This window comes from Humulus lupulus, chromosome 2 (genome assembly GCF_963169125.1).
Source record: "Humulus lupulus chromosome 2, drHumLupu1.1, whole genome shotgun sequence".
Classification (NCBI taxonomy): domain Eukaryota; kingdom Viridiplantae; phylum Streptophyta; class Magnoliopsida; order Rosales; family Cannabaceae; genus Humulus; species Humulus lupulus.
The window spans coordinates 270,741,866-270,813,954 of record NC_084794.1 but is presented as its reverse complement, the minus strand read 5'-3'; the positions used below and the strand labels follow the sequence as shown (position 1 = coordinate 270,813,954).

General features: G+C 35.5%; 4 protein-coding genes and 2 pseudogenes across 4 annotated transcripts; 3 read left to right on the top strand and 3 right to left on the bottom strand.

The window, feature by feature from the left end:
- The first annotated feature begins 456 nt into the window (after positions 1-456).
- On the top strand, positions 457-1,098 carry LOC133815485 (uncharacterized mitochondrial protein AtMg00310-like). Its single transcript, XM_062248323.1, has one exon. The coding sequence runs from the start codon at positions 457-459 to the stop codon at positions 1,096-1,098; it is 642 nt and encodes a 213-aa protein (XP_062104307.1).
- A 14,008-nt stretch (positions 1,099-15,106) lies between these two features.
- LOC133820801 (small nucleolar RNA R71) lies at positions 15,107-15,205 on the top strand (annotated as a pseudogene).
- A 14,656-nt stretch (positions 15,206-29,861) lies between these two features.
- On the bottom strand, positions 29,862-30,353 carry LOC133815484 (uncharacterized). Its single transcript, XM_062248322.1, has 2 exons — positions 30,176-30,353; positions 29,862-30,040 (listed from the first exon to the last, which is right to left on the bottom strand). The coding sequence occupies exons 1-2, from the start codon at positions 30,351-30,353 to the stop codon at positions 29,862-29,864; spliced, it is 357 nt and encodes a 118-aa protein (XP_062104306.1).
- Positions 30,354-39,919: 9,566 nt separating this feature from the next.
- Positions 39,920-42,391, top strand: LOC133819402 (heat shock factor-binding protein). The gene is made up of 5 exons (XM_062252652.1): positions 39,920-40,072; positions 40,757-40,810; positions 41,305-41,328; positions 41,432-41,474; positions 41,989-42,391. The coding sequence occupies exons 1-5, from the start codon at positions 40,070-40,072 to the stop codon at positions 42,156-42,158; spliced, it is 294 nt and encodes a 97-aa protein (XP_062108636.1). The 5' UTR covers positions 39,920-40,069; the 3' UTR covers positions 42,159-42,391.
- A 1,357-nt stretch (positions 42,392-43,748) lies between these two features.
- LOC133819401 (protein RALF-like 33) lies at positions 43,749-44,488 on the bottom strand. Its single transcript, XM_062252651.1, has one exon. It carries the CDS (start codon positions 44,412-44,414, stop codon positions 44,040-44,042), a length of 375 nt encoding a protein of 124 aa, XP_062108635.1. The 5' UTR covers positions 44,415-44,488; the 3' UTR covers positions 43,749-44,039.
- A 15,563-nt stretch (positions 44,489-60,051) lies between these two features.
- Positions 60,052-60,769, bottom strand: LOC133815483 (pentatricopeptide repeat-containing protein At2g27800, mitochondrial-like; annotated as a pseudogene).
- Between the last annotated feature and the right edge of the window lie 11,320 nt (positions 60,770-72,089).

The window sequence follows — 72,089 nt, the reverse complement described above, 5'->3', positions numbered from 1 at the left end:
GTCTTTCTTGTGAGTTGTACTGAATAAAATGGGTTTTGCTAGCACTTGGTTCGAGTTGATTATGTGTTGTGTTTCCTCAGTAAGGTATAAGGTGGTACATGGAGGAAAGGAAATAGGTATGATTGTGCCTTCGAGGGGGCTTAGACAAGGTGACCCACTGTCACCTTATCTTTTATTATTTTTGCGGAGGGTTTTTCCTCTCTTATTCGGAAATATGAGCGGACTGGTAGCCTGAAAAGGTGCAGAGTGGCGAGAGGAGCTCCAGTGGTGTCCCATATGCTCTTTGTGGATGATAGCTATCTCTACTATAAAGCTACTGAGAGATAAACTAATAATGTGTTTTCACTTTTAAGGTGTTTTTAGCAAACATCTGGACAAAAAATAAATCTGGATAAATCTTCAATTTTTTTCCCTGCTAACACAACTCAAGCAGTTCGAGGGCAGGTGTGTAGTCTGATGGGTATTGCTGAAGCAGAAGATAGAAGTTTCTTCCTTGGCTTGCCAAATACAATGGGGTGTAACAAACAAGTTATTCTGGGTTATATTAAGGAGCGAATTCAAAAAAGAGTTCTTAGGTGGGAAGGGTGGCTTCTGTCTAAAGCAGGGAAGGAAATTTTACTAAAGACAGTGGTGCAGGCTCTACCAAATTATGCAATGAGTGTTTTCTTACTGCCTTTAGACATGTGTAAAGATATGGAGAGAATGATGAGTAAGTATTGGTGGAAGTTGTCATCTACTCAAAGTAGTGGGATAAGCTGGATGGGTTGGCATAGAATGTGCAAGCACAAGTCAAGAAGCGGTATGGGATTTCGAAATCTTAGGGATTTTAACATAGCTTTGCTTGGCAAACAAGGTTGGCGACTTCTAGATGGAGAAGAGTCTTTAGTTTCAAGGATCTTTAAAGCTCATTACTATCCTAAGGGATTTTTTCTAGATGCTGAATTGGGCTCTAATCCTAGTTTCATTTGGCAAAGTGTTTGGGAAGATCAAATCTCAGTGAAGGCAGAAGCTAGAAGAAGTATAGGGACCATGGCAGAAGTGAATATTATGCAGGATCATTGGCTTCCTGATGAGGAGAATCCTTATATGATCTTGTAACTCTCTAGTTAGCCAAGACCGTTACACTGTGTGTTTAAAATAATGCTTAACTCGCTAAGCGAGTCATTTGGACTTAAATGTGTAATTAAAGACTAAGTCAAGGTCAGGTATTAAAAAGTTTGGTCAACAAAGTAATTATTTTTCAATAAAAATATTAAGTTTATACACGGGATCCCAAAAATGGTTACAGACTGATAAAAGACAAATAGAATACAAATTAGTTGTCCTAAGTAGCAAAACAAGGTTCAACCCTAGTTCCTCCCAGGCTACCCCGGCCGTGGCAGTCGAGTAGGCTACATATGTACACACCGCCCCTGAAGCTCTCCAACTCATGGCTGGTCTGGCTTTCCATTTCCCTTATTTGTACCATATATCACCCGTGAGCCAAGGCTCAGCAAGAAAACTTAAATCAACATGCACAACTGAGTAGTAGTATATAAACATTAAACTTAAATCAATAAATCCAATTAACAACAGGACAAAAGCAACAAGCCCAATGGTAATATTCAGCTCAATCAAACACATAAACCAAGCTCATCAAACAATACAACTAGCTAAGTGCAACATCACTTCTATTTATTGTATAATGTTAAGACCCGGTGCCCTTAGGCTGAGTACTCTGGTCTTATAGCTGACCCCAGAACGCTTAGGCTGGGATGCGTTCTGCACGCTTGTTATCGACCCCTGGCGCCCTCGGCGCCTTTAAAACAATTACAATCACAAATATACATTTCACAACAAGCAATCAAAGACAGCATATACAAGCATGTCTATCTAGATATTCTATGATATAGAAACATTCACAATCATAATATATTCGTTAACAGGGGTCTAAGCCCCATTCACAACCTGGGTGCATTTTTCTTACCTCGAGTCCCGAGCTGGAAGTGTAAAGCGGTGTCGAGCACAATCCTCAATCTCGAGCCTTAACGGTAACCCTAGTCACAAAGTGGTAACGAATGACCATTAAAATATAAATCGATTAAAAGTTTCGGAATAAAACACTAGCCTCGGGGACCTCAAATTCTACTAAACCATGTAGTAGAATTCTTCCCGAGCTAAAAAAACTATTTTGGCTAAGTCAGGCTATACGGGCCGCGAGCTGGCCCTGAGGGTCGCGGTGCGCCACCTAGTCAGAGGCTCCCAGCCCTAAATCCCTAGTGACACACGCCGCAACTTGGCCCTTAGGGTCGCGGCGTGCCTACGGAAACAGGGAGCTCCCAGGGCTTCTGGGTTCATGCGAGTTGCGGTGCCCAAGAACAGGGTCGCGGGGCGACCCTGCGAACCCATAATTCCCAGCTCCTTCCTGCATTTTTTTCCGAGCTAAAACCATCTGAATTCACCCCAATATAACTTAAATCCAAAATTAAACCCCACATGTAATTACAAACATCATAAACAATATATAAACCCTTAAAATCAAGCCAAAACATTACCAAAACCTAAAATCCAACTCTTGAGTTCAAAGACTCATTAACACGAAAACCAAACTTGAAATTCATTAAGAATAGAGGAATTTACTTACCTCCCCACTGCAAATTACGACCCTAGGCTGGCCCTTGATTCAATTCCCAACTCTATATCCCTTCAAAGCTCACCAAATCCAAACTTTTGCTTCCAAACTTCAAAGGACTCCAAGGCACACCAAGGGAGACAGGGAGAACTGAGTATAGAGAGAGAAGGTGAGTATGTTCTGTTTCTTTCCTAAGGGTTTTACTAAGGTTAAGCTTAACCAAGTTTATCCTTAGTTTCAAAATGACCAAACTGTCCATTAGATCAATTCTATCCTTTTAGTACCACCAAGGGCAATTCCGTCATTTGCCATATTTCCCACTAATCCTCAAGTAGTCCTATAAATTCCCAATTAATCCCGGCATGCCTAATTAATCACCAAATAATTATCTGTCAACCAACAAATCCCAAATATGCACTAAGTCATAGAAATACCCCTAGGCTCGCCCCGATTCGGGTATTGGACCCCGTTGTGACTATTCCGCTAACCCGCTCACTAGGATCGCCTCGAGCCGGATACTGCAAATATATCCACATAGTAACGTGGTCTCAATCATTTAATACATATAAGCACGTTTATAGCCTTAACGGGTCAAAATTACAAATATGCTCTTATTAACAAGAATGGGCCCACATGCATATTTAAGACACATAAACATGCACATATATTCATATTACCATATAAATCATGTATGCCGCATAGTCACACATTTATTCGATTAATTCCTCATATAAATCCAATCATGCCCTCCAGGCACAGTAATCACGGCTCTTAACTTTAATAACGAATTTCGGACATTACAACTATCCCCTCCTTATTGAAATTTCATCCTCAAAATTTATTCAAACATCTCAGGATACTAATCCCGCAAGTCTGACTATAACATTGAAGTCTAGTCCTTTACCTTGCTATCTCCTTGTAACACCCTCACTAGAGTTACAGTCTTATTCTGTAAGACTTTATCTATTCTATCCAGAATTCCACTGGCTTCTCCTTGCATGATAAATCACGCTGAAATTCCAAGGTCTCTTCACCCAAAAAGGGGTAGCATTCAACACCCCTTTCCTTGACATTGACACCAGTAACACCTTATGAGTGTCTACCTATGCTGGGGTAAGATTAATCTGTAGGGCCCTGGCCTAATCCTTATTAGGATCTTACAAGTCTATCAACTTTAGAGTCAAACTCCTCTTTCTTTCCCCAACTATCTTATCCATTTTAGTCCATCGTACTCGGAGAAGTACAAAGTCCCCAATCCTAGAACTCCACGTTCCCATGTTTAAATTTCTAAACTCTTATGTCCTTTTAAATTAACATACAGCCCTGCCCTACTAATCCGTAATAACTTCATTGGTCCTCTGAACCGATTCTGAACCAAGATACTTCATGTCCCTCAACTTATTTCCCCAGAATAAGAAATTCTCATTTCCTATCTCACAATATCTTTTCCAGAATCACTGTAGACGTCGACTGGTATCCATCACTGTGACAATCCAATCATGGGATCGTCTTTGCCACAATGTCTCAAAAACTTACTCATTCGATGGAAAATTCTTAAAGTCTAAGTCATTCCTTCAGGTTGCAAGTCTGTCTGAAGGTAACAAATAATTCTAAATCCCAAATCTTATACTCATCACCCTCTACGACCCTCTTCAGAACTTGGAAATAAAGGGTGTCACGCCCTGGAGAGCCAAGACCGCTGCACTGTGTGTTTATTAAGTGCTAGACTTGCTAATCAAGTCATTTAATTAAAAATGTGTTGTTGAAACTATAAAGGAACTAGGGTTAAAATGTTTCGGTCTCAAAAGTCACATTTTTCATTTAGAAACACTATCTGTTTACACGGGATCCCAAAATAATAAGTTTAAAGACCGTTTACAAAAGTCATAAGGTTTAAGTACAGCATCAAGCCATATTAAGGCAAAACAGACAGTTAGGCAATCCCTGTCCTGATCCACTCCTCGACCATGGCGATCGAACAGCTGGCTATGTACATTCAACCCCGCAGCTCTCCATCTCAGGATTGGTCCAACTTTCCATTGCCTTTACCTGCACCACGTAGCACCCGTGAGCCAAGGCTCAGCAAGAAAACACAACAACAGAGCATAAGCAATCAACAGACAAATTAATATCTCATATTGCATCACATAATCTCAACCATATAATCATTCAATATAATCAAGTATTCCACATACTAAACATATCAACTCATATCATATACAGTTCACAAATGATAACTAGGGCTAGCGCCCTCAGGCCGCTCCCTCCATTATCCCACTGAATTCGGCCGCTTAAACCGAGCTCAGTGAATATTAAGCTGTCCTCGGCTACCAGTGGCCAAGCCACACCCTGTACGCAAATATTGTGTACGGCACTCTTAGACCGCTAACACATGTCCCATGGCATGATACCATCATTGACATAATACAGATATCAGGAGCACTTAGTCCCATCACAAGTATATAACTGGGTGTAGTTTTCTTACCTTTTGATTCGCTAGCTTTGATCTCTCGACTCCTTGAGCACGATCCCCCTCGAGCCCTAGCGCTCACCTAAACACAACCATAGGCCAAAGTCATCATCAATCCTCAAGTCTAAAACCTAGCCTCGGGGCCAATCCCGAGCCCCTGGGAAGTCCAAGTTCCACCAAACAAGGTGGTGGAATCAAACCCCAAACCCTTGGTAAAAAACCCTTGCAAATAACCGTAAAATCCCTTTCAGAAGACAAGGTAGCGCTACAGCACTCATTGGAGGGCACTACAGTGCTACAAACAGAAGCAAAATCCCCTCAGCATACATGGCCTAGCGCTACAGCGCCCAAAGTCTAGCGTTGTAGCGCTAGACACAGACAGACACCACCTCAGTTTTTCTTCCTGCGATTTCCTCGAACCAAACTCAACCAAAACTTCTCCAATCCTTCACCAAACTCAAAAACAACCTTATGAACATACTCCACTCATCCCAAGCACCCCAAATACTCAAAACCCAAACACATGCATCCCTAATCCCAAAATTCACCATAGTTGATCCTAAGCTCAGAAATTCAGCAGAAACCAGTCAAAACATCAGGGTTAGAAGCTTAGAATTCATACCTTTATTGGGATTTCGATTTCAAGACAACCTCTACACCTTCTTAGCTTGCTCTCCCTCAATCTTTGGTTTGAATTCCCTAAAATTCCCATCAAGTCTAGCTTATTCACCATAGTTCAAAAACCAAACCAGAAACTGAAGAAACTACAAAGCCTTACCTCAAGTGATGGTATGTTCTTGCTAAACCCCTGTCAATTCTTCAAGCCTAGCTTAGGATCTTTGATGCTCAGCCTAACCCAGCTCTCCTCTGAGCTTTGCTCCAAGAAAACCCAAGAAAAGTGGTGGGAGAACCACAAACCGACCCAAGAGAATACAACTCTGTTTTCCCTTCCCTTCCTTTTCTCTTTTCTTTCTTTTCCTTCTTTTCTCTCTTTCAGACTTCTATACTTTTCTAACACTTCCACTAACATAAAGCCTTAGCTTATCTATCTCTGAGATGCCAATTGACCAAAATGCCCTCCCTTTTATTTCTAACCCTTTAATCCACTTAAGGGCATTCTAGTCATTTGACCCAATTCCCGCTAATTCCCCGAGTGTCTCAAATATTTACCGCTTAATTCCCGACACCTAACTAATCACCAATAATATTCCTCGATGTCAAAATAGACTCCAATATACTCACTGAATTCCCATTTATACCCCCAGGCTCACCCCGAGCCAGGTATAAATCCCTGCCATGACTTTTTCGCTACTTGCTCACTAGGATCGTCTCGGGTCCCAGATCACAAATATATCCACATAATAATGTGGTCTCAACAATTATCACATATATCAAAACAGTTGTGCCCAAAATGGCCAAAACTACGATTATGCCCTTCTAACCTAATTAGGGTCTACATGCATACTAATACACATAGTCATGCATCTCAATCATTAAAGTCACACATAATTCCCATTATGCCCTCCAGGTACACTAATCAAGGCCCTTAAGCCTTATTAGCGAATTTGGGTCGTTACAAAGGGTCTCAATCCGACACTATCGACTTTAGAGTCCCACGGAGACATACAGTCTCCCTTCGCACATATGCATTACGTTCCCAATGATGCATACAAACTTAACAAACAAAACAACAAAGATAATCTCAAACAAAAAAAATTTTGATGTGGAAGATCAGTTAAAACCGCAACCACAGAGCATACTTATAATTTTTTAGAGATTTCACAACAATATAATTTTTATGGTTTACTTGTCCCTAGGCCTGTTTGATTCCAATTACTCGCACACTACTAACAACTCCCCGAGGTTAATTAGTATAGGTGGATTGGGAATTTTGTTCAAATTTCCTTTATGCAAAAATTGCTTATGGTGAAAGGACAAGATTTAGGTTTCTCTTTTCTTTTCAAATATTTTTTTCACAATTACACAATATTATGATAAACAATAAAGAAAAATAAGGCAAAGTTAAATAAGACTAAAATTTAGGCAAGAGTAGGGAGACATAGCATGCCATCAACCATAACAAAATTAAGGTAAAAATTAGGAGGCACAAGTGTCATCAACTAAAACATAAATTAAAAGACTAGGAGGCAAAATTGCCATCAACTAGTAACTTACAATAATTAAATAAAATAAAAACTACAACAAGATAAATAAAGAAAATTATAACAAAAACTAGGAGGCACAAGTGCCGTCAACTAACAAAGATATAAAAGAAATAAAATTACAACAAAATTAGGAGGCACAAGTGCCATCAACTATACAAAATTAAAAGGATAGATAGGAGGCATAAGTGTCGTCAACTATAAAAATTAAAAGGATAGATAGGAGTCACAAGTGCCGTCAACTATAAAAATTAAAAGGATAGATAGGAGGCACAAGTGCCGTCAACTAAAAAAAACAACAAATATAAAAATATAAGTAATTTTTTTTATGGGTGGTAGAACCGTCCTAAATTTTCTTTTTATCTTTTTTTTGTTTTTATATAAATAAATATTTTTTTTTATATTTTTGTACATATAGTTTTTTTTAAGGCACAAAAATTAAATAACTAGTAGAATAATTCACTAACATTAAGATAAATTTCGTTTCCTTTCTTGCAACTCCCTGGCAACGGCGCCAAAAATTTGATGGACCCAAAACGGGTATGTTTTAAAAATTTATACTTGCAAGCGCACGAATCGTATATGGAATATAGTGTTCGTGTAAGCACGAGATCGAACCCAAACGAGTTGTCTAAAACCAAAAAGAAAACTATTTTAAATCAAAAGTAATAAATTCTAACCTAGCTCCAAAGATTGATGAGGTTTAATGTCATGAGTATAAAATAAAAGATTTAAAATAAAGTTATTTAAGAGAATGAAAATAACTCAATAAGGATTTTAAAATAAGTGGTAAAAGGAAATATTATTAAGATACTAGAATCCACAAAATGTAAGTTTAATAATATTTATTAGTAAATTGATTCCCAAGTTTTAGTGATAGTTAAAATAATCAAACTATCATTTTCCAAATAGATTTATAATTTTAAGCACAAATTACTTCTAAAAAGATAGGATTTTTCTTCACTTTTCAATAATTATAATTTCAAAGTATTTAATGTGAATCAACCTAATGAAACAACAAAAAATCAAATAACATTATTTATAAGGCAAAACATAATATTTTTGTTCTAATTGATGTGTACAATTTAATGACACATCTTACACAAAGAATATTATGTTTTTGCAAAATGAAGAACAAAGTGCATATTATCTAACAATAAAAAATATGAGATATTAAAGATGAAAGATATATATGAAGAAGAAAAATCCATAAACTTTGTTGCATTACAAGGGAAATCAACATACAACATAAATATTACCTAGTTACAAGTTGCTTCATCGTGATCTTAATATTCTTATGAAAAATATTAGAAGCACATAACTAGAGTAGAAATTACAAAATAAATGACATACATACTTGAAAATGGTCTTGAAAAACCCAAAATGGAAGAGAGAAAATGGTAGAAGAAGATGGTAACCAAAAATTAAGCACCCTAAAATGGTCTTGAAATTCCATATTTATAGCCAAAATGAGATTATTAAAATAATCAACTTAAATTTATTAACTTAATTAAATAAAATAAATATGGTATGTATAGGTAAATTATAGGGTGTAATGATGATGTTGTGGTGAAAATGAGTAGAAAAATGGGTAAGAAGTTGGCATTTTGGACATAGGAGACAAGGGGACATTGGGCAATTTTATGGGCTCAAGAAGGGTGGTGTACGGCTGGGCAATGTGGCTGGCATTGGGGTGATGGGCTGGGTCAGGCGGCTGGCTGTTGGGTGGCTTCAGTTGGTGCAGGTGGGCTCGGTGGGCAACTGGCTGCTGAAAGGAGGAAGGAGCTTCAGGAGGTGGCGTTGGGAGCTGGGCCTTTGCTGCTAGGTCGGTTGGGCTGTGGCATTGGCTGAGGAGCAGAAAGGAAGAGGGCCAGGCGTTGGGCCTGGGAAATGGCCAGCGGGCCTAGTGGAGTGAATGCCATTTTGTTTTGTTATTTTCTTGAAAATGTCATTTTCTTTTCTTCATTTTTCTTGTTTTTCAAGAGCCACCAATGCAATAATTTTCCTACAAAATATATTAAATCATAATCAAATAATTTTAATTATAAAATGAGTCATAATAATTCTTTGAAAATATAAATTAAAATTTAATTTACTTAAACATTTAAGCTCAAAAATGCAAATTTTTACTCCTAACTTAACAATACTAGTTTCAAATAATTAAACTACAACATATTATAATAGAATATCTATAAAAACACACAAAAATATATAAAATCAAAATAAACTCAATAAATTCAAAATTACTTAAAAACTTAATAAATTAATTAAAAACTCAAGAACTAAGCAACAATTAGCAAATAAAATATGGTAAAATAACTCTATTTTGTAGAGTTATCACACCCCCAAACTTAAAGTTTTGCTAGTCCACAAGCAAAAGAAAAATTAAAACACACATTTTTTTATTGGTGATATAAAAAGGAATTTCTCAAAAATTTCCCAATGAAAATAATTCTAAAAAATTATTATGGATAAAAGTTAAGCTTATGTCATTAATTAAATTGTCAATTCCGCTTTTAAAAAGAGGTTTTCATTAAAATTATTTTTCACTTAAACTAATAGGAAATAAGAGTGTTCTTGTTATGAAAAATGTAATTTTTGTTACAAGCAAAATTGACCCAATAATTAAAGATAAAGCTTAAAAATTATTCATATTGTTAAGAGAATTAAACTCAAACTCAATCAGAATTTTTATCATTGAAAATGAAAAATATCACCAATTTTTTTTTTTTAATTTTTGCTTTTTAATAAGACAACAATATATATACTTTTACAAAACAACACAAAAATTAATAAAGTATTTTTTTTTTCAAACAAACATAAATAAAAATAAAAATTAACACAAAACATAAAAATTAAAAATAACGCAAAACAAAAACACAATAAATCATACTCTCCGTACTAATAATAACCATATAAACTCGATACCCCCAAACTTAATTTAAGCATTGTCCTCAATGTGTCAAAATATAAATATAAATTAAAATTTGACAAGAGTTTAGAGTTTAGAATGGTTGTACCTCAATATGGTGCATCGCTAAGAGAGTAAAAGATACAACAAACAAAAATTAAATCACACATAACACAAACAAAGCAAATAAAACACCAGTTATCAAGATAAAATAGGAATCAAAGAGCATGGTAAACAGGGTCCTCAATGAGGATCTTATCCACTTCATTGTTTTTCAATTCTAAAAATGGTTTTAATTTTTGTCCATTAACTTTAAACATATCACCATTTTTAGGATTTTCAATTTCAATAGCTCCATGTGGAAAAACAGTACGAACAATGTAAGGACCGGACCACCTAAAGCGTAACTTTCCTGGGAATAAATGCAAATGAGAGTTGTATAAAAGGACTTTCTGACCTGGAGAAAAATCTTTTCTCAAAATATTTTTGTCATGGTAAAATTTCATGCGATCCTTATACTTTTTTTAATAGTCATATGCATCATTCCTAATTTCGTTTAGTTCATTTAGTTGAAGCTACCGTTTCTCACCTGCCTTGTCTAAAGAAAAGTTTAACTGCTTAATTGCCCAAAAGGCTCTATGTTCTAACTCAACAGGTAAATGGCACGCCTTCCCATACACAAGTCTGTAGGGTGACATGCCAATGGGTGTTTTGTATGCGGTACGATACACCCATAATGCATCAGTGAGTCTTAAGGACCAATCTTTCCTAGTTGGATTCACTGTTTTTTCTAAAATGTGCTTAACTTCCTTATTAGACACTTCAACTTGACCACTATTTTGTGAGTGATATGGTGTTGAGACTTTATGTGTAATGCCATATTGTTTCATCAAATGTTCAAATGACTTATTACAAAAGTGTGTACCGTTATCACTAATTATAGCATGTGGTGAACCAAAACGGGAAAATATATTTCAAAAACCAAAGCACAACTTTGTGGTCATTAGTGTGGCATGCAATAAACTCAACCCATTTAGACACATAATCAACTCCAACAAGAATATAAAGATTACCAAAAGAGTTAGGAAATGGTCCCATAAAATCAATGCCCCAAACATCAAATATGTCAATAATAAGAATAGGATTTAAAGGCGTCATGTTTCTTTTAGTTGAACTTCCTAACTTTTGGAAACGTTCACAAGTTTTACAATAAACATATGTATCATGAAAAATAGTAGGCCAATAAAAACCACATTGTAAAACTGTAGCAGCTGTTTTCTTACCACTAAAATGTCCTCCACATGCATGATCATGACAAAAAGATATGATCTTAGATTGGTCACAATTTGGAATGCATCTTCTAATTATTTGATTAGGGCAGTATTTAAACAAGTAAGGATCATCCCAAATAAAAAATTTCACCTCAGAATAAAATTTAGATTTATCATGCTTAGACCAATGAGATGGTATTTCCTTAGTGACCAAATAATTAACAATATCAGCATACCAAGGCAAGGAAGAAACATGCATCAATTGTTCATCAGGAAAAATTTCAATGATAGAAGTGGAATCATGTATAGTTTCAACAACTAGTCTAGATAAATGATCAGCAACAACATTTTCAGATCCCTTTTTATCACGTATTTCTAAGTCGAATTCTTGTAAAAGCAGGATCCAACGGATCAAACGAGACTTAGCATCTTTTTTTGATAAGAGATATTTTAATGCAGCATGATCAGAATAAACAATAATTTTAGACCCTAACAAATAAAATCTAAATTTCTCCAATGCAAAAACAACAGAAAGCAATTTTTTTCGGTTGTGGAATAATTTAATTGAGCATCATTTAAAGTTTTGCTAGCATAGTAAATTACATGAGGTATTTTTTCAAGTCTTTCTCCTAAGACAACACCTATAGCATAATCAGAAGCATCACACATTATTTCAAAATGTATTTTCCAGTCAGGGGGTCGAATAATGGGTGCAGTGGTCAACAAAATTTTCAAATTTTCAAAGGCAACATGGCAGTCATTATTAAAGACAAAAGCATTTTCTTTTCCAAGAAAATGGCATAAAGGCCGAGAAATTTTGCTAAAGTCTTTTATAAATCGTCTATAGAAACCGGCATGGCCTCGGAATGATCTAATTTCTTTCACAGTTTTAGGTGGGGGAAGTTTTGAAATAAGATCAACTTTTGCTTTATTAACTTCTATTCCCTCAGATGAGATTACATGACCTAAAACAATTCCTTTTTTAACCATAAAATGAAATTTTTCCCAGTTAAGCACAAGGTTTTTCTCTTGGCAACGAATCAAAACAAGTGAAAGATGGTGCAAGCATTCATCAAAGGAGGAGCCAAACACAGAAAAATCATCCATAAATACTTCAAGAAATATTTCAACCATGTCAGAAAAAATTGAAATCATACACCTTTGAAAAGTCGCAGATGCATTGCATAATCCAAAAGACATGCGACGATATGCAAAAGTTCCGAAAGGGCATGTAAATGTAGTCTTTTCTTGATCTTCTGGGGCAATGGGGATTTGGTTATATCCCGAATACCCATCAAGAAAGCAATAATATGCATGGCCAGCTAAACGTTCAAGCATTTGATCAATAAAAGGTAATGGAAAATGGTCTTTTCTAGTAACATTATTCAGCTTTATATAGTCTATGCACACTCTCCACCCCGTTTGTACTCTAGTAGGGATTAATTCATTTTTCTCATTTTCAACAACTGTGATCCCAGACTTCTTAGGCACAACTTGAACTGGACTAATCCATTTACTATCAGAAATAGGGTAAATGATACCTACGTCTAACAATTTTATGACCTCTTTTCTAACTACTTCTTTCATATTTGGATTTAGCCTTCTTTGACATTCCCGAGAAGTTTTAGCATTCTCTTCTAGATAGATTATATGCATACATATGGATGGGCTAATTCCTTTAATGTCTCCAATGGTCCAACCTATGGCTTCTTTATGTTTTCTAAGGACATCTAACAATTTATCTTCTTGTTCTTTATCTAAGGCGGATGCTATGATAACAGGTAAGGTTTCAGATTCTCCTAGAAAAGCATATTTTAAATTTTCTGGTAAAGGTTTAAGGTCTAACTTTGGAGACTCAGAAATTGATTGAACATGATCTAAGGGAGAAAAAGGTTCATCATTGGTTTCATTTAAGGGTATAGACTCTAGTAAATAATTCACATCATCATTAGAGTCATCAACATGCAAGTTCATACCAAAGTATTTTTCACAAAAGTCAAGTAAGTCATTTCCATCATCTTCACAAATACTATCTATCATGTTAACTTCATGCACTTCCTCACACTCAACAGATTTAACAACATTAAATACATTCAATTCAACAGTCATATTTCCAAAAGATAATTTCAAAACACCATTATGACAATTTATGATTGCATTTGATGTAGCTAAGAATGGTCTACCTAAAATGATAGGAATTTGAGCATGCACAGTTTCCACAGATTGAGTATCAAGAACAATGAAGTCAACAGGAAAATAAAATTTATAAACTTTTATCAAAACATCCTCTATAATGCCTCTAGGAATTTTCACAGAACGATCGGCTAATTGAAGAGTTATAGAGGTAGGTTTTAGTTCACCAAGACCAAGTTGCTCATAAACAGAATAAGGCAATAAATTCACACTAGCACCCAAATCAAGTAAAGCTTTATTAATAAAATGATCACCAATAATGCATGAAATTGTGGGACACCCAGGATCTTTATATTTAACAAGACTCTTATATCGAATAATGGAACTAGCTTGTTCAGTTAAAAATGCCTTTTTAGGAACATTAGTGTTTCTTTTAACAGTACAAAGATCCTTTAAAAATTTAGAGTAGGCAGGAATTTGTTTAATCCGATCTAAGAAAGGGATATTGATACTAACTTGTTTAAAAACTTCTAAGATGTCATTATACTGGCCACCTTTTTTAATTGGAAGTAATCTTTGTGGGAATGGGGCTTTTGGAATGAAAGGATGGATTGGAGTTTCCTTATTTGAAGAGTCATTGGCATTAGAACTAGAAGGCTGACTCTTTTCTTTTTCTATTTCTTTTTCAACCTAGGGTATGTAATCGGGTTTGACAATGTTCTTTCCGGACCTAAGAGTTGAAATTGATTTGATTTGATTTCTCTGTTATGACTAGACTTTCCTTTCTCATATTGACCTTTTGGATTAGGGATAGGTTGACTAGGGAATGTTCCTTTTTCTCTATCAGCTAAAGCAATGGCGAGTTGTCCTACTTGTGTCTCTAGTTTGGTAATTGATTGAGACTGATTTTGTAGGATTTGTTGAGTGGATTGCATAAATTGTTGTAAAGTATCTTCTAAGGAAGGTTTCCTTTGAGGATATGGTTGATTTTTTGGGGCATGAGTTTGGTTTTGCGTGTTGTATCGGTGCCCTTGATTTATTTGAGGTTGGTTTTGTTTCCATGAAAAGTTCGAATGGTTTCTCCAATTTGGATTGTAGGTGGATGAAAATGGGCTATCATTTGGTTTCCCATAAGAATGAAGAGCATTGGCCTCCTCAGAAAAGGCTTCTTGGAAGGAAGGACATGATTGGGCATTATGGCAAGGACTAGAACATATAGAACAAACATCTTTTCTTGCTTGTATTGGAGAATTTATAGTTTGGCTTATGGCAAAAGCTTATACTTTTCTCGCTAATTTGTCTCAGGATGTTCTTATGTCTAATTCATCTTTTACTTCATACCTTCCTCCTCTTTTTGATGAATTAGTTGACCTAGACCTAGGATCAAAATAATTCCATTGTTGTGAATTGACAGACAAATCTTCAAGGGCGTCCCAAGCCTCTTGTCCTTGAAATTTTAAAAAATTTCTGGTATGCATAGATTGAATCATTTGACAATTAGAGGGAGTCAAACCATCATAAAAATATTTTACAAATTTCCATTTTTCAAAACCATGATGAGGACATTTTAATAATAAATCTTTCCCAACATTCATAAAACTCTTCATTATCTTTTTGAAAAAACTCGGAGATTTCTCTGCTTAGACTATCAGTTTTAGACATAGGAAAATATTTCAGCAAGAATTTATTATAAAGTGGATCCCATGTAGTTATAGACCCCGTGGGAAGGGAATTTAACCAAGCTTTTGATTTGTCTTTTAATGAAAAAGGAAACAATCTTAGTTAGACCGACTCATCAGAAAAATTTTGAAATTTAAATGTTGAGCAAATTTCTAAGAAATCTTTGACATGCATGTAAGGATCATCTTTATCTAACCCATAAAAAGATGGCAACAATTGAATGATTGCTGGTTTAAGCTCAAAATGAGTAGCAGAAGTTGTGGGAAAAACAATGCATGAAGGAGCATTAGATGAAATAGGTGCAAGATATTCAAGCAAAGTTTTTTCAGGCACAACATTTTCATCAACAGGATTAGCAATTGGTTCCATGATACTCAAATTTTTACTAACATTTTCAATTTCAAACAAAGATAAACGTCTTTTTACAAATCAATTTTTAGAATTATGTTCCCAATGATTCATACAATTTTAACAAACAAAACAACAAAGATAATCTCAAACAAACAATATTCTGATGTGGAAGATCAGTTAAAACCGCAACCACAGAGCATACTTATAATTTTTTAGAGATTTCACAACAATATAATTTTTATGGTTTACTTGTCCCCAGGCCTATTTGATTCCACTTACTCGCACACTATTAAAAACTCCCCGAGGTTAATTAGTAAAGGCGGATTGAGAATTTTGTTCAAATTTCCTTTAAGCAAAAATTGCTTATGGTGAAAGGACAAGATTTAGGTTTTTCTTTTCTTTTCAAATATTTTTTTCACAACTACACAATATTATGATAAACAATAAAGAAAAATAAGGCAAAGTTAAATAAGACTAAAATTTAGGCAAGAGTAGGGAGGCATAGCATGCCATCAAGCATAACAAAATTAAGGTAAAAATTAGGAGGCATAAGTGCCATCAACTAAAATATAAATTAAAATACTAGGAGGCAAAATTGTCATCAACTAGTAACTTACAATAATTAAATAAAATAAAACGATCCTACTACCTGATTGACCCAAAACGATCCTACTACCTGATTTAGTGGAATTCGATGTCCCAGAGGCTAGGACTCGGTCCGGAAGCCTTTATTTACTCGTTATTGACAGGATCATATATCATGGTTATGACTAGGTCATCGTTAAGGACTCAGAACAGGGATCGTACTCGAGGATTGTTCATTGGTAGCCTGTACTTGGACCAAAGGTAAGAAAAATGCACCAAGTATATGATAGACATGATTAGGGCTTGGCCCGAATGCTAGACATAGTCTTGATTTGGGCGTTGGCCCTGTAAATGCGCATGATTATGAATATGCCTGTGCATATCTGTTTTAATATATTGTCATGCATTGTATTTGTAATTATTTTAAATGTATTATGTGATTGTCTATTATGACAAGGAAGCTCGGTTTATAAGCCGAGGATTTGTTGTTGTATCTGGTTAAAGATCAACTTACTATTTGAGGGCATACTTGATTTAAGGGGCTTGACTTATAGTCGAGGGTCTCCAAGGCTCGACTTATAAGTCGAGCGTCTTTAAGGCTCGACATATAAGTCAGGGGTCTATGAGGCTCGATTTATAAGTCGAGGATCTGCAAGACTCAACTTATGAGCCGAGACCGGCATTATGCGCATTGAACGCAGGTCGCTATGGCTAGGCTACCTCGGGAGTGAACTAAGCAGTTGACTGGCTCTGATGCCATATGAATAAGAAGGAGTGCAACAGACACTTGTGCAACCCTATGGCTACTGATCTGTATAGCGTTTATGCTTAGTTCTAGTTATTACTGCTAAGCATGATGTATTATTTCGTGAATTGTTTGAATATGTTTTCTTATTGAGTCTTTTGGCTCATGGGTGCTTTGTGGTGCAGGTAAGGGTAAGGAGAAGCTTGGCCAACCATGATTTGGAGAGCGATAGCAATGACGTGTACATATGTAGTCCGCTCAATTGCCACAGCCGAGAAATTACAAGGAAGCTAGGGTTGGACCAAGTTTTGTCGCCTAGGTCGGCTTATTTTGTAACCTTGGGGTTGTAACCGACTTTTAAACTTGTATTTTGGGATCCCATGTAAATACTAAATTTTTTGTTTAATGAAAATTTTTATGACTTGACCAAAATTTTAAATACATGAACCCTTAATGGTTTAATCACAAATAACTCATTTAGCGAGTCTAGCACTAATTTTAAACACACTTGGTAACAAACCCTAATTAGCAGGGCGTTACACATTGGGTGGTGCACTCGCAGGAATATCATTTGGAGTGCTTAAAGTAGTGGTCTTAATGGAAGGATCTTCTAAAGTTTTACCACTTTTAGTTGTGATGGCATTGACCTCCTTAACGTTTTGATCATTGGAGTTTGAGGATTGGGACATATGTTTCCCTTGTGCATTGAATAGAGGTTGCGAATGAATTTTGCCTTTTCAGAAATATCCAAGGTTCTAGTCAGTTTTGAAAATTGACTTTTCATTTCCTTGATTTCTTCAATCATTTGGCAATTTAGTTTGGATTGTTCCTCTATGAATGCATGAAGAGTATTCTCAAGAGAATTCCTTTGTGGATAAGCATTGTATTGAGGCACATAATATGCCTTTGGTGGTTGAGCTTGATGTTTGTTTCTCCATTGGTTTCCAGACGATTAAGCTTGGTTAGAATCTTTCCAACTGAAATTTGGGTGGTTTCTCCAACCAAGGTTGTACGTATGAGAGAATGGCTTGTTATACGCCCCTAAGGCATTGCATTGATCCTCATAGACCCCCCTCATTTCATTAAAAGTTGAGTAGTTCTTAGCTAACTGCCCCGTCCCTCCACAAACAAAGCAAGGTTCTTGTGGTTCTGCTTGAGCAATCATGTGCGGTTTTTGGCCATTTTTCGTCGTTAAGACCTTAAATTTATTTTTCAAAGCTTCGAGTTGGGCCTTAACACTATCCTCTTCTTAAAGTTGATAGATCCCATATGGTTATGTCAGTTGGTGCTATCAGCAGCACTTGGACTAGTCCAGGTGTGAGATTTTTTTGCGTTTTCTTCGAGATATTCAAGAGCATCGTCCAGCTCATTTTCGAGGAATTCACCATTGCATAACATTTCTACAAATTGACGCTCACGACTCGTGAGACCTTCATAGAAGTAACTGACCAAACATCAGTTCTCATAACCATGGTGCGAGTACTGATTCAACAGATTCTTGAATCTTTCCCAGACTTGATAGAATGTTTCATTGTCCTTTTGGAAAAATGTGGAAATCTGTCATTTTATACTATTGGTCTTATGGCTATGGAAGTGTTTTAGAAAGAAATATTTGGTCATTTCCTCCCATGTTTGAATAGACCTAGGTCTCAAAGAGTATAACCAGCTTTTGACTTTGTCCTTCAAGGAGAAAGGGAAGATCTTTAGTCGCACATAATCGACATTTTTAGCTCGGTTATAGAACGTGGCTACTACCTCCTCAAATACTCTAATATGCATGTATGGGCTTTCTTTTTCCATTCCATGAAATGTGGGCAAGAGTTGAATCATGCCAGGTTTAAAGTCTTACGTGGGCTTATTATGAGGGAATATAATGCATGAAAACGTGGAAGTGCAAGTAGGATGGAGGTAGTCATTAAGAGTTCTTGGTTGAATTTCATCATTGTGAGTCATTGCGAATGGATTATTATCAACTAAGGTGTGTGGATAAGCAGGAATGGTGGAAGGAGTTCTGGAATGAGTAGTGGATGAATTGGAAGAAGTTTCACTAGAAGTTTCGTGATGACTCATCCACTCTCGGAAATGATAATTAAATTTATTTTATTTTTTATTTTTTAAACTTTTTTCTTAAACTTGTTCCCACTGTTTAGCCTTCAATGGATCAAGTCCTCCCTCAAAGATCAGGGGCTGTTGCTCTCTGAACCGCTCATACAACGGCTCCCATCTATTCCCAACCTCAACTGGCTGCACAACAGGTACCACCGCATGTGGCACAATGGGGGCAACACTCCCAGATGGAGCCTGCTGCCGCAAAATTCGGATCTGTTCATCTTGGCTCTGTAGCCGAGCCTGCATGTCTGCCATAAGCTGCTGCTAGTTCTCAGGGACTGGCGAAGAGGTCTGACCTTGATCATCATCTCTAGTCCCGGACCTGCCTGCTAGTCACATAGATTTTCTTGGACGCATAATTATCCAAGTCAATTTGCAATCAATGACTCGACAATCAGACTATGATGACAGGGTAATAATCCTTTCATGATCCATCACTGGAACTCCAATCATTCACAAGCAATCAATTTCATAGCAATTTATCCAAATATTCATCCATATATTCATTCACATGCATAGCAGTGCTGATAAGCATGCCTCAATAACATCATGCAATAGTCAAGGGCCAGGCCCTATCAGTATCTCATGCTCCCTATTAATCAAACAGATATCAACAGTCATATCTCATTCAAATCATTTAAGCACATAATCACGTGTACACAATTACCAAACCATGAGTCGAGCTTGTCTTTCGTGGCGAATGTACATGTCCAGCCAGTCTTCAGGAACCCATAAACCTAGGACGCTCTGATACCAAGTTGTAACGCCCTGGATAGCCAAGACCATTACAATGTGTGTTTATAAAAGTGCTAGACTTGTTAATCAAGTCGTTTAGTTGAAAACGTGTTATTGAAACTATTGTGAAACTAGGGTTAAAAGATTTTGGTCTCAAAAGCTACATTTCTTATAAATAAACATTTTCTGTTTACACGAGATCCCAAAAATAATAAGATAAAACCATTTACAAAGATTCAAGGTTTAAATACTGCAATTAGCCACTCTAAGGCAAAACAGACTGATAGGCATTCCTTGTCCTGATCCACTCCTCAGCCATGGCGACCAAACAACTGACTATGTACATTCAGCCCCGCAGCTCTCCATCTCAGGACTGGTCCAACTTGCCTTTGCCTTTGCCTTTACCTGCACCACGTAGCACCCGTGAGCCAAGGCCCAGCAAGAAAACACAATAACAGAGCATAAACATTCAACAGACAATCCAATATCTCATATCACATAACCATGTTCTCAACAGTTTAAGCATTTATGATAACCAAGTATTCAGCATACCAAACATATCAATAATCAATTCACAGATGATAACTAGGGTTAGCGCCCTTAGGCTGCACCCTCTGTTTATCCCACTGACTCCAGCCCGCTTAAACCGAGCTCAGTGAATATTAAGCTGTCCTCGGCTACCAGTGGCCAAGCCGCGCCCTATGCGCAAATATTGTATACGGCACCCTTAGGCCGTTTATCACATGTCCTGTGGCATAATACCATCATTGACATTATACAGATATCGAGAGCACTTAGTCCCATCACAAACATATAACCGAGTGCAGTTTTCTTACCTTTAAATTTGCTAGCTTTGTTCACTTTGATCCTTGAGCACGATCCCCCTTGAGCCCTAGCGCACACCTAGTCACAACCATAGGTCAAAATCATCAACAAACCTCAAGTCCAAAACCTAGCCTCAGGACCAATCCCGAGCCCTCGGGAATCTCTAATTCCACCAAACGGGGTGATGGAATCGAACCCCGAACCCCTGGGAAAAAACCCCTTATGGAAATAGGGTAGCGCTACAACGCTCTAAGGAGGGCACTACAGTGCTACAAACAGAGCCCAAAATCTTCCTAGGACAAATGGCCTAGCGCTGTAGCGCTAGTCACAGACAGCCAATGCTGCACTTTTCCTTCTTGCGATTTCCCCGAACCAACCCTTACCAAAACTCTTTCAATCCTCAACCAAACTTAAAAACAAGCTTATTAACATACTCCACTCATCCCAAGCATCCAAAATACACATAACCCAACCACATGCATCCCTAAACATAGAATTCACCATAGTTGAACCTAGAGTTCAAAAACTAAAAAACTCAGCAAAACCAGAAATCACCAAGCTTGAAACTAAAGTTCCTTACCTCTGATGAATGAGCTTAGCTTAGGTTAACCTCCTCACTAGCTTGGCCTTCACCTCCTCAAAGCTCAGCTCCAATTTCCCTAGAATTCCCCATCAAAACTCAACTCAAAACCACAACTATACCAAGAACCAGAAACTGAAGAAACCTCAAAATCTTACCTCCACTGAATGAGTTGCCCTGCCAATTCCTCAAGCTTAACTCAGAAACCTAATTGCTCAGCTTGATCTAGCCCTCCTTTGAACTTCGCTCCAGGAAACCTCAAGAAAAATAGTGGAGAGGAGCCTAAACCGACCTTGCTTTTGTTTCCCTTCTTTCTCTTTCTTTTCTTTCCTTTTCTTTCCTTTAGACTCTTATTTCCTTCTACAAACTCCACTAAGCATAAAGCCTCAGTTATTCCTATCCTCTATAAGCCCAAATGACCACAATACCCTCCCCTTTAATTCTAACTCTTTTAACCCACCTAGGGGTATTTTGGTCATTTCACCCAATTCCCGCTAATTTCTCAAGTGTCTCTAATATTTATCGCTTACTTCCTAATACTTGATTAATCACCAATTATATTCCTCAATGTCAAAATTAACACCAATATAATCTTTAAATTCCCAGAAATACTCCCTGGCTCGCCCCGAGCAGAGTATAAATCCCCGCCGTGACTTTTTCGCTATCCTACTCACTAGGATCGTCTCGAATCACAGATTACAAATATATCCACATAATAATGTGGTCTCAAAAATTTATCACATTTATATACAGTTATGCCCTCAACGGGCCAAAATTACAATTATGCCCTTTTTAACCAAATCAGGGCCTACATGCATACTAATACACATAGCCATGTATCTCAAATATTCAAATAGCCATATAACATGCTTTTAATCATTAAATCACATATATTCCAATCATGCCCTCCCGACACACTAATCAAGGCCCTTAAGCCTCATTAGTAAATTTGGGTCGTTACATTAATATAAACTTCTATTAAATCCCGAGCATATAGCTAATCTTATTTATAGCGACGTAATCACAGTGGAATATAAATATGATTATAGGTTCAAAATAAGTTAGTCCTAAGATTAGTCAGTGCACAAGATTTACAGTGACTTGCCATTCTACGATATGATCTACTTACACATTACGGTGTTATGTTCTTTCCAGAACATTAGCAAAGTAGATAAGATCGGATGTATTTCTTACATCGGGCAGGATCAATATTGACAGTTGATAAGATAAGTAAACATACTGTTATTATCTATTCTAGTCATATCATTTAGTTGACAATAGGTCAATTCAATCTCAATTTTGAGTGGTTAGTATTCTAACTGATTGTATTATTTGAGTTCTTTGACTTGTTCGATACCAGCTTACCCTACGGACTAGCTCATACTTACATCTTGGGAACTCGGTAGTATAATTGAGTGGGAGTGTTAATCATAGATATGAAAATCTATAGCTTCTGATGAAGAAGTGAAACGATGGTTTCCTTTTAGTTTGGTTCAAGGTGTTAAATGATAGAGATCTCATTTCAGTAATTAAATTAGTTTACTGAAATATCATTTACAAGGAACTAAGTGTTTTAAGGATAAAATACAATGAGGGGTAAAACGGTATTTTAGTCCCATCTCATTGTAGACCGTCTATAGAGGATTGAGTGACAATTATGGTTGTAACAACGGATAATTAATAGCGTATCTATATTTGTTATAGAGCGTTCAATGAATTCAAGAATGCAATTCCGAGTCTATAGTGGAGTCACAAGGAATTAATAAGTTAGTAAATTTATTTGTTAGATTAATGATAACTTATTGGAGCTTGATTTCATAGGCCCTTCGTCCCCATTCTACCTTGGATAAAATCATCTAGATAGTCTCAATTAATTGATTTAATTATCAAAGTTGACCAGGTCAATTTTGGATAGTTTCACAGAGTTATGTAATTTTGAGAAGAAAAGAGAAATTATGGCAGATTTATTAATTAAGATAAATTGGTATCTAAATTAATAAATAAGTTTAAATCAAGGTTCAAATTATAAATAATTAATTTGATAAAGGATTTAAATAATTATTTAATTAATTAAATCAATAGAAAATAATATAGGCCTTGTTTTTAAGTCCACTGGGCTTATAATGAAATGAAAATTTCTACGGGCCTAAAGCCCATGATAATTTCGACCTAGGGCTTTAAAATGGCTATTATTTTATTGATTTTTTAATTAAATTAAATGACCTAATTGAGTCTATAAAAGGAGTGCTTAGAGAGAAGTCAAAACATAAGTTTAATCACTACTTTTCTGATAGTTTTAGATTCTCTCTAAACACAAGTCATTTTCTAAGCATCTTTGATTATTTTCTCTTCTTCTTCTCTGTATCTATCTCATGTGTTGAGAATTTCCCACACTAGTCTAGGTGATTCTAAGGATACATTGGAAGGCTGTGAAGAAAATAGAAGATCGGTTCAGTTTCTTGATAATACTCTACGACAGAGAGGATACAAGAGTTAGATAAACTGAAGGAATGACTCTTTAATTCCGTTGCATATACTGTAAGTATTCTAATCTTTGTTTCTCTTTGAATTCAATTTTAGAAACATATTTTAGGCTATCTCGTATTAATTTGTTTAATATTAGATATACATGAAAATAAATAAAGATCATGTATAAAGCTAATCTAACAGGTAATACTATCACAAACCTTATTTAACAACCAATCTTTCTAGACAGAACAATATCGGTTTTTACTATTTGTAATATTACATAATTGTTCTCAATACTAAGCATTTTATGATTGAAAATTTATGAACAATTTTATGCAATTTTATGCTTTTTTTTCAAGGAATAACTAAATTTTAAGGAAGACTAAGGCAAAAAGAAAGAAAAGTCTAAACTAAGAAACCTAAAGCAACAAAATTATCACAATATATCAACATAAAAATAAAGTAAAGAGAAAAAGCAAAGTACATAACAATATTAATCAAGGAGGATATAATTTTTTTTTTCAATGAAATGAAGATAAAATAACTTAATTTTTTTTTTTTTTACAAATATTTATTAAACTTAAAAAAATTAAGAAAAGAAATTATGAAAGATAAATGAAATTAGAGTTAACTATAAGGAAAAAATATGATTTTATATAATTTTTTTATGTAACCAAAAAGAAAGAATAAAAAATAATAAATAAATATACTTTTTTTGTTTTTTTATTACGTTTTTCTCTTTTTATTTTTATTTTTTATGTATATATGTATATTTATATATATTTACTAATTTTTTTTTGTTGTTTTTTAACAATATTCAAATTAACCAAAGATTAGCAAATAGAAATAACAAAAAAAAAAAGAAAAAAATAATAATAAAACACACACAATAGGAAGAACACTATGCTAACACAATATTCATACCAACAAAAATACAAATAAAGTTATTAACATCTTAGTGAAAATTCCACTAAAACTCTTAAAAAAACTACCTCTCCGGCAACGGCGCCAAAATTTGATTAACGCCCAAAACGTGCATCTACTAAGTGGTGGCTGTAGTGTAAATGGGCGGTCGATTCCACAAGGAAGTAACTAAGAACAAAAGTATTAGTAGAAAATGAAACACAAAATATTAGTACAAAGTGATGGAAATGGAGTTTGAGATTTTTTTGTTGTCTTTTTGATGAAATGACAAAATGAGACAAGTGAAATAAAAATAAGATGTAATCAAGAGTTGAAAAGTAGAAAAATTTCAAGAATCATCCATATGCGGTTCAGTTACTTAGTTGCTTGATTTATAAATCTACATAAGTAAATAGTTCACATCCCAACATTTACTTGGAAAATCTAACATTAAAGTTCATCTTCTTTTCTAACAAAAGTCCATTTGAGTTATAAAGTTCTTTACTTTAGGAGCACAATGTTAATCTTATGAAAAATCTAAACATGAAAAAATACTTGTTGTGATAAATTTATATTCGATTTAAATACGCAAGTGCAAGTAATCACACAAGTAATATAATGATAAGTAGATCGTCTCCACAATGATTGTAAAATAGAAAAATAAGCAAAACAATTACTACAACTTAAAAGTACTAAAATCAAATGGGTTGTTTTTAGGCTAAACAAAATATTAAAGAGTTGTAAATACTTAAATTAAAACTGAACTAAACAAGAAAATTGAAAGGAATATATGGATTGTAAAATTGACTTGAATTATTGATTCCCCCTATATTAATCATCCTGAACAGATTGAGGCAGCAATATTCTAGCAAAACTCCCAGGTTAACAAGAATTCAATAAACACTCATAAAATTTTCCCAAATTTTATGATAATAATTCATTTACCTAGTTAAACATATTCCTATACAAAATCAAATTTAAGAATGCAAATTCAAGGTTCAATTCTCAAAAGTTACACAAGGCATTCAACACATCCCTATGTTACTTGCTAACATAATCTAACCTAGATTATGACTTATGTCATCCAAGTTCTTCTCATTACATTTGATCTTTCCAGCATTAAATATAATTAAATATCTTGTCATTGCTGGCCAAACAACAACAAGAAATTAATATAAGCAAACTTAAATGAACAAGAGAGATTTTACTAAAATAAAGTGCAAGAAATTACTACACTATAACATAGGGTTCATCAACAATTCAAGCCACATAAAAATTAGTTCATGGCTGAGTTAAGAAACATTAATCCACAATCAATACAGCCCATAATATTTAGATTCAGAAATCAACTTAGAAAATAAAAAAATGAAGTTTAGAAATAGAATAAATAACAAATCCAAAATGATGCTTGAGCTCTCTTTTTCGTTCTCCTTCTTCTTGCTGATTTCTGGTTTTCTTCTTTCTTTCTTGCTGGTTTTTCTTTCCAAAAATGGTTGTGCTCCTCTTTTTGCCCAAAAAATGGCTCCAAAATTTCAATAATGGAGGCTGTCTTTTTCTCCTCTTTTGCTAGGGTACAAAACCATTTTTTCTCTCTTGCCAAAAATGCCCTCCAAGCACTCCACGTGAGCCCCTCCTTTTTCTCTAGAATCTTCCTTCTAAAATGCAGCTAACATTCTAATTTGCTGCCACCTCACCACCCTTTGACATATAAATTAATGAAATGTCACTTGTCTTTCCCTTATATGCTGACTTTTCCTCTTTGATTCCTACTGAAAATGCTTCAGCAAAACTTTTTTTGCTCTAGCAAACCTAACATTTCAGCACACAATAAACAAATAAGAGCCTTTTCAATTTTCATTATTTTCTTTGGACAATTTCATACCTAAATTCCTTAATTGCTACATTCTGCTCTAAAACACCATAAAGGACACAAGAACACAAAAATTAAAAGAATTAACTAAAAATAACAAAATACACAAACATCACTCAACCTAAGTCTAAATTATAAGCTCAAAGGTATGAAAATTAACTCTTTATTAAAGAGTTATCACACCCCCAAACTTAAGACATTACTCGTCCTCGAGTGATGAATCTAAGAAGATAACACAAGACACAAACGTCACACAAATTGAACAAGAAAAGATTCAAAAGAAAAAGATCAAAGACAAGAGAGGATAAACTTGGCTTTGCCAATGCTTTCTCAAGACTTTTATTTTGAATAAGAGAAGCTGAATTTCAAACTTGCACAAGCTTTAAACCAAACTCTTCAAGTATTAATGTTGATGTCAAAATATGAGTCAAGTGTTTCTCCCTTTAGTGCATTCAGAGCTTTCCTAAACATTTTCAATCACCAAAAATCAAACTAGACCTTGGTCCTAAAGCTTACATAATGCCTCCATAAGTTACTCAATGATTCCCTCTCCACTAATGTAGACAAACACCACACCAAAGATCAATAGGACTTTATCAAGCTTGTAATGATAGGTTAGGGTGAAGGTAGGATAAGAGATATTAATTTTGGCTATAATCACCTTAAATACCTCAATCTTTCTAGGACCTAAATCAATGCACACATTAATTTCCCCAAAGAACACACCACAACAAAATATAAATCTTGCCACTAGCCTTTATTACTAACATACAAAGACAAAAACTAAAACAAAATTTTCTTTTATTTGAAGAGTTACACCCCCAAACTTATTTACAAACATAATTATTTTTTTCTTTTTCTTTTTTGATTTTTTTTTTTAACTTTGCTTTGATGCAAGGGAATGCAATCTTTAATTTTTACTTTTGATTTTGTTTTTGGATTTACTATTTTTTTAGAATGAAAATAAACAACTAGATGGCAAGAGAACAAGAAAAATGATAATATACTCCTCCCCCCCCCCCCCCCCAAACTTAAAATCAACATTGTCCCCAATGGTGAAAACAAGCAAAAGAAGAAAATGAAAAACGCTCACCCAATGCCTCTCGCAAACTTAAAATCAACATTGTCCCCAATGGTGAAAACAAACAAAAGAAGAAAATTAAAAACGCTCACCCAATGCCTCTAGCACTCTCTACGCCTCTCAACCCCCCAAAATACAACAATAAATAAATCCTATAAAGATCAAGGTGCTAAAGGGTATTGTGAAAAAAGGTGATTATATATATATATAAAGCTAGGCTAATAAGCGGCTAAACAAGAAAATGACACTTAAGCTCAACGGGGTGACTAGGGATAAAATGCATAAAAAGTAGGCTTCAAGGGCTCAAACGGTCCATGGATGGCCTAAATCATGTCATCGTTGTGGTGTTGTCTAGGATTTCGCCTCAAGGAAAATCACTAAGTAATTCTAGAAACTTAAGCTCTCACAAGAAACTAGCTCTTTCTAGGGTCTCAAAAATGTTTAATCAAGCTATGCACATACTAAAAAGAGAAACACTCTCATCAATCAATTGCTAGCAACATTCACACCCAAATAATTTAGATTTATTATATTTTGTAAAAAAAAAATTAGAACGTCATCGATCCCCCTAGTTAAACACTAACCAAGACAATGAATATCCTCAAAAGAACAACAACACAACAAGACAAGTACAAACTAAAAACAAAACAAAGATAACTATATTAACAAAGTATCTTCCTAGCAACAAAACACAAGGAAAATGACTCAAAATTTGGTGCTCACTACACAAAAATCACCAAAGAAACATAACTAACTAAATACAACACAGAATACCCTGTACACAAAACACAATTCATTATCAACATTTGAGACCAAAGTATAACACAACACAAAATTGCCAATAAGTAAAAACTACACCTAAAACAGAGAATACAAAGAAACAGACATAAACAAAATCAAATTGGGGAGTAGAGTTCAGAAATGCTCATTCAACGAATATGCAAGCTCTGCTAAAGGGATGCGCAGCTGGGTCACTCAGTGCTTGGGTGAGGCGCAGCTAGTTGTAGATGGAGATTTCTCGATGATGCTCATGGAGCTTCTGGGATTCTCGCTTTCTGAGCTAGATTCTCTTGGGGATTTCTAGGCATGACGGGATAAGGTTTCTTGCAGAAGGGCAGAGCTCACGGAAGGCAAGGTGCGGCTGGGTTCTGGGACAGGGAGCTCGGAGTGGCTACGAATGGGGCTCGTGGGGCGATGGGAAGCAAAGACAAATGCCTGGGGACTCTCGGTCTAGGTTCGGGGATCTCGCAGGAAGGAGGGAGGTGGAGCTAGGTTTGGTACTGATTTTACAAGAAGTGGTGCTCGGAGGTGAGGAAAATGGTGGTGGTGGCTTGGGAAAAGGACAAAGGCACGGAAAGAAAAAGGAATGAGGGCATTCGGGTTAGGGTATGGTCTTGAGTAGCTTGGGGTTATTATTATTATTCTTTTTTTTTCAAGTGAGACCACGCCCCATTCAAATTGTGCCTGCTTCAAAATTGCCAGCAAAATTTTTGACAGAACCCCTCCATTTTTTTGGAAATTTTTGCTCCCTGTTTGCTGAAGCAAAAAGTTCGCAAACCATCAGACCCAACAAAAAATTTGACGGAACCCCTCCATTTTTTCGAAAATATTTACTCCTTGTTTGCTGAAGCAAAAAGTTTGCAAAACAATCATACCCAAAAATTACTTCCAGAACACCATGTGCTTGCTTTCTTAACACCTGAAACACAAAAAACACATAATACCACTCCAAAAACAACATTACAATAAAATGAAATTAACATAACAAAATTTAAAATTAAAATAACTAAAAACACTAATATATATATTTATATTATTTTTTTCAATGCATTTTTATTCTTTCTTTCTTTGAGTTGCTGTACAAATGAATCATCCAAAAACCATAGCAACCCAAACTTAATTTTTTTTTAAGGATTTTTCAAGGAAACCGAGGTTTGGTATTGCTCAACCTCACTTCCCCCAAACTTTGCTCCTTTCCTTGTTACCTTAAATGTTCTCCCCAAATTCTCACCATATAAATCCACCACACCATTGGGAAACACCTTGCTCACTAAGAACCCACCATCACACCTTGATTTCACTAGAGAGTGTGAAAAACACTATTTTCCCAACTTCCAACATTTGTGATTGAGGTTTTCCTCTATGCTTCTTTTTCTTCAGTAGCTTTGGAGGATGAGATGGTTCTTCTTCCTTACTTGTCCATGACTCACCACCTTTCTCAATTTCTTCAAAAGGGATCTTTTTCTTCACTCTTATGCTATGCTTTTCATGCATCTCTTCAATCAACTTGAAGTTAGAAGCACTCATGGCCACGCAAGCTTCAACTTCATTAAGAGAGCGTATAGGATTAAAAACCTTGAATGTGACTTGTTAATCTTGATCTTGAATGGTGAACTCTCCTTTTTCATCATTTATCAACGTCCTCTCGGTGGCAATAAATGGTCTCCCCAAAATGATCGGTACATCCCTATCTTCCTCATAGTCAAGAATAATAAAATCTGCTGGAAAAATGAACTTGTCAACTTGTACTAGGACGTCTTCAATCTTTCCTTCCGGATGCACCATAGAACGATCAGCTAATTGCAAGGTGAGTGTAGTTGGCCTTGCTTCTCCAATTCCCAACTTCTTAAAAATGGACATGGGCGTCAAATTAATACTAGCTCCCAAATCACAAAGAGCTTTACCAACTTCTCGTCCCCCAATAGAAATTGGAATTGTGAAACTGCCTGGATCTTTTAACTTAGGAGGAATTTTATTCTTCAAAATAGCACTACAACCTTCAGTCAAAGCAACCGTTTCAATTTCACCAAGCCTCCTCTTCTTTGTCAAAATATCCTTCAAGAACTTCACATAATTAGGCATTTGTTCCAAAGCTTCCAGCAAAGGTATATTGATGTGGAGTTGCTTCAAAACATCCAAAAATCTTTAAAATTGGCTATCTTGCTGCTACTTTTGAAATCATTGAAGAAATGGTGGAGGTGGCTTGCTCATTGGCTTCTCTTATGCATTTTGTGGAGGAATTGCTGCAGCATTTGCTTCAGGATCAGTATTGGACATATTCGAACTCCCAACTCTTTTTTCCTTTTCCACCCTATTTTGGATTGAAGTGGGCTCGCTTTTTCTCTTAGGATTATCCTCATTCAACTCTAGATTTTTATCATTCCTCAAAGTGATCGCCTTGCATTACTCTTTACCATCTCTCCTTGGATTTTCAGTATCACTAGGCAAGATGCCTTGTGGTCTATTCCTTAGCTCATTAGCTAGCTGCCCCATTTGAATTTCTAAGTTCCTCAAGGATGTCGCTTGGCTCTGAATCACAGCATCATTCTTGGCCATATATTCTTTTATTAAACTCTCTAAATAGCTTGATTGAGACAATTGAGGAGGGGATGGTTGAGCTCTTGGTTGTTGTTGAGAAAACCCTAGTGGATATGTAGGCATGTTTTGCATTGGTGCTCCGCTTGAACTAGCTCCTTGACCCCCCCCCCCCCCCCCCCCCCTCCCATGAGAAGTTTGGATGCTACCTCCACCCTGAATTATAAGAGTTCGAATATGGGTTATTACGGTTGGCATTTTGATTCCCCACATAACAAACTGAAGCGGGATTCGAAGGACAACTCTCAAATGTGTGCCCATCTCCACAATAAACACAAGATACATCAGCAACTTGTCCCATAGTAGCTGGTTGTACCATTCCCCCCAAACTCATGTTCTTGACAAGGTTAGTCATTGAAGAAACTAAAGCGGTCAAAGCTGTCAATGCATCCACTTCAAGTATACCAACGACTTTTCGACTTGTTGAGGCTCTAGCATTGGACCATTGATAATTTTTGCTAGCTATCCTCTCCAAAATCTCATAGGCTTCATTGTAGGAATTAGAGAGAATAGCCCCATTAGTTGAAGTATCTAACACCATGCGAGTGGAAGAATTGAGCCCGTTATAGAATGTTTCCATTTGTATACAATGTGGGATCCCATGGTGTGGGCACTTTCTCAATAACTCATTGAATCTCTCCCCTTCACAAAATGATTCATCTTCAAGCTGCTGAAATGACATGATTTCATTGCAAAACTTGGCATTTTTTGTAGGAGGAAAGTACTTCATCAAGAATTTTTCAGCAACTCATTCCATGTAGTCACCGAGTCGGGAGGAAGGGTGTTGAGCCAAGCTTTAGCTCGATCCCTCAAAGAGAAAAGGAACAATTTCAACCTTAGGGCCTCGTAAATAACTTCTTGAAGCTTGAAAGAATCGCTCACCTCCAAAAATGAACGAAGATGAAGATAAGGATCCTCAATAGGCAGCGCACTAAATTGACCCACTGTTTGCAACATTTGGAACATCATGGGTTTTAACTCGAATTGGGGTGCTTGAATTTCAGGCCTAACAATGCTCGGATTGAGCTCATTGAACATGGGGGCAGCATACTCCCTTATGGCTCTCTCTCTCTCTATCATCAGCCATAGCAATCGCGTTAGCGACATTATTAGCACCCTCAACTCCTTCAACCTCTTCAACCATATTAAGGCGGCTTGGAGCCCGTTGTTCCCTTAGTCTTCTTCTAACTGTTCGTTCAATCTCAGGGTCAATAGGAGCTAGTTCAATGTCTTCTTTCTCGGTCATACAGTAAATCACCTGAAAAAACACAAGAGCAAGCAAACAAGGTTAGCTTAACAAAGAAAAAAATAAATTGCAAGTAATTGATTTTACAAAAATTTCTAATTCCAATCTCCAGCAACGGCGCCAAAAACTTGTGATAAATTTATATTCGATTTAAATACGCAAGTGCAAGTAATCACACAAGTAATATAATGATAAGTAGATCGTCTCCACAATGATTGTAAAATAGAAAAATAAGCAAAATAATTACTATACAACTTAAAAGTACTAAAATCAAATGGGTTGTTTTTAGGCTAAACAAAATATTAAAGAGATGGAAATACTGAAATTAAAACTGAACTAAACAAGAAAATTGAAAGAAATATATGGATTGTAAAATTGACTTGAATTATTGATTCCCCCTATATTAATAATCCTGAACAGATTGCGGCAGCAATATTTTAGCAAAACTCCTAGGTTAACAAGAATTCACTAAACACTCATAAAACTTTCCCAAATTTTATGATATTAATTCCTTTACCTAATTAAACATATTCATATGCAAAATCTGATTTAAGAATGCAAATTCAAGGTTCAATTCTCAAAAGTTACACAAGGCAATCAACACATCCCTATGTTACTTGCTACCTAGATTATGACTTGTGTCATCCAAGTTCTTCCCATTACATTTAATATTTCTAGCATTAAATATAATTAAATATCTTGACATTGCTTGCCAAACAACAACAAGAAATTAATATAAGCAAACTTGAATGAACAAGATAGATTTTACTAAAATAAAGTACAAGAAATTACTACACTATAACATAGGGTTCATAAAAAATTCAAACCACATAAAAATTAGTTCATGGTTGAGTTAAGAAACATTAATCCACAATCAATACAACCCATAATATTCAGATTCAGAAATCAACTTAGAAAATATAAAAATGAAGTTTAGAAATAAAAGAAAGAACGAATCCAAAATGATGCTTGAGCTCTGTTTTTCATTCTCCTTCTTGTTGATTTCTTGTTTTCTTCTTTCTTTTTTGCTGGTTTTTCTTTCCAAAAATGGTTGTGCTCCTCTTTCTGCCCAAAAAATGGCCCAAAAAATTTAGTAATGGAGGCTGTCTTTTTCTCCTCTTTTGCTAGGGTACAAAACCATTTTTTCTCTTTTGCCAAAAATGCCCTCCAAGCACTCCACATGAGCTCCTCTTTTTTCTCTAGAATCTTCCTTCTAAAATGCAGCTAACATTCTGATTTGCTGCCACCTCACCACTTTTTGACATATTAATTAATGAAATGTCACTTGTATTTCCCTTATATGCTGACTTTTCCTCTTTGATTCCTACTGAAAATGTTTCAGCAAAACTTTTTTTGCTCCAGCAAACCTAATATTTCAGCACACAATAAACAAATAAGAGTCTTTTCATTTTTCATTATTTTCTTTGGACAAGTTCATACCCAAATTCCTTAATTGCTACATTCAGCTCTAAAACACCATAAATGACACAAGAACACAAAAAGGAAAAGAATTAACTAAAAATAACAAAATACACAAACATCACTCAACCTAAGTCTAAAATTATAAGCTCAAAAGTATGAAAACTAACTCTTTATTAAAGAGTTATCAATACCCAAGGGCAATAATGCAATAGAAAATTAGACATAAAATTATGTATCATTATTATTTTTATTTATTAGAAACACATAGAAAGAGCATGGCTAATCCTATATATTATTAGCACAAGTAAATAAAGATAACAAAATAAAGATGAGATTGAAAGAACATAAACAACTCAAATGCATTATATTAAGAACATAGTAAATTAAAGTAGCAAAATAACATCACTAGCATATGTAATCATCCCTAACCTTCATAGAAAGATTAGTCCATTATGCTAATCATTCTCACCAAATTCTAAGAAGAAAGTGAGTATAAATTTTGCTATAGTTTCTTTACTCTCAAAATCACATACCAAATGTGAAAGAAGAGTCCCTATTTATAGAAGAAGAAAATGACTAAATAGAAATTAAACTACAAATGAGGTTTACAAAATAAATCAGAAACATTAATAATAAAATATGATTTTGAAAATTCAAATCTTATTATTAATATTAACCTAGCTATTTTAGTGAATGACCATCATGTCCATTTTTCTAAATTAACACAAAATGTGAGCTTTAAAGCTCAAAATGGAAGGGTCCAAGGCCCAAAGTGCACACAAAATGGGCTGGAAAGTGGCTGGAGCATTGGCCCATTCGCAGCCAATTGGAGCGTACCATGTGTCGCAGTTGTCAGCAGGGAAAGGAGGAAGTAGGCGGGCTGGGTCAAGCAGATCGGGCCGGAGCTGGGGGCTAGACACGCGGGCGGGTCAGACACGAGTGCGGGTCGCTAACTAGGTCAGGCGGAGAGCACGCCAGGTGGCACGTTGGCTGCAAAGGGCAGGCAACCCATTCTGGGCCTAGCGAGGTGGGTCTTGCTTCTTTGGGCTGCTGGCTTGCAAAAATACCTAATTTTCACTTCATTTTTCAGTTTTAATTATTTATTTCTCTTTCTTTTTGCTAATGCCCAAAATGCATTTTATTCCTAAAAAATTAAACAAAAATTAAATTAAAAATAATATTTTCAATTATAAAATATATTACAATAAATTCATGAAAATATTAATTAAAACTTAATATATTTTACACTTTAAAACTAATAAATTGACATTTTTGAGCACTAATCAAGATGGTACAGGTTGTCTACCAACTAGAGTTCAATTACAAAAAAAAAAGAGTCCTTGTTGAAGCTTATTGTCCGATGGGTTGCAATGCATTGGAAACGGTTCACCATGTTTTAGTCTCTTGTTCTTTTGCTCGTGCTTGCTGGAATAGATCAAGGGTGGACACTAGAGCTGATCAAGATCAGGGTTTCTCATTGTGGGTATCTTTTCGCTAGAATGGATATGGACTCAGTAGAGGAAGTAGTAATGGCATGTTGGGCGATTTGGAAGGCCATGAATGATTTGTTGTGCAAAAAAAACACTATCTATTTGGCTGCAGAAGTGGTCTCCACAGCTAGGTTAGTTCTTAATCAATGGAAGGATGCTCAAAATATGAAGATAGAACCCTTAGAAGGTCTTTCACTTTCTTCTAATGGGGATGAGCATTAGACTTTACCAACTGAAAATATGATTAAGATCAAATGTTAACGTAGCCATTTTTGAGGAGCAAGGGCATTTTGGTTTTGGTTGTGTGGCCCGTAATCATGTGAAAGTCTCATGGTGGCAATCTTTGGCACCAAGGTTGGTCAGGTGCGACTTGAGCTGGTGGAAATTATAGGTGTTAAAGAGGCTCTCAGTTGGATAAGGGATAGAGGATGGTGTAATGTTGTTGTGGAATCTGGCTGTTTGGTGACTGTTTGGCGGTGGAAGCTCCAATTCAGATGTCTTTTGCATTTGGACTGATAGTTCAAGATTGTAGAATGCTTTTGTCTTCTCTTTCTAATGTTTCTCTTTGTTTCATTAAGCGATATGCAAACATAGTTTTGTGGAGCAAGAGCCTCTCGTTTCTATTCAAGTCATAGTTTTGTGGAGAGCACAACTCCCGCTGATGCGATTACCATTTATTTGGACGATTTGAATCGTTAATGAAGTTTATCTTTCATTCAAAAAAAAAGTATAAAATAAGTAAAAGTTGCAGTTTATTTATTTATTTATTTTTAGATAACTATTACAAAGATATTATTTTAATGAAAAATTATTTTTAAAGTGTTTGGATATTAATAAAAAAATAGTTTTTATGAGTAAATTAGGAATTATAAAAAATATTTTAATTTAGAAAATAACTTCTCAAAAGTCTTTTTGAGAGAAGTTAAAGTCTCCCAACTTCTCCCAAAATGACTTCTAAATTAAAAAAAAAAAAGTTTATATTTTACCCAAACACTTCCAAAATGATTTTTATTTTTAATTCTAGAAGCAAAATAATAGCTAATAGAAACTTATCCAAACGAGGATGGTATGTATTTTTACATATATTGATATGGTACATATCTTACGAGAGTCACACTTTTAAATAAATATGATTCATTAATTGAATAAATATGTCATGAACATGTCTAAATATTTTGAACATATAAGTGCATATATCATTAATTTTTTTTATGAAAATCATTAATCTTTAGAGTGAGATTAGGGACACTTATGCTTTTTTACTCTTCACACTTAATTATTCAATTATTGCCAAATATATTATTTTATTGAATTCACTTAAGTGTCCTCATTAAATATTAAGAAATAAAATATCAATCATTTAGCACGTCAAAATATAATATGTCACTTATATATTAATTTATCATTTATAACTTATAAAACTATAATATTAACAAAATTATTTTTTATCTCACATAAATTTTTAAAATTTCTCTTGACACTCCTAAAATAATGTTCAGTACTATTGACTCAATTTTTGGACAACTTAATTAATTAGGAGTGATAACTTTTGTGCATAAACCCTAAAGAGAATAATTGAGCAATAATTGTAAGAGAACACCAAAGGATTATAGTGGTTCGGTCACTAACTACCTACGTTCACTTTAGTCAGTATATTAGTTTTGGGATTCTTACAAGGAGTAAATGCTCATAATTAGTGCTCAAAAATATCAATTTATTAGTTTTAAAGTTCAAAATAAATTAAGTTTTAATTAATATTTTCATGAATTTATTGTAATATATTTTATAATTGAAAAATAGTAATTTTTAATTTATTTTGTGTTTAAATTTCAGAAATAAATTGTATTTGGGCATCAATAAAAAGAAGAATGGAGAAAGAACAATGTAAAGCTTAAAAAAAGAAGAGAAAGTTGGTATTTTTTAGACAAAGAAGCGCAGAAAAAGGCCCCAAGGGCCAGGCCCATGCCATCCCTCCTCCTCCTCTCTCTTTCTCCCAGCGATACTTGGCACACCCCTCACCTAACACGCGTCGCCCAGGTCCCCCAGCAGCCCAGCGACCTGCCCGCGTGACCCGGAGACCTGCCCGTGCATCCTACCTCGCTACACGACCCGGACTCGCACCTGATCCGATACGCCAGCCTTCAGCTCCAGCGCGACACGTGGCTTGCTCCCATTGGCCACAAGTTGGTCAATGCCACCAACTACCACCAGCCACATATCAACTCATTTTGTGTGTTTTTTGGGCCTTGGACCCTTCCATTTTGAGCTTTAAAGCTCACATTTTGTGTTGATTTAGAAAAAGAGGCATGATGACCATTCACTAATATAGCTAGGCTAATATTAATAATAAGATTTGATTTTATAAAATCATATTTTATTATTAATGTTTCAGATTTAGTTTGTAAACCCTATTTGTAGTTTAATTTCTTTTTAAATTTTTTCTTCTTCTATAAATAAGGACTCTTCTTTCACATTTGTATGTAATTTTAGAGTAAATAAACTATAGCAAAATTTCTACTCACTTTCTTCTCATACTTTCTTCTTAGAATTTTGTGAGAATGATGAGCATACTGGTATAATCTTCCTAGGAAGATTAGGGATGATTCCATATGTTAGTAATGTTATTTTGCTATTTTGATTTATTATGTTCTTAATATAATGTATTTGAGTTGTTTATGTTATTTCAACCTCATATTTATTTTGTTATCTTTATTTACTTGTGCTAATAATATATAAGATTAGTCATACTCTTTCTATGTGTTTCAAATTAGTAAAAGTAATATTGATACATAATTTTATGTCTAATCTTATATTGCATTATTGCCCTTGGATATTTTGTCATTTTTATATTTTTCATAAGATTAACATTGTGCTCCTAGAGTAAATAACTTTATAACTCGAACGGACTTTTGTTAGAAAATAATATGGACTTTAATGTTAGATTTTCTAAGTAAATGTTGGGATGTGAACTATTTACTTGTGTAGTTTTGTAAATCAAGTAACTAAGTAACTAAACAAGCATATGAATGATTTTTGAAACCTTTCTACTTTTCAACTCTTGATTACATCTTATTTTTATTTCACTTGTCTCATTTTATCATTTCATCAAAAAGACAACAAAAAAATCTCAAATCTATTTTCATTTTCATTTCTATTTACTTCATGTTACTAACTTTTTGTGTTATTTTTCTACTAATCTTTTGGTTTTAGGTTACCACCTTGTGGATCGACCATCTGACTTTTACTATAACTATCGCTTAGTGATTGTCACGTTTTGGGCGTTAAACAAATTTTGGCGTCGTTTTACTTCAAAAAAGTTCCATTTTTTTCTTCCTTTCTTCAATTTTATTTCTTTTTTTTTCTTTTTTTCTTCTTTCTTTGTTTGCAAGTGTCAAAAATACTAATTAAATCCTACAAAATAAAAAAAATTAAATTAAAATTAAATATTTTCAGCTCTTGAATACAAACTTGAGTTTCTCAATTAATGGTCTCGAATTACAGTATTTATAGGGACAAAATGGTGGTTGAGAGTGATAGGACAACTTATTGCGTTACTCAAAAAGCCCCTGACATTTGCAGTTGCCCCATTTGGCAATGTCCCAAGCACACACATGCTGGAGGTGAGACAAAAATGTTGTTTCGTTGAAGTCCGCCTCGCTTAAAGTGTCTCTTTGGCGAGGTCTGTTTCTAGTGAGGGCAATATAAGTGAGATCTTATTTGGCCATCCGGGGGCATTTAGACCCTCCTAGTTCGCTTAATTGGCATGTTCATGCCATGTCAGCTGCCACATCACTATATTCAAAATCAAGTATAACAAGTACAAAATTACCTTTATTAGTAAATTAAAAATAAATTTCATCTTTATAAATATGTGTTATTATAAGAAACTTAAAACATTACACTCAATCAAAATAAATAATAATTTCTTAAGAATTAAAAATTCAGTCATAATTTTTTAACTTATTTCTTAACTAAAATAAGAAAAAATATATATATAAATATAAAAAATTTATTTTGCTGTAATTTAAATCATTTATAATATTATAATATTAAGTTTTCTTATTAAAAAAAAAAAGAAATACATCAATTTGGCCTTGTATTTTTCTTGAATACACAATTAACCCATGTATTTTGTTAAATAATAATTTAGACTTTGTATTTAATAAAATAAATCAAAATAATACCCTAGACTCAATTTCGGTCAAAATATTTTCAAATATAATATTTATTTCTTAGCTCATCCAACACCTTCTCTGCTTTTTTATACTCATCGCATTGCTAACGATTCAAGAATTAATCTTATAACTAAAAATATTTTAACCAAAATTAGAACAATGGTCCTAAATTGATCCATTTTGTAAAACTTGTCATTTGGTAAAAGAATGGAGCAATTATGAAAAAATACAAACACCAAACTAGTTTCCTTAAAAAAATGATTATATATTTCGAATTTACTAAAAAATTAATTTTTTTAATTAATTGAGTAAAATAATATATTTAGTAATAATTAAACGAGTAAGAAAGGTGATGAAAAACCAAATGTATCAAAAATTTCTTTTTTTGCCAAAAGATATTAGAAAATTATATATTTTTACAAATTACTCTTTTTATCTCCGTAATTATTGCTCTAATGTCTTAATACTTTTCTTAAAAATGCAAATTCTATAAACAACTTCGATTAATAAATTAAATCACACCCTTTGTATGACTAATTTTCTCTTAAAATTAAATTAAATTCCTTTCTTTTTGCTGGATAAATTTAATGTCTTTCTTAAAAAAAAAAAGAAATTAAATTTGGGTTCCCCTTCATGAACTCGCATGAGACATCTAAATACCCTCGTATTCCTTCAATATTCAACACCTACAATAATAAATTCGATAGTAAAATCTGCCATTGGCCGGGACAATATCGTAATTTCAGTACCTGAACAGCTTTACTATAGGTACGATATTTGAAATTTGCGGAGCCACGCCTTCTCGATACACTGCATATCGCCACAACCGAGTTTCCAAGCCCTAACCAGCAGAGAAGAACACACTCGAACATGGTAATTGTTCCTTTTTCGCCTTAAAATTTGCTCTAATTTATTTATATATGATTGTAAGATATATAAACGGTTGATAATTTGAATGGGTGTAGGAAAATTACCCAATTTCGATCTATAACTGCGTTCGATTTGTTTGATCACACTTGGGTATTTCATTTTCTTTTTAAATTATGTATGTAAAAAAATGTATATATATTTATATTTAGAAGATAGGTTCGTCTTTTCTTGGTTTAGACGAGACTGTGGTTGTGAGGACATTGAGCACATTGCTCGTCTTCTTATTTTAGTATTTCATTTATGTTTTTTTAAAGCTCAGGCTGAATGAGTTAAAGGGTTGAAAGTAAATTTCGAGGCTTTTATTTTCATGAATAATTTTATCTTATGAACTTTTTAGTACCTGGGTTTAGCTCCTTCCACGCCCCCAAGTTCTGTGTTACTATTTGGAAATTCTTGATAACTAGTCAGGAAAGTATTGGTCAGAAGAAGCTATTCCATGTGATTGCAGCTATGAATTGGCTCTTTTTATTTTTGTTCCTTATTAAGACCGATAGTATGTATAAGTAAATTAAACGTTTTTGAAATGATAAACTGTAAATGGGTTACTCCATGACCAAACCTCATGTACCTTGTGGTGATATTATTAGTCACATGCTAATGTTTATGTTACTCGTGGCATTTTGGCAGGATGGACATGATGCGGATGACTCAAAGCAGAGCACTGCTGACATGACAGCATTTGTGAGTTTCTTGGAAACTATTTATCTGAAGAATATGTTTGTTCAAATTGAATGAATTTTATGCTTAAGTGCTTTTCATATGTTAAGGTTCCTAAGTTTCCAGTTATTTAGATCCTTAGTTGCAGTAGGTACATATTGTATAGACGAGACTAGAGACGACAAAGTTTGTGGATTTTGAATATTTTAGGATTGTACTCTCGGTATGAATGTAGAGACCAGCAAAAGAATCAAAGAAATTAATAATTTATAAAATGTGTTTCCATGTCTTTGGGTGCCCTTGGCAGGGTGGTAGACTTGTATATCATTTGGGTTTTGCATTTCACAGATTCACATTGTTCTTGTGTTATAATTATGGTATTTACTAAATACGAAGCAGAGGCTGCAAACTGCAGTTTTCTTTTTCATAGATGTATATAGTCTGTCTACCTTACTATGTGATACATCGTAGTTTATATTAAAAGCATAACTTTTGCTTAATCTTTTTTTTTTCTTCAGGTACAAAATCTTCTTCAGCAGATGGTGAGTTGTTCGTATGTATGAGGTTTTGTTATTGTAATTACTTATACTACCGTGGTGAATTAAGATATATGTCATACACTGCTGACATTGTTTTTGCTTACAGCAATCAAGATTCCAGGCAATGTCTGACTCTATCATTACAAAGAATATCCTTTCTTTATTTCTTTTTGTTGCACTTTTATGAGTTCATTCTACTTCAGTTCACTTCTTATTTTCACATATTAGGGAGGAATATGTTCATTTCATTTGGTCATTGTTAACAGCATATTGGCATTTTCATTCTGGCTTGTCATATAATGTATACGATCAGTACAACCTCTTGACAATTGTATTCTTTGTCTACTTGGTTTGTCGGAAAGAATGTCAAAATTTATGGTTTGTAGCATGGTGGAAATTTTGTATGGTTTTTACATTTATATTTTTAGTCACATGCACTTTGACTTTTGAGTTTTGTTTATTCTTATGGTTGGCTTCCAGATGAAACTTCCAGCGATTACTCCTTTTATGCACAAATTTGCTGGCTGACACACTGAAGTTTAATAGAAGTACTTTATGCTTATGATATTTTAGCGATTCTCATTATGACAGTAAAATTTAACATTGTCTATGTGAAAAATACTTGAATTGTACTTGTTTTTTGTCTCCTTAACTACAAGTCACTTGATGAGATGGGAAGCAGAATTGATGAGTTAGAACAAAGCATTAATGATCTCAAAACCGAAATGGGAGTGGAGGGCTCTCCTTCTCCTTCAATCCCTTCCAAGCTGAAGATCGAACCTGGCTCTCCAGTTCCGAAGATAGAATCTAAGTCCGGCGATGACTCAGTTTAAGAAGGTTGACAACATACTCTCTGATTTAAACTTTCTATTCCCTGATTCTGTGAGCCTTTTTGTTTTGGAATACGTAAAATGAGTAGTAAATAGAATATCATCAACTCTCAGACAAAGTTCAACATTTGTGTTGTTAAAAAGTCTGTGTTGTCATTTTCTCTGGCCAGTAATAGCTGGAAGCTTGAAGTATCAATCTTTTTAATTATTGAATCGAAATCTATCATTTTTTTTCTTTTCTTGTGTGTCAACATGTTAGATTTAAATCTGTGACTGGCCAACTGTCACTAGATGTGTGTCACCAAATCCTTAAATGTCTTCCTATTACATCTTTATATGTACCAACTAATTTTATCAATTTTATTAATATCCACATAGGATACAACCATTACTATAATGCCCTTTTGCACAAGTCCATCCAAATATATAAAAATATATATATATATTATACGAATACAAAGTTTTATTTACCATTGATGGTATTTCGAATCTCAGCAGAATCCCATGTAAAAATTAGGCTCAGAAGGAGCAAAAGCCACCACAACAATAAGAAGATAGCTCAAAGTTGTTCTAACTTTGCAAGGAAATATAGTTTGAATTTTTTTTTAAAAAAAAAAAGAAACTTTCTCAAACTGGCTTTTTGAAAATGGCCATGGAACCTTTGCAGCCTAGTTGTGTTGCACACACACACACTTGAGGTTCTTAATTTTAAGCAGGAATTGTAAGATTTTTTTTTCAAAAAAATTATGAGATTCTTGTGGCCCTCAAAATGTGGTTGTCCTGAGCTATGTTTCTATAGTTGAATATAGGCATAAGAAAAGTGAAAATAAAAAAGAATAGAAGAATAAAGTTATGTTTCTTCTGTAGATCCTAATGCGACAAAGAAATATGAGGTAAAATGCATCAAAAAGAAAAACTTAAGATTTAGATGCCATAATAATGAATGTGAGATCACATTCATGTGGGGGCTTTTGCTTTTAATTGTGGCCAGATAATCAGATTCCCAAAAAAAATATGATTCTTCTTCTTCTTTCTTTTCAATAAAATAAAAATAATTGATATTGGGAATGTGCTGGATCTTGGCAATCTGACACTACACTAGAGCCAATTGTCTAACTAGATTTGTATAACTTCATTAAATTTCTCAGCTGGAATTTGGCGTTTTCCGCTAAAAATCGAATATGAATTTGCCTAATAATGTCAACAATAATAATTAACATTATGAAAGAAAAAAAAAATTCTTCGAAAAAGAAAAAAAAAAGATGAGAGACATAATGAGAAAAGGGCTACCAAATATCAATGAGGCATGTGGTCCCTCTGATTTGTCTTGATTAATTGAAGATAAAAGAAAAAGGAGGACAGTTGTAAGTTGCAAGGACAATATAGTGAGATAACTCGAAATTTCATAGCCACAATTTCAAAAAATAAGTGAAGAAAATAAAATTTTATTCAAAACCAAGGTTCTTTGAAATTTAGAAAAAATGGTTTATCAATCTAGTACCCAGAATATAGAGAAACCACATGATGAATTTTGATATATATAAAAATAAAATTCAATTTTCATATCTCAAGATAATTAACAAACAGTCTATACAATAATAATGCATTCTGGATAGCATGGATTAATAATATATAAAAATCAAAATTACAAAAATTCAGAGATAAATTATGTCCTAATAAATTAAAAGTCACAAAATTAAAATAAAATAAAAAATAGATGTAATAAGCATTATTTTCAATTTTTTTTGAGAAATTATTCCAATCTCTTCTTCTTAATGTATATAACAAACAATCTTCAATCAGATTCATCAATATGTAATTAATAATACTTTAAAAGACACGAAAAAATTAAAATAAAATAAAAATAAAAAATAAAAAATATATTTATCTGCGGCAGCGAGTAATGGAACTGCATCCACGAGAGTAAGGATTGGCCTGAGCTCCAGGTCGGCAGTTGTAGTAGGAGGCGCCACGGCGAGAGCAAGGGACAGTGTTCCTCCTGAGCGCACCGTAGCTGATATAACGACTCGTGGCTAAAATACGCCGGTTGCTCTCCGAGTCCATCTCCATCTCCAGATCATCGTCTCCGGCTATGAGGCACTCTGCGATTGTTCCTGTGCAAGCCGATCTCGACGAAATCCAGCTCAGCTGGTGGCTGCCACTGAAATCTATGGCTGAGGATGAAGCCAGAGCTAAATTAACGGCGAAGATCGCACAAATGGCGAGAAAGCGAAAGGTGACGAGGCTTCGGGTTCCCATGGTTGGGTCTGTTTGTGAACAGTGTGTGGATGATGAGAATGGAGTAAGAAATGGAATGAAAGAGGTCAGGTTTTGGCTTCGGTGTTATAACTTATAAAGTCTATTATATTTTTAAATTGCCATTATTTTAGTGACTTATTTACGAGAAATGCCACTTGACTTTAACGTGACTCTCTATGCTTGTAATTTAAGAATGTCAATTGCTTTGTGGACAGCCACTAATCACCTTTTGACTTGTTTTTCTTTCCTTTTTCTTTTATTAATGGTTTTTTAAAATATCATTTCTTACTTTTTCGAATTTTGAATTTATAGTTTGTCTTTTCTTTTTTCTTTATTTCCAAAGCAAAAGCCAAAATTATAAAACAAACAAAAGGAGTTTGTATGCTAAATCATAAGAGTTTTTTTTTTTTTAAATATATTTTTTAAAATATTCTTATGTCTTTAGAACTCCTTTTTTACGTATAAAAATATATTGTATTTAAAAAATATATATAGTTTTTAAGGCTTTTAATTCAAAAATACATTTCATGCATCTACTATAAAAAAAAAAAAAATAATGGTAAGCAACGATTATGATGATGAATTAATATCGTATTACATAGTTCAATTTATATACGTAAATAAGTTATTATCTCAATTCATATACGTGAATAAGTTATGATATCGTTTTTTTATATGACGACATTCATTGTAGTTAGAACAATCATCTCGTATATTTTTTTAGAAATTTTAAATAATTTAGAATGTCAAAAATAGAGTTTAAATAGAATGTTACGCGTGTGGTAGTACTGGAAGTCTGAAACTCTATTTTTGACACTCTAAATTATTCAAAATATCTCAAGAAGTATATAGTATCATAATTGTTGATCTAATTATATACTTTACATATACCAAAAATCATAAAAATATTTAAAAATAAAAATAAAAATAAAACCTTAAAAAGATAGTTTTTTCTTTTTTAAATCATATTTATACTATATCTCAAATTTTAATTGTTAAAAAAATAGTACATGAGTCTTTTTTTTTTCTTATAAGCTAGTTAGGTGGATTATTTTCAAAATTTATACATAAGATTATTTTTGTTGTCATTTTTATTTTTATAATAATAATTTCTTCAAATTTTAACTTAATAAATATTAATTTTATGGTATTTTTATGGATTGATTCCATTTAGAAAATATTTATTGTTACTAAATTTCAATTCATAGAATTTTGTTTCTAGCAATGGTAGGGATACATATAAAATATACTCAAATTATACATTTAAGACATGACAAAATTTTCACACTTGGAAAACATACGAGTAATGGAAAATTATGATATATCATTGTGAAAAAGAATTGAGCCAATTTCAAAATCATTAACCAAAAAAAGAAAAAGAAAAAGTGGAAGATGATTAGATAAAGCCGTCTTCCGCTAATGATGGAGATAAGTAATAGCCTCCAAAGGTAGTCATATATGATAATGGACAGCCAAATGTGAGTGTGACAATGAGGTGTAATTACGTACGAGTTATGTAATTCTAAAAATGACTAAATGTGTGTGCCTTTGTTTAGTTGTACCAATTAAAAGTCCTAAAATGGATGTCGTTTTCCAGGAAAACGACAGCCTAGCGCACTTTGTGGCTTACACTCCAATACATTGACAAATGTAAGGCTTCCACACACCTGCGCTTCATTCATATTCAACACCACAAAACACACATTATGTCAATAATAACGCGTTCATAGGGCTGTCATTATTTCATCTTCACACCTAAATATATGAAATATATTCTTTAATCAAGACCAACAAAATAATAGTAATAAGGGTAATTACCGGTATAAATATCAATAAGGAGCTTATACATATGAGCAATTAATAAAAATATTTTTTTTTCAGCTGCAGTGCTAATTCTTTACATTTTATAACACTTTGGTCTTAAAAGTTAATTTTGTATCAGTTAGGTCTTCAACCTTTTTAAATTATATTATTTAAGTCCCTAAATGTTATTTTTATTTCTTTCAAATTACATAAATAAAATATAAAAAATGGTGAATCAATCTTAAAAAAATTAAACCACTTAATTTATGACAATACCAAACATAACATTAAAAAAATATATATTTTCATGACATTTTAAAAAATATTTAATAGTTTTACAAACTAAATTAATTTATTATAAAAAAAATTATTACCTGTATTTTTTAATATTAATAATTAAACTATCACGAGATTATCAATATTTATTGTGTATATATTTATTTTTATTTTGTAATTTTTTTATAATGCAACTTATACCTAATCATATATATCTCTTCTATATAAAAAGTGTGTAGATAACATAATTTCTTTGTTTTAACGGTTTTTTATTTTTTTAATGTCAACTTTAACGGAATATTCTTATATTTAACAGAATATTCTTATATTTAACGGTAGTTTGTAAACATCACTTAAACTTAAATAAAATAAAATAAATAATTAAAAATTTAAAATAGGATATTTTACAATGATAATTATTTAAAAATAATAAATAATTAAACAAATTAAAATATAATATTTTTGAGATATTTTACCATGATAATTATTTAAAAATAATAAATAATTAAACAAATTAAAATAGCATATTTTTTTAGATATTTTACAATGATAATTATTTAAAAATAATAAAATCATATGTTTTATAACTTAAATAAAATTTAATTAAACTTAAACTCACTTATTAGAATAATATCATATTAAAAATATAATATAATCTACTGTTAATTAGCACCAACTTATTTTTTTTTTAAAAAAACTAGCAAGAAACTTAAATTTAAAATCCACGTATAATATTTAATATTACATTAAACGCATAATATATAATCTCTTGTTATCACTCTCAAATTCAAAAACTAGAACAAATATAAACTTAAACAAAAATAAATAAATTATTTAATTATAACATGATATTTATTTGAAATTTATATGACATTTGTACGCCCTGAATATCCACACGCACTTTGGCGAGCTAGAAAATGGCCAAAAGCGATCTGCCACGTGTCAACCGTTCACTTGGGGCTGTTTGTTACGGTCCCCTAAATAACTACTCGAGCTGATGGATCATTTAGCTGCTTCTTGCTTGGAGTCATTGTGTCGACATAATAGAAGTCACGGGCTAGCGCCACATTGAGCTCGTGGTGCATCAGAGGTCTGATATACCCTCAGATCCTTATAAAGTCAACCACGCAATATAAACGTGCGAATACCAGACATCACGTATCTGTTCTATTCCAGAATTCTCGGATACGCAGTATAAACGTGCGTGTTCAGACATCCCACGTCTGATTTGGGCCATGCGTCCCATTACTCATCTTTACCTATTGATTAGACCCCACTTCACTATAATATAAAATGTAAATATAAATCATTGATGTAACAAATATGATTTGAGGGATCAAAAGGGTCACGGGATGACCCTTTTCCCTTGCCCAGGGGTCAACCTCCTATAAATACCGAAATCCTGGATAATGCAAAGGGTTGGCTTCTCCTTGTAAAGTAAATACTCTGTAAGAAATAGTAAGGAGAGATCAATAATATTGACTGGTGGACTAGAGGGATTTTAACCTCCGAACTACCTAAAAAAGGAGTGACCATCTTTTCTTTGCAATTATCATCCACATTCTCGATTATTATTAATTTTCATATTACAGTTTATCAATCAATACTAATTCATCCTATTTATTCGTATAATTTACTGTTAGTGAAAAACCGCGTCGACAACATTAATATAAATTTAATAAAAATAATTAATGAATTCTATAAATAAAACTAAGGAAACGTGCATTGCATGTTACTTGTATCTAATATATATATATATGTATATATATATGCACATAAATAACTTTATATACATTGTTAAGTTTTAAAAAAATATATGAAATAAACAAGTATATAAATTGATAATATCAAGATAATCTAGATAATATGGTCATTAATATTAATTATAAAACAACAATGTAGGTAAGAATATTTTTTATAATGAAACAATAATTTAATTTATAAAAATATTAAATATTTTTAAAAATATCATGAAAATATTTCTTTTTCATATCATGTTTGTTATTGTCATAAATTAAATGTCCAAATATTTTAAAAATAATTCACCATTTATTTTGTAATTTTTTATGTATTTCAAAAGAAAAAAATAAATGAAAATAACATTTAGGGACATAATTAGTGATGCACATGGGGCGAGTAATTGGCGGGGAGTGCTCTCTCCATCCCTGTCCCCATTTATAATTTTAATCCTCGTTCTCGCTCCATCCCTGTTTATTCTCCACCGGGGACAGGGTGAGGAATCACCTATAGGGGCGAGGAATCCATATTGGGAACTTATTTATTTATTAATTAAATTTAGATTAAAATTTTAAAATAAAAATAGTAAATTATATGTAAATTAAAATATTGCACCATATTTATGATTTAAAATATTAAACATGATCCCAAATAAAACTTAAAATATTAAAAAAATTATTAATATACTACAATAACACATAAAGAAAAATATAAAATACATATAAAATATAACAAAAATATATAATAGTTTAAACGGATCTTCGCCTTGTTCTCCATTTAGACGGGGATTCTCAGCCCCATTATGGGTGGGTCCCGAGAAAAAGTACATCCTTAGACCTAAATGATACAATTTAAAAAAGTTGGGGACGTAACTCATACAAAATCAACTTTTAAAACCTAAGGTTGCGTTTGGTAAAATTTTTGGTGTTGTTTGGTAACACTTAAAAAAATAGTTTTTTATTTAATTAATTAAAAATTTGAAAATTAAACATAAAATGTGTTTGGTAACTCTATTTTTATTTATTATTTTTTAAAATTTTAATTAAAATTTATTAAATTTTGAAAATATAATTTTTTCACTTTCAAATTTTTTTTAAACAGTTTTCAATTTTTCCTTACTTTTTTTTCTTCTCTTCTTCTAATCAACATCTTATATTGTTAAACAAAAAATAAAAATAAAAGTTATCTAAGGCATTTATTATTTTTTGTTTTTAAAAACAAAAAACAAAAATAGTCACCAAACATATTTTTATTTTTTAAAAATAAAGAAACAAAAATAAAATAATATTTCTATTTTTGTGTTTAAAAAATTCCAAAACAAAAATTTTACCAAACGGGCCCTATGTTTTTAAATTTTTTAAACTCAAAAATAAAAATATATTTTTGTTTTATGTTTTTTTATTTTTATAAAATAAAAATGCGTTTGATAACCATTTTTGTTTTTTTTTTAAATAAAAATAAAATGTGTTTGGTAACTTTTATTTTTATTTTTTGTTTAAAAAAATAAAAAATAAAAAAACATGTTTGGTAAATATTTTTTTTAAAATTTATTTTTTATTTTTATTTTCTAAACTAAAAAATAAAAATATTTTTTGTGACCACTATTTATTATTTAAAAATAAATAATAAGAAAATTATAGTAAACAAAGATCATATTAATAATATTCAAATAATCTCAAATTTCAAAACTTAATATCTATCCACGAGATAACACAAAATCAAGAAAGTTTACATAGTAAAATAAAAATATATGAACTGATAATTGTCCAAACTTAAAATAAAGTATTAAACGAGTCATAATGAAAGAAATATGTAATATATTTATATGATTGGATCAGAATAAAACTACTGCATTGACCTAACTGCAAGCACACATCAAATGAGTTTTAGATCCCAACTTCAGGTACAGATTCAATGATTATTCAAATGAAATAATAAATTCATATAAGTGAATCAGATAGAATTTAAACTTCCAACTAGAGCTGGCATAGTGCATAGTAAAATTCCATTAATAATAAACAAGTAAAGACGACCAAAAGAGATCTTCAAAATAATAGTGAGATCGTATAAAAGAAATTCGCATAACAAGAAAGAGGCATTCTAGCTTCTATGTAACGCCCTACTTCCTTAGAGCCGTTACCAAGTGTGTTTAAAATCGTGCTTTCAACTCGCTAATCGAGGTTTTACTTCAAATCGTGTAACTAAGCCATAATTAAAAGGAAAGCATTAGAGAAAGTATTTATTTTATAGCAAATCATAAAAGTTTACACCTGGGATCCCAAAACATACTTTTAGAAAGTATTTACAACACAAAACTGATCAGGGTCGACTAAACAACAAAATCTAAGTTCATTTACAAGCATCTCCCAAAATCCCCTAGCTGTGGCAGCCAGGCTGGCCGGACATGTACACGCCGCCTCACGCCAGCTGTACTCATGGTTGGTTGATCTTCTCTTTACCCTTACCTACACCACAGAGCATCTGTGAGCCGAAGCCCAGTAAGAAAACTCATAACAGATAACATATGCAATACACAAGTCAAACATATAAGCAGGCCACCAATGGCTAAACACATACAGCCTAGCCGTCCCAGGCGTTTACCAAGCCCTGGGTTCGCGGACCACACCATAAGGATATCCCAAGTATCCTGTTAGGGACTCGCCCTGGCAACTCGCACCCCACGTGCTCAACGCCGCTCCCGGCCTTTTGCCGTTCTCGGCCTTGCACTCAACGTGCTTGATGTCGTTCCCGGCCCCACGCCGTTCTCGGTCTACACCGTTCCCGGCACTCGCCGATCACACATATAATATCAAACATGATATACCAACAAGTACAGAATTCAAGCATAAACAGATAAAGAGCTACGCTCTGCAATTCTAACATATGGGGCTCGGCCCTGCATATCATTTCCATTCAGCACACTGGGCTCAACCCTGCACACAAGCTCCATGGAAACAGGGGTTTTCTTACCTGAGTTCCGAGCTTCCTGAGCACCGATGCCCCGAGCACAGTCCTCTAATGCGAGCCTCGCCGAAACCCTAGTCACAACACATTAACAATGTCCATCCATAAAATTCTAATCCACTAAATAACTTCGAGCCATAATTCTAACCTCCGGAACCTTGAATTCTATCAATCCGGGTGATAAAATCCACCCCGAGCCTTACCCCTTGAGTTCTCGAGCCTAAAATACCTTAAAAACCCAAACTGACACTAAGGGTCGTGGCCCCACCCACTAGAGTCGCGGCTAGCCTCAAAACAGAGGCTAGCTCTCCACTGACCCCCACGTGGGCCGCGGCGCGCATGAATTCTCTCAGCCTTCCATGGCCGCGCGCGCACGCGGGCCGCGGTACACCCCTCCTAGGGCCGCGGCGCTCCACAGCGAACCCAGATTTCTACACCAGTTTTCTATCCTTTCTTCAAGCCAATTCCCACCAAAACCAAACTAACAATCCTAGTTAATAACACCATCATTCCAGCTCAATTTCAATACCAAAGCCCAACAGAAATCTTCTCCAAAATACAACTAGAACACCCAAAAACAGCCTAGATTCTACCCACATGCAAAGCTTGAAAACACAGTTGAAACTTGAACATAACTTCCATGGAAAAGCTTACCTCTTGCTGAATTTTAACCCCTGATGTTGAACCTTAATATTCAAGCCTTAAGCTTCTAAGTTAACACAACTGAATCCCTTGCTTATGCTAGCTTGCACCAAGAATTCCCTTTGAGTCTATTCTTGAGTTTTGCCTTAGAGAGTGAGAGAGGAAGCAAAAGCTAACTTCAGTTCTAGGAAAGTGTGGGTCGGTTTCTCAAGGTTTCTAAACAGTTCCTTTTTTTTGTTTTATATAACTTAAGTCTAAAGGGTTACCTCAAGGCTCGGGGTACCAAAACGTCCCCGAGGGCAAAAATGGTAAATTCCCCAAATATTCCCGCCTAGACATTCTATCCTCAAATATATCTCCAAATATTTGTTCTTATGTCCCGATAATCCCATAACTCATCTAATACCCGAATTACCCCTCGACTCGCCCCGAGTCCAAATCTCAACCCCGTTGTGACCCTCTGGCTAATCGCTCCCCAGGACTGTCTCGGATCGTGCTGTACAGACATATCACACATATACAACATATATCTCATTTATCACATTTATGCCCCTAATATCCAGACGGGGCCCACATGCACATTTAACTCAATTAAACTTGCATCATAATCATATATACACATAAATTCACATATAAGCATACTAAACCACTTATTGCCCTTCAGGCACACTAATCAAGGCCCTAAGCCTGATTAGCAAATTCGGGTCGTTACAACTATCCCCTCCTCACAGAAATTTCGTCCTCGAAATTACCTGAACAACTCGGGGTATCGCTCCCTCATCTCTGACTCAAGTTCCCACGTTGCCTCCTCAACCTTGTTGTTTCTCCACAGCACTTTCACCAAGGCGATGGTCTTGCTCCTCAAGACCTTATCTTTTCGGTCAAGAATTTGAACTGGCTTTTCTTCATAGGATAAATCCTGATCAAGCTCCAAGTTCTCAAAACTTAAGACATGTGTTGAATCTGACATATACTTCCGGAGCATAGATATATGGAACACATCATGAACCCCCGATAAAGCTGGAGGCATCGCTAATCTATAAGCTACCTCCCCAACTCGTTCCAGAATCTCGAAGGGGCCAACAAACCTGGGGCTCAACTTACCCCGACCACCAAACCGTTTCACACCCCTCATGGGTGAAACCCTAAGGAATACATGATCACCTACCTGAAACTCCACGCTCCTGCGTCTCAGGTTTGAATAGCTTTTCTGTCGACTCTGGGAGGCGAGCATACACGCTCTAATCTTCTCAACTGCCTCATTGGTCCTCTGAACCATCTCTGGACCCAAACACCTTCTCTCACCTGTTTCATCCCAATGAATAGGTGATCTACACTTCCTTCCATAAAGCATCTCGTACGGAGCCACACCAATGGTCGCCTAATAACTATTGTTGTACGAGAATTCGATCAAAGGGAGATACCTACTCCACGATCCCCCAAAGTCAAGCACACAGGCCCGCAGCAGATCCTCCAATATCTGAATCGTCCTCTCAGACTGCCCATCCGTCTGAGGATGATAAGCGGTACTAAACCGTAACTGCGTGCCCATAGCCTTCTGCAAACTCTACCAGAACTTGGAAGTGAAGGTGGGGTCTCTGTCCGACACTATTGACCTCGGAGTCCCATGAAGTCGAACAATCTCCCTCACATACAACTCAGCGTACTGCTCCACAGTATAAGCTGTCTTAACAGGCAAAAAGTGGGCGGACTTGGTATACCTATCCACAATTACCCACACAGAGTCATGTTGTCCTACAGTTCTCGGTAAACCAACCACGAAATCCATAGTAATATCTTCCCACTTCCACTCTGGGATCCCCAAAGGCTGCAATAACCCCACTGGCCTCTGGTGCTCAGCCTTAACTTGCTGACAAGTTAAGCACTTAGCCACATAATCCACCACATCCCTCTTCATGCCCGACCACCAATATAAAACTTTCAAGTCCTGGTACATCTTCGTCGTACCCGGGTGCAAGGAATAAGGAGTGGTATGTGATTCATCCAAGATCTCACGCCGGAGATCAGAATCCATCGGAACACAGATCCGACCCTTATACTTCAGTAATCCCATCCCTGAAATGGAGAAGTCCTTTGTCGCTCCGGCTAAAGCACTCTCCCTATGACCTCGCAACAGAGAATCCTTCTCCTGTGCTTCCTTGATTCTCTCAAGGAGTGTAGACTGAAGAGTGATGTTGGCCAACTGACGAACCACCAACTCTATACTCGCTCTGGTCATCTCCTCAGCTAACTTATCAGATATCTGCCTCGAGCTAAACAACTGTCATGGGCCCTTCCGACTCAATGCATCTGCCACAACATTAGCCTTCCCAGGATGGTAGAGGATATCACAATCATAATCCTTAACCAACTCCAGCCACCGCCTCTGGCACATATTCAAGTCCTTATGGGTAAAGAAATACTTTAGGCTCTTATGGTCAGTGTATATCTCGTACTTCTCACCATAAAGATAATGCCTCCAAATCTTAAGTGCAAACACCACTGCTGCCAACTCTAGGTCATGTGTAGGATATCTCTGCTCATACTCCTTTAACTGTCTCGATGCATAGGCTATCACCTTGCCATCTTGCATCAACACACACCCCAAACCTGCCTGGATGCATCACAGTAGACCACAAAATTTTCATTCTCTGTCGTCAAGCTAAGTACTGGCGCAATAATCAATCACCGCTTAAGTTCCTTAAAACTGTTCTCACATCTGTCCGTCCAGACGTACCTGGTCTTCTTCCTTGTCAACTCTGTCAATGGCGTAGCTATTCTGGAGAACCCCTCAACAAATCGCCGATAGTACCCTGCCAAACCCAGAAAGCTTCTCACCTCAGGAACATTACTCGGTCTAGGCCAATCTCTGACCGCCTCAATCTTGCTTGGGTCAACCAGAATCCCCTCCTTACTGACAATGTGGCCCAGAAATGTAACTTGTGGCAACCAAAACTCACACTTACTGAACTTAGCATACAACTTATGTTCCCTCAACCGCTGTAGTACCAACCCCAGATGCTGCTCATGCTCCATCTCTGATTAAGAGTATATCAAGATATCGTCAATGAATACGATCACAAACTTGTCCAGATAATCCTTGAAAACCCTATTCATCATGTCCATAAAAGCTGCTGAGGCATTGGTTAATCCAAAGGACATAACCAGGAATCCATAGTGTCCATACCTCATTCGGAAAGCGGTCTTTGGTATGTCCTCCTCTTTAATCCTTAATTGATGGTATCCTGATCGGAGATCCATCTTGGAAAACACTGTTTTTCCCTGTAGCTGATCAAACAAATCGTCGATTCTAGGCAATGGATACTTATTCTTAATAGTTAACTTATTCAGCTCCCTGTAATCAATACACATCCTGAGGGATCCATCCTTCTTCTTAACAAACAACACCGGAGCACCCCATGGCGAGAAACTCGGTCTAATGAACCTCAAATCAAGTAACTCCTGCAACTGAATCTTCAACTCTTTTAATTCCGCCGGAGCCATTCTGTAAGGTGTCCTGGATACTGGCTCCGCTCCTGGTATCAATTCTATAACAAAGTCAATCTCCCTCTGAGGTGGCAACCCTGGCAAGTCCGCTGGAAACAACTCCGGAAACTCACACACCACCCTTGTCTCACCCGATCCAACCGGCACCACCCTAGAAGTATCCACAACGCTTGCCAGGAATCCTATGCAACCTTCCTTCATCAGGTCCCTAGCCCTTAAGGCTGAAACCATAGGTACACGCGGTCCACCAACCGACCCCACAAACACAAAGGGTACCTCCCCTTCTGGTTCAAAAGTCACCCTTCTGCGCCTGCAGTCAATCGTTGCCCCATACTTGGATAGCCAGTCCATCCCCAAGATCATGTCAAAATCATCCATCTCTAGCTCAATCAAATCAACAAACAATTCCCTACCATCTACCTCCACTGGCAGTGCCCTAATCCACTTCCTAGAGACTACCAATTCTCCTGTTGGCAACAAAGTCTGAAATCCTCTAGCATACACACCACTAGGTCTACAAAGCTAATCTATCACCCTAGCAGATACAAATGAATGGGTAGCCCCTGAATCAAACAATGCAGTATACAAAGAACCAGCGCTAGAGATCTGACCTGTCACCACTGAGGGGCTAGCCTCCGCCTCAGTCTGTGTCAAAGTGAATACCCTGGCAGGAGCAAGACTGTCACTCTGCTTCTGATCCTCCTTCTTAACATAAGGGCAATCCCTCTTCAAATGGCTGGCACTCCCACAAAAAAAGAAAGCCCTGATTCTACACTCACTCTGGTGTTGACGCCTGCACCGTGGACACATAGGGAAACTCCTCCAATTATCACTGCCACCCTGTCGGCCAGTGGTAGCACCTCGCACTCTCCTATCAGAACTAGGAGGAGTAAATGAATCTGGAACTCTTCTTTTCTGCTCACTGGGGCCACTGCCCCGACTGGACCCAACAAAAGGAGGCACCGTCCTCCTGGCATCGCGCCTAACAGCGCTGTCTTTCCATATCTGATCCTCAGCCCTCTCTGCAGTAAGGGCCTTATCCACCGCTTGGCCATAAGTGGTAATCGCCGGATCCAAGGTAATATTCACATCGCGAGCAATCATAACATTCAACCCCCGCACGAACCTATCCCTCCTGGCCGCATCTGTCGGCACTAGATCTAGCGCAAACTTCGCCAATCTATCAAACTTTATAGCATACTCTGTTACTGTTGATCGATTCTGAGTCAGGTTGATAAACTCATCAACCTTCGCAGCTCGTACTGCCACGCTGTAGTATTTCTTATTGAAGACACCCTTAAATTCCTCCCATGTCATGACTGCGACATTTCTCCGCTGACTTACCACGTCCCACCAGATACGGGCATCAGCCCTGAGCATATAGCTTGCACAAGCAACCCTTTCATGTCCTTCGACCCTCATAAAATCCAAGATCAAGGAAATCAGGTTCATCCACTGCTCCGCCAGCAGTGGGTCCGAACCACCCTCAAAGGTAGGAGGTTGCTGCTTCCTGAATCTTTCATACAAAGGTTCCAACCTATTCTCCAAAGTAGACTGAATAGGCACTGGCACTGCAGCCTGCTGCATAGGCAACCCAGTAACCTGAGGCGAGGCCTGCTGCCTCGTCTGACGCAGTTCTTCCTCTGTTCTCTGCAGTCTGGCCTCCATTTCGGCCAATATCTGTTGCTAGTTCTGTGGGGCAGGTGGAGGGTCCTGACCCTGATTGTCATCCTCGGCCCTACTGCCGCAGATTCTAGCTGATTGACGAGGCATCTCAACAAATATGCCTGCAACCAACGACGCCGCTCATTAGGCATGATAACAGCATCCAAAACCACCTCCCAGGCACATCAGTAAACCACACACAACAACTCACAAAGCATATAACACACAATGGGCCATGCCCTAACATCATGCATATGTTAACTAATTCATCATGCTCTATACAAAATAAACAGGCATACAGGGCATTTAAACACATATTCAGACATACCAACCAATCTTACCAACCAACCCTGAGTTAAGCCTGTCACTGACTGCGTGTGTACATGTTCGGTCAATCTCCAGAACCAATAACCTTGGCTCGCTCTGATACAAAGTTGTAACGCCCTACTTCCTTAGAGCAGTTGCCAAGTGTGTTTAAAATCGTGCTTTTAACTCGCTAATCGAGGTTTTACTTCAAATCGTGTAACTAAGCCATAATTAAAAGGAAAACATTAGAGAAAGTAGTTTTTTTATAGCAAATCATAAAAGTTTACACCTGGGATCCCAAAACATAGTTTTAGAAAGTATTTACAACACAAAACTGATCAGGGTCGACTAAATGACAAAATCTAAGTTCATTTACAAGCATCTCCCAAAATCCCCTAGCTATGGTAGCCAGACTGGCCGGACATGTACACGCCGCCTCACGCCAGCTGTACTCATGGTTGGTTGATCTTCTCTTTACCCTTACCTGCACCACAGAGCATCTGTGAGCCGAAGCCCAGCAAGAAAACCCATAACAGATAACATATGCAATACACAAGTCAAACATATAAGCAGGCCACCAATGGCTAAACACATATGGCCTAGCCGTCCCAGGCGTTTACCAAGCCCTGGGTTCGCAGTCCACACCGTAAGGATATCCCAGGTATCCTGTTAGGGACTCGCCCTGACAACTCACACCCCACGTGCTCAACGTCGCTCTCGGCCTTTTGCCGTTCTCGGCCTTGCACTCAACGTGCTTGATGCCGTTCCCGGCCCATGTCGTTCTCGGTCTACACCGTTCCCGGCCCTCGCCGATCACACATATAATATCAAACATGATATACCAACAAGTACAGAATTCAAGCATAAACAGATAAAAAGCTACGCTCTGCAATTCTAACATATGGGGCTCGGCCCTGCATATCATTTCCATTCAGCACACTGGGCTCAACCCTGCACACAAGCTCCATGGAAACAGGGGTTTTCTTACCTGAGTTCCGAGCTTCCTGAGCACCGATGCCCCGAGCACAGTCCTCTAATGCGAGCCTCGCCGAAACCCTAGTCACAACACATTAACAATGTCCATCCATAAAATTCTAATCCACTAAATAACTTCGAGCCATAATTCTAACCTCCGGAACCTTGAATTCTATCAATCCTGGTAATAAAATCCATCCCGAGCCTTACCCCTTGAGTTCTCGAGCCTAAAATACCTTAAAAACCCAAACTGACACTAAGGGTCGCGGCCCCACCCACTAGAGCCGCGGCTAGCCTCAAAACAGAGGCTAGCTCTCCACTGACCCCCAAGCGGGCCGCGGTGCGCCCACCAGGCGCCGCAGCGCGCATGAATTCTCTCGGCCTTCCATGGCCGCGCGCGCACGCGGGCCGCGGCGCTCCACAGCGAACCTAGATTTCTACACCAGTTTTCTATCATTTCTTTAAGCCAATTCCCACCAAAACCAGACTAACAATCCTAGTTAATAACACCATCATTCCAGCTCAATTTCAATACCAAAACCCAACATAAATCTTCTCCAAAATACAACTAGAACACCCAAAAACAGCCTAGATTCTACCCACATGCAAAGCTTGAAAACACAGCTGAAACTTGAACATAACTTCCATGGAAAAGCTTACCTTTTGCTGAATTTTAACCATTGATGTTGAACCTTAATCTTCAAGCCTTAAGCTTCTAAGTTAACACAGCTGAATCCCTTGCTTATGCTAGCTTGCACCAAGAATTCCCTTTGAGTCTCTTCTTGGGTTTTGCCTTAGAGAGTGAGAGAGGAAGCAAAAGCTAACTTCAGTTCTAGGAAAGTGTGGGTCGATTTCTCAAGGTTTCTAAACAGTTCCTTTTTTTTTGTTTTATATAACTTAAGTCTAAAGGGTTACCTCAAGGCTCGGGGTACCAAAACGTCCCCGAGGGCAAAAATGGTAAATTCCCCAAATATTCCCGCCTAGACATTCTATCCTCAAATATATCTCCAAATATTTATTCTTATGTCCCGATAATCCCATAACTCATCTAATACCTGAATTACCCCTCGACTCGCCCCGAGTCCAAATCTCAACCCCGTTGTGACCCTCTGGCTAATCGCTCCCCAGGACTGTCTCAGATCGTGCTGTACAGACATATCACACATATACAACATATATCTCATTTATCACATTTATGCCCATAATATCCAGACGGGGCCCACATGCACATTTAACTCAATTAAACATGCATCATAATCATATATACACATAAATTCACATATAATCATACTAAACCACTTATTGCCCTCCAGGCACACTAATAAAGGCCCTAAACCTGATTAGTAAATTCGGGTCGTTACATTCTAGCTGCTAGCTGCCTTATTATTATTACTTAAAAAAAACAGAAAATTTGGAATTCTGCAAAAAATGAGTGATGGAGTATGGTGTTAGATAAACACCACTGATATTTGGCTTCTAGTGATAAATGATGGTTCAAATGTATATCAAACAAACATGAGTAGAATAACAAAATAAAATACAATAAGTTTAGTTTGTAGGCCATGTGTTTTAGGCAGATCCATAATGTTGTAATCAATGAAACAAGAATTAAAACTTAAAAGTAAAATGACCACCTGCAAACCAGTATAGACTCTGAACTCATGTCTTGACATAAAGTTATGATATTGGAAATTCTTCCTTAGATGACCATATAAATTTGTAGCTTGTGACACTAAACTCAATAATTATGACCATACCTGAATTAATTATTGTCAGCTGAATGTCCATAGTCATCTTCGAGCACATGTAGAAGTCTCTTATACAAATGTCCATCCACGAGGTCTTTCTCTTGGAACTACTTCATTGCATCTTCGATCCTGTCACTTCTGCATACCTCATCCAGTACTATTCTATATGTTATAATATCAGCCGACCTCTGCTGTTCAATCATCTCCCACAGATACTTAATCGCCTCTTCAACATCTCTGCTAAGAGCCAAAGTATTCACAAGTGAGTTGTGAGATTTACCACTAGGAATAAAGCCTTTACTCTTCATTTCATTGCATAACTCTGTAGCATTGTTCGTCCTGCCTTGAGCACATAATCCGTGGATTAGATAATCATAGGTAAATGAGTTTGGAATGCAGTTATAGACTACACCCATCTAGTGAAATATTCTAAGTGCATCGTTAACATGAAGAGAAAGGACATACCCCTTAACCATGGAATTCAAAGAGAATATATCAGGTTCGATTCCATCACTCACCATTTGCCTAAACAGACCTCTAATGGTGTCCATATACACATGGTTAATGTAAGAATTGTTTCCCCTACTCAAAAATGCCACAAAAAGAGTATTATAAGTTCTAATTGAAGGCCTACAACCCCAAGTTCCTGCTGTTCTTCATGTGCTTATATATATTGATAGCTCTAGTCAACTTCCTAGCTTCTGTGAAAAAATATATAATGGCTGGTAACATTGGTATTTGTAAAAAACTCTTCCATATAATTTTCTATTATCAGAATATAAGTCAATAGCCCTTCATTCCAACATATGATCAAGCTAGATTCACTTTTAGCTAACCAATAGATAGGTAATTTATTTTATTAGGAGTACTAAGAAAGCTCACTTTCTCCCCCTATTTGGCACTAATCTATCAAGAGAGGAGTGGAATCTATCACTAAGCTAAAGTTACAGTAGTAACTGCAGGTAGTCTTAACTTGCCAATATTCTCCAACCTTAATCTTTCCTTGGCATTAAAATACTACAATACTGCTCTCTCATAAAATAATAGGGTTATCTCATATTTTTTCTTGAGCGTATCTTTTACTCGGTACTGTATAGCTTCCCACAGTACAATCATTTCTAAAAAAGAGAACTACTTGATTCCAATGTTTAGAAACTTTACAAGGTTCACTGTATGCTGAGCAATCTCTTCCTTCTTTCCAAGCATCCCGAAACTTATCTTTGCTATATCTTTGCTATCCAACAATGCTGTCCAAACACTCCTCAAATTTCCTCCTTCCTGGGAGCTTCTCCTCCATTTTGACTATGATACTCCTTACCAAGTTATTACTTAACTTGGATAGCTTCATGTATACTCCCCCTTCTGTTTTGAAAAATCTCTAACAATAAGCTTGCAGAACTGATTCTGAATTGCTTCTTGTATCTCAATATCTTCTCAGCGTTGTATATGTCTTCAAGAGCTTCTAGAATCCAAGCAGACGCACGCATCCATAAAACTAATAGCTCGAAGCCCGACAGTCTGGTTCATTCAACAATTCTGACAGTACCACCATCCTTAGAGAGCGTCAATATGAACACCTTGAGTTTAGTTCTGAAACTCCAGTAATGTTTAATGGCTCCACTGTCCCTAATATCATATCTAGTGATTCATCCAAAACCAATAGGGTAATGGAGTTTTTCTTAACCATGACCAGTGAGGTCATAGTGCACCCTACGTCCAAGTCCGTGGCCAAAGGGGTCATGGAAAACCTAAACAACCATAATCTCACAGTACGCTCAGCAAAGAAGAGAGAAGAGAGAAAAACCAAAAGCATAAATCGAAGTACAATATTACAAAAAAAACATAAATCAAGAATCCAAAAGAGGTTCAAACCAGAAAGAAAGAACAAATATGTACATGTGAATTAAGAATACACTGAGCTTAGCTAAAATCTCAGAGTCACGTGTCAATTATATTGGACAAAAGAAAAAATGGAGGAAAATCACAAACCCTAATCCCAAACAAAATCAGAAAAAGAGATTGAGACGAAGAAGAAGAAGAAGAAGAAGAAGAAGAAGAAGAAATCATATGAGGGAGAGACATGAAAGAGATGGCGTACCTGAAGAAAATTTGGAGAGACCCATGAGAAGCCATTGAAGCTTGAGAGAGGTCTCTATACACGAGCTTGAGATGGGAGAAAAAAAATTGGTTTAATTTTTTTTTGAAAGTATGAAAATGGTGTTTTCAAAATTTGGTCAATTTTAATTAAAATTTAACAAAATTAAAAAATAAGTTTTAAAAAAATTTAACTCACCGAACATGTTTTTCGGTGTTGTTATCAAAATTTTTATTATTTAATCAAAAAATTATTTAATTTTTTTTTACCAAACAGGGCCTAAATATTACAAAATATAAAAAATAGGAGACTGCAACTAAAAAAAACTTAATAAAAAATATGAAGAAATAGTAACATAATTACTATTTTTGTAATATTATATATGTACGAAAAATTGTATATAACTACAACTAAATACAAATATTATGTATTTATGCAGTTAATTACAATAATAACAAATTAAGTGATACAAAAATTTAAAATGTAATATTCTTTTTTAACTATTTTCCTATTATTATAATGTGAAAGAATGTTAAGGAAACTCTCTCAATTATTTTTTGCACTCTCCTATGTTATTGTCAATGACGTGTGATAGTACAGAAAAAAAAAAGTAAGAAATAGATTTTTCTTAGAACTTCTAACCCCTTAGGCCCTGTTTGGCATGACTTTGGAAGAGCTTTTGAAGACTTAAAGTTACTTTTAGGTGTGTTTGGATGAAATATAGAAAGAGCTTTTTGAATTTAGAAGAGCTTTTAAGAGAAGCACTGACTCACCAGCTTTTTCAGGAAGGACTTCTAAAAAAACACGGGAAGCTATTTTCTTGTTTTAATGAATCTTTCATAATGCCTAATTTACCCTTATTTTTTATAAAACAAAAAAATAAATTACATCTTTATCCTAAATTTTGAAGATAACAGTTATATAATACGATTTCTTTTTTCTTAAAAAGTATTCTATCTAATTTTTCTAAAAAAATCTACGTATGATTTTTTTTTTTGTTTTTATTTTTCTTATTATTGTTTATATATAGAATTTTTTTTTCTAACTACATTTAGATTTTTATATTTGAATATTTAATTTAAAATTTTAGATTTTTTGTTAATTACGTTTAGATTTTTATGATTTTTTATTTATTAATTAATATTAATTCATATATATATGCAATTAGATTTTTTTTCTTCAAAAGAACGATTAATTTTCAAATGAGTTAAGACATAACATATATTATTATTATTATAAACATATATTTATGGTTAAATTTGATATTTATTTTATCAGTGCTTTTATGCAGTATATACCAAACACTCTGAAAAACTCTTCAACAAAGAAAAAAGTTCTTTTAAAATATAAATCCAAACAGGAATTAAAAAGCTCAAACTTTTACTTATCTTCTTCTTATATCTAAAAATAAAAGTAAAAGCTACGCCAAATATTTAAATTCATCGTATATATGAAACACATTGAGATGTGATGTGATAAAGTAAATAGACTATAAATATTAGCTATAATTTTATCTTTAACATGTCCTATCAACAATAGAATCACACATTATTATATTTTCAGTTTTTAGTATTAATTGTTTTCTTAATTAATATATATAATGTCTCATTTAATATTTAAAAATAAGTGAGGTATATATGTTAGAGACAAAAGATTTCAATTCTAATTCAAACGAGAGTGCTGCTAAAAATCTTCACACGATTCTTTAATTGCCTTAATTTTTTATTGTTGTCTTATCTGGCGTGAAACTAACATAGGTTGCGTTGCTAACACTTAAAAATGAATAAATTTTTATTTATTTAATTAAAAATTTAACAATTAAACATAAAATGTGTTTGATAATTTTATTTTTATTTATTATTTATTAAATTTTAATTAAAATTTATTAAATTTTGAAAATGTAATTTTTTCATTTTCAAAATTTTTTAAAATTGATTTTGACTTGTTCTTTATTTTCTTTTCTTCTTCAAATCAACAACTCATATTGTTAAACAAAAAATAAAAATAAAAGTTATCAAACGCGTTTATTATTTATTATTTTTAAAAACAAAAAACAAAAATAGTTACCAAACATATTTTTATATTTTAAAAATAAAGAAACAAAAATAAAATAATATTTATATTTTTATGTTTAAAAAATTTAAAAACAAAAATTTTACCAAACACAAAAATAATTGTTCATAATTTAACTTTCTCATACTTTCATACCATTCATCTTTTTTTTTTTTTTTTTGATCAAGAAGAATGAGAACTTCATTAATCAACAGAATAGATACACCCTCCAACTCTCCAAAAGCTCCTAAAAAGGAAGCTCCACCAAACAGTACAAACTAATTACATAAGTAATCTCATCAAGTAATCTCTCTCAAGCCTATTCAAGTTTCTATTTTTTACTAAATGTAATATGTACTTCACTATATTTTTAACATCATTCACAATATGAGAGACCGAATTGGAATAGCCTTCAAAAATACACCTATTCCTATTAATCCAGATACAATAGTTGATTGCTACAAGAATAACAACATGGATACAGTGCACCAATCTGGCCATTTTCAGATTCAGCCAACTAGTCCAACCATTGTAATCCTTAGGCCAAGCATTCATGCCTAACCAATCAAAGATCTGATCAACTACTCTACAAGACAAGCTACATCTGAAGAACAGGTGCTCATGAGTTTCGTAACTGTCACCACACACAGGGCAGTCCAAGGAACCCAAGTCAAGATGAAACTTGACCATGTTATCTCTGGTTAGGAGCTGGGAATTCACCACTTGTCACAACATAAAACGGTGCTTAGGCATAATCAAAGAATTCCAGACAGCTTTATAATAGTGGCAGATCTGAGTTTGAGTTAAAGAACTGTTATAAAGAGCTGAAGAATTGAATTTACCCGAACAACCAGCAGCTACAATATCTGATCTTGTAAATCGGTGTCTCAAATGACAGAGCTTACGCTAGTACCAGCTCGTGTCTGGTTTAAGATCATAAGACCAGAAAGGGGCACCTTTAAGATAAATGGAATTGATCCATTTGACCCAAAGCAGGTCACTCTTTCCTGTGACAGCCCAGACATATTTAGCAAGGATAGCATGGTTCCATTTAATCCCATTTTTGAACCCAAGACCCCCAAAAGACTTCGGGAGACAAACCTTATCCCAAGAGGCAACATGAATTTTACTCCTTTTACCATTAACACCCCATAAAAAACCTCTGCAAATTTTCTCAACCTCCTTAGTCACACTGTGAGGCAGCACAAAGATGCTCATCCAGTAGTTACGAAGACCAAACAACACAGAGTGAATCAACTGGATTCTTCCAGCAAAAGATAAATGCCTACTAGCCCAAGAATGCAGCCTCTGATTTATTTTCTTGATAATAATGCCACATTCTTCAGCTTTCCATTTAGTAGGCCTAAGAGGCACCCCCAGATACTTGAGAGGGAACACTCCTTCTGTGAGATGAAGATCACTGAGGATAGCACTCTTCTCATTAGAATTAACACCACCAAAGAAGACCTGCGATTTGTCCTCACTGATATGTAACCCTGTTGTTTTGCTGAACTCATCCAACACCTCTTTAATGACTAACATTGACTGCCTTGAACCTTTGCTGAAAAGGATTAAATCATCTGCAAAGCAAAGGTTAATTAGATTTAATCCCTTACACATAGGATGATACCTGAATAAAGAGTGAGTAGCAGTTAGTCGAAGTCTTCTAGTCAAGTATTCCATGATTAGGACAAAGAACAAAGGAGATAACGGGTCACCTTGTCTCAACCCCTTCTCACCTTTGAAGCTGCCTTGCACCCTCCCATTCATAGTAATAGAATAGGTTGTTGACCGAAGACATATCATCACCCTTTGAACAAATTTTCCAGGAAAGTTGAAGGCATTGAGCAGAGCCTCAAGAAAATCCCAGTTAACAGTATCATATGCCTTGCTTATATCTATTTTGATGGTGCATCTAGGAGAAACTGTCTTTCTCTTATAATTCTTCAAAAGATCTTGCAATATCATCACATTGTGAGCTATGGATCTACCCTTAATGAAAGCTCCTTGGTTTTGGTTGACCAAGGAAGGAAGCACTCCCGCAAGCCTCAAACACATCAATTTAGAAATGCATTTGTAAATTGTGGAACAACACGCAATAGGTCGGTAATCAACAGCTCTCGAGGGGTTATCCTTCTTAGGAATTAAAGATATCATTGTAGCATGAAACTCAGAAGGCATTCTCCCTGTATTGAAGAAATCCAATATTGCTCTGCAAATTTCAGCTCCTAAAACAGGCCACATTGTTTTGAAAAAACCCGATCCATACCCATCAGGCCCTGGGGATTTTACATCTGGTATACTGAAAAGAGCTTTCTCGATTTCCTTATTCGAGAAAGGTTTCAGTAAAGCTAGCTGCTGCTCCAGGCTGAGCTTAACACCCTTCTCCAAACACTCAACATTCAGCCTCATAGTGGTTGTGTTTCTGCTCCCCATATAACCACGAAAGTGGTTTAAGAAATGATCAACAACTTCAGTAAAATTATCATTAACAGCACCTTGGTCAGTAACAAAAGTTGCTATCCTATTCTCCAGTTTCCTTTTCTTCAAATAAGCGTGAAAATATGAAGTATTATCATCCCCTTGTTGGAGCCACTTAACTTTACTTCGTTGTCTCAGAAAATTGAAGTACATCTTCTCCCTACTTCTTAAAATCTCAGCAGCAGTCTTTTCCATATCCTGGTAAGCTAAATCTCTCGGATGAGCTTGGGCCTGCTGTCTAGCATCAATGAAAGTGGTTCTAGCTTCAAAGTAAGCTGTCCCCACATCGCCGATAGTAGCCTTATTAAACTTATTAAGGCTATGTTTTAACCTCATGAGTTTATAGTATATACCTTTCAAACCCCTAACAGCCAAATGCTTCTCCCAACTGGCAGTAACTAGCTCCTTGAACTCCGGGTGTTCAGCCCAAAAATTATAATAACGAAAGGGCTTAAACCCAATCTTCTCTGAGATAGTAGCAGCAACCACACACGAGCAATGGTCAGAAATAGATTCCCAAGAAAAATGGGATGTAGTGTTAGGAAAAATATCATGCCATTCCTCATTGGCAAACGCATGATCTATTCTAGAATAGATTCTACTAGCGCCATCTTGGTTGTTAGACCAAGTGAAATTCGAGCCTAATCTTTTTAGCGCTTCCACATGAACTTGAGCTTGCCATAAAGTAGCCTCAGACAGGTCATTAATAGAAATAGGATTCCCACCAGATCTGTCTTCACAATTGAACACTGCATTGAAATCTCCTAGCAGCAGCCAAGGCTTCACAGGAAACCTAAGACTCAATAGATCCACCCATAAACTTTTCCTCTCATCACTGGTTTTTAAACCATAAACAAACGTAACACAAAAAGCTTCTTCCTGGCCAGACATTTTCACATAGCAGTGAACAAACTGATTCAGCAATGACTATCACTCTAACAAAGCTTTTCCTCCAAATAATAAGCAAACGACCTTCAATGGTTGGGCTATTAGAATAATCCCAACTACTGAATTTATTCATCATCATCTCTTTAATCTTGTTATCCTTTAACTTGGTTTCGAGGAAGGCTCCAACTCCAATTTTATTCAGACTACAAAACTCTAAAACAGAATTTTTTTTATTCTTGTTATTTACACCCCGAACATTCCAACTAGTTACCTTGCAATTATCCATCATCAAGTAATAGCAATACCTGATCCCTTTGCCTCAATTGGCACTAGCACCTTCTCTAAACTTGTTCCTGACTCCTGCAAAATACTGAAAGTATTCCCAGTTGGCCTCCCTGCCTCTCTAGCTGTATCTGGTTTATCATAAACATGAGTACCCTGCCCTTTTGATTGCACTGTTCTTTTTGGTATAAGCCATTCTTTATCTTGAGTAGGATGATCATTAGCTTTGTTATTCAGAGGCAAATCTTGACTGATCTTTTCCACTTCAACCAAAGGCTTCGGTTCCTGAGATTTAGAAACTGCAACAGACTTTGCGGCATCATTCTTCTTCCCTTTTCTCTCAGTTTCCCCCTTACGACAATCAGCCATAATGTGCCCATACCCCGAGCAATTCTTACACTTCACAGGAAGCCATTCATAATCTATACCCTGCTCCACTAGTTGCCCATGTTCATTTAGAAATTGAATAATGCGAGGAGGTGAGTCCGTAATGTCCATCTCTACCAATACTCTAGCGAATTGGACTCTAGTGCGATCTCTAGTATGTTGATCCACCATAATTGGTTTCCCAACAGTACTAACTAAGGCACTTAAGCTCTTGTTCCCCCAGTATTGAAGACCTAGGTCATGTAATCGGATCCACAAGGGCACAGATTGAACAAGTTTAAGCGTGTTCAGATCTGTAGACCAAGGCCTGATGACAACTGGCTTTCGATCAAATTGAAGCACCCCTGACTCCAGGACCTGATCTCTAGTAGCATCATCATTGAATTTAACCATAATCAAACCCATAGTCATTCTAACCACTTGAGCAATCCCAAGGTGTCCCCAAATTCGCTTGATGAAACCCTCAAACACAGCCATAGGAGGATTTGCTCCCAGAACCATGCATATAACAGCCGAACTCCAGTTAGCAGCTTGCATCACAACCTCCTCTGGATCCACTTGAGCTATCTTCATCCCATCCTTTATCAGATGTTCAGAATATGATAGCATTGGATCACGCGCGAACATATTCTCCTTAGAAAATGATTTCTAGTGAGTCTTTGCTGATTCTTGGTATTGACCCTGGCCTACCTCAGATTCAAGTTTTGACTCCACCTCCTTAGCCCAGTTCGAGCTGTGCTGAAGATTCGTATCAAACTTCGAACCAGATAGAAGCTCACGACTGCTATTAATCTGACTGACTTCCCCTGAATTCACCACTTCTGCAATTAGATCCAATCCAATTGAAGAACCAGCATCATCCGCTACATCTTTTCCTTCATGAAAATCAACATTCGAACCTCGATCAGGCGTTTGAATTACTGGCTTTCGAACCACTCTCTTCTTCTTCGCCATGGAAGAGAGAAAACAGGGAAACGCGCGCCAAATTTTTTTTTTCATACCATTCATCTTCATGTTTAATACAATAAATAATTCTCTTCTTCTTAAGTATAGTACATATAATCATAGAAAAAAAAAAGTTGTACCTTAACAAATACAAAATATGGAAATAAAAAACAAAAAATCCAGCTATTTTGATTCTGATTTGTCAAAATCGCTCTTTTGGTTAAGATAGATTTTAGTGAAAGTATACCAGGGTAAGGTTTAAATGGAGAGAGTTATATATATATATATATATATTCCTAAAATTGATAGTGTAAGCGCCATATATCCATCATTGGACAAATTAAGGTCATTTTTTAATCACATGAAGAGAAAACAATTGTGGTGGTAATAGAAATACATTTTGACTTGGCTGAGTTTTATTTTTCTAGCTGTTATTTTTAGATATTTTTATTGAGTTTATTTGTTGTTGGGTTGTTTTGGTTTGGGCCTCTGTTTTGACCTCTATATATGTTGCTACTTTTAGTTTAGAAAAAATACAACTTTCATTTTCTTATTATTTGTATTCAGATCAATTTTTTGTTTGAGGCCCAAGTGACATTTTTACAGATTTCTTTTTTGGACCCAAAGGTCTATTATGGTATCAGAGATATCAAGAAAACAAAACCTAATTCTTTCTTGCTTTTCTTCCTCTGACGCACACCACGTTCAACCCTACCCGCCTCTGTAATGCCCCAAATTTCCCCAAATTTCCTAATAAGGTTTAGGACCTTGATTAGGAGGCCGGGAGGGCCATAATTGATTTAATTTGTTATAAAATGAACATATGCATGTTAATGTGAATTATATTATTATATGATGATAAATGCATGCGTATGGGAGTATTTAAAATGATAAGGGCATTTTGGTAATTTGGCCTATTGGGTGCATATTGTAATATGTGAATGAGATTTCATTATTATGGAGATATATTCGAGCTATTCGACATGAGATGGTCATATATAATGGATTAGCGGTTTTGTCATAACGGGGTCAATTTTGGGGTAATAGAAATGTTATTTGGTGATAGATTGGGAATATTTGAGATCAGGGTGAAATTCTGGAACTTTTGACTATAGTGTCCCCGGGGGTGTTTTCGGGACCCCGAGCACTAGGTTTTATTTAAGGTTACTTAAGCTTGAAGTAGCTTGACAGATAAGAACATACGTTAGAAACTTCTCGTTCTCTCTCAAAACAGTCCGTTTTACCGTTTGAGCCTTTTTGAGGGAATCTTGAGTTCTGGGAGTCGGAATCAAGCGAGGGTCGAGGCATAGTGATCCTAGGAAAGATTAAAAGCTTCTTAACCGAAGGATTTGATGAGAAATAACCCAATCAAAGGTAATCTAAGTTTGAAGTTTTAAGTTTTTAAAGTTTCAAAGCTTAGAATTGGACTTTGTTAATTGTTGAGTTTTTGCTCGGTTTGAGCTTTGGGTTTTGAGGGTTTTGGAGTATTGGGAAGCTTGGGAACTTTGATTTGATGATTGGGGAATGTTTGGGTATGTTTTTGGAAGATTTGAAGTGTTTAAAACGCGTTTGGGAATGGCCCAGGGTTGGGGGCCGCGGCCCTGTTCTTGTGCGCCGCGGCCCTAGTTCGAAGAAGCAGGTGTCAGGAATTTGTCTTCGCTGGGCGCCGCGACCCTTGATGGAGGGCGCCGCGGCCCTTGCCTCAGAGAACCCTAGGGGCCGCGGCCCAAGGTGCTAGGGCCACAGCCCTTGCCCTGTTTTCGCCCCGTTTGCTCGTTTTGACCCCGGGAACTTAGTTATGGGCCTCGGGAGTGTCCCTACTACTTGGATTAGTTTGGATTGATCTCTTGGGGGCTAGATATTGGTGTGGAACCTTTGATTATCATGTTATTAATGGTGTTCCATATATGGTTATGATTAGGTGACCGCTAAGGACTTAAAGGTTGATCGTTCTCAAGGATCGTTCTTATATTGGTACTAGCTCGAATCTGAAGTAAGAAAACTGCACCCTGTGTATATGTGACATGCATGGCTATTATGGATGCATGTTGATTGATTATTGAGCATGACATGCATGGCTATTATGATGCATGTTGATTGGCTATTGAGTATGACATGCATGGCTATGAATGATGCATGTTGGATGTTTAAATGTAAACATTGTTAGCATAATGAATGCTTGGCAAACCTTGCCATTTGCATATGATTGTTGTTGAGGCATGCTGGATAATTAAGTGTGATGCATGTAATGCACGAGGAACATGTGATAGGGCATGCCATGAACGATGAATATGAGATTGGTCAGAGCTTGAGTCTCTGAGTTTATGCATGATCATGACTGTGCTAGAAACTGTTTAGTAAGCATGCTGAATGCCTTATTCTTGGATAATTGGCATATGATACATATTGATAGCATTGCTTACTTGTGTATGGACTGAATACAGAATCGACAAAAGTGTTAGTATTAGCTGTGAGGCTGTGACTTATTTGTCAGGCTCGGCAGTGTTACTGGACACAGGTCAGGAAGCGCTGACTTACTTGTCAGAACGGCCTTAGCGTGAATCACGCAAGCCAACAGAGATTAGATCTAATCGCTTACTAGCATTGAATGACTCAAGGAGCATTAATGCCTGACCAACCCTGAGGGTCGATGAATAAACAGAGCTTGAAGGCCAGTGGCTTACCTATCAGCCACTCTCTTGCTAGAAAACAGAGCCTGAAGGCCAGTGGCTTACCTATCAGCCACTCTCTTGCTAGAAAACAGAGCTTGAAGGCCAGTGGCTTACCTATCAGCCACTCTCTTGCTAGAAAACAGAGCCTGAAGGCCAGTGGCTTACCTATCAGCCACTCTCTCGCTAAAAGATAGAGCTTGGAGGCTGGTGGCTTACTTAACAGCCACTCTCCCGCTAAAAGACAGAGCTT

Coding starts and splice junctions, on each gene's coding strand:
- LOC133815485 (XM_062248323.1), top strand. CDS start 457: ATGGGTATTGCTGAAGCAGAAGATAGAAGTTTCTTCCTTGGCTTGCCA.
- LOC133819401 (XM_062252651.1), bottom strand. CDS start 44,414: ATGGGAACCCGAAGCCTCGTCACCTTTCGCTTTCTCGCCATTTGTGCG.
- LOC133819402 (XM_062252652.1), top strand. Junction 40,811..41,304: donor CTGCTGACATGACAGCATTT/GTGAGTTTCTTG, acceptor TTTTTTCTTCAG/GTACAAAATCTTCTTCAGCA. Junction 41,475..41,988: donor TGACTCTATCATTACAAAGA/ATATCCTTTCTT, acceptor ACTACAAGTCAC/TTGATGAGATGGGAAGCAGA.
- LOC133815484 (XM_062248322.1), bottom strand. CDS start 30,353: ATGCCTAATTATGTGAAGTTCTTGAAGGATATTTTGACAAAGAAGAGG. Junction 30,041..30,175: donor TATTGGGGGACGAGAAGTTG/GTAAAGCTCTTT, acceptor TGCATCCGGAAG/GAAAGATTGAAGACGTCCTA.